We start from the raw sequence: 57,948 nt of genomic DNA on the forward strand, positions 1-57,948 counted from the left end.
TTGCCTTTCCCCATCTCTTGCTTTTTGGTGTTAGATGTTCTTAGTGTCTCTGACTAGAGCTTGTCCTGTCCCTGCAAGTCCCCTGTGACTCGTAGGGCCTGTTCCTCCCAGCTGGCTGCTCAGGTCTTAGAAACTCACCAGAGAGAAAATGGCGGCTCTTTCCAGAGTCTCTGGCTTAAGGCGTTCTCTGGAGGTAGGCCCTCCACTTGCAGGGAAGGGGCAGAGAAGGATGCTGATCCTCCTCTGTCACTCAGAAGCTGAGAGGATCCTGTCCCTGCTGCCTTGCGGCTCCCCTGGGACTCATGGGGCCTGTGCCTCCTGGCTGGCTGCTCTGGTCTCAGAAACTCAATCGGAGAGAAAATGCTGTATCTAGTTTTTCAATACAACTTCATGTGTTGTGTCTCATCTGTATATTCAATGCCGTCCAGAGGAATGCATTTTGGTGTTGTAAGGTTCCATATTTGCTCTTGGACTCTCTGCATTTCTCTGCATCAGTGGTTTGAGTCTGCTCAAAAGCTGAGGCTTTTCAGCTTTTTCCCTTGCCAACCAAGTTTAATCCTACAACCTTCACATGATGCTTCAGGATCTCCTGTCTGCCACACCCACCACTGCTTTTCCAGTTTGGAATTCTTTTACTTCTCAAGTAGTGTAAATCTGAGACCCGAGTGTGGCAGTGCTGCATTTTGATTTTACATAAATGTATTTCTCATGAGAAAAGATTAGGGTGGATGAGTTAGAGAGAAGGCTCAAGGTTTGAGAGCTCTGGTTACAGAGGGCCCACGTTTGAGTCCCAGCATACGTATGGTAGCTCAGAACAGTCTATAATTGCAGAGGGTCTGATACCCTCTTCTGATCTCTGTATGTACCAAGCATGCCTGTGATGCATGCATGAAAAAAAGAAGATTAGGGTGAATACCAAGTTTTTCATTATATTATCAGGTTGTTCCAAAATTCTCAGTTCTTAAAGCAGTTTTGTTAGGGAGAATGCATGGTGGAAGAAATCTGGTGTCTTTCCCTCTTCTCCATCTCAAGTATTAATTACCAAGGGTCTGGGCCCGGGCATATTCCACAAAGACCTGCTCCTTCCTGATTTTGCCAGGTTAATGGCCAAATCTTAACTCTTTTGGATTATTCAGCAGCTGATGGCATCTTAACATCTAGGGCTGGAGAGATGTAGATTTATTCTGTTCATAGACTATTAGGTAAACTCCCAGATGAAAGGGGGATCTAGGTCTTAGTGTTGCAGACACTCCTAAGAGTACCTGCTGAAAGAGAAGTTCTCACCTTTAGGGAGAATGAGGCATTTGTCTCTGTGAGCTTTTATCAGTCTGAAAGGTGTGGTGGTTTGGATGAATATGGCCCTCATAGGCTCATTGGGAGTGACACTATTAGAAGGCATGGCCTTGTTGAGGAAGTGTGTCACTGGGGGTGGGTTTGAAGGTTTCAGATGCTCAAGCAAGGCCCAGTCATTTGCTCTCTCTTTCTGCTGCCTGCCGATGCACATGTAAAACTCTTGGTTACCTCTCCAGCACCATGACTGCCCATGTGTTGCCATGCTTCCTGCCATGATGATGATGGCCTCTGAACTGCAAGCCAGCCCCATTTAAATGTTTTTCTTTATAAGAGTTGCTGTGGTCATGGTGTCTCTCCATAGCATGTTCACCATAGTCATTCATAAACTGTGGTTGGGCTCTCTCCCTTTCAGAGTACCTGTGCTTTCAGCTGCCAGGACAAAGCCATGCCATTTCAATGTCATGAAGGAGTTGTCAGAGATCTCTGCTCCCAGCCTCAGCAACACACTTTGCAATTACAAGGCAAAGCTGGGATCAGCTCATTGACTCCTCGGGTGGCAGAGTTGCAGCAATGCTGATCTTTTTCCTTAGGGGTCCAACTCTGAGCTCCACTGAGACTGTGTCCATACCACAGCCCATCACACTCACTCTTCAGAGATTCCTGAGGAAGAGTCTTGGATTGCTTGCTGCAGGGATTGCTTCTTTCTCTTTGGCTGGTGGCCATCACCCTAAGCTTATTTCTACTGTTCAACATTGGAAAGCAGGGCATTGTCATAAGGAGAAAGCTTCAGATGATGGCGGAGCTATGCAGTGTTCAAAAATACTTCACCAAAATACTAGACCTAAACCAAAACCAAAAGATGAAACTTGTTTGCTGGGGAAATAAACTCTGTCTACTTTAATGTGTTAACAAACAAACAAACAAACAAACAAAAACAAAACAAAAACTAGGTCTTGGGCTGGAGGAATAGCTCAGGGGTTAAGAATGCTTGGTGCTCTTGAAGAGGACTGGAATTAAGTTCTCGGTACCCTCAGGACCACAACCAACCAGCACTTCAGCTCTAAAGAATCTAATACTGTCTTCTGCCTTCTGTGCAGGCACATGTATAAACACACATGGTACACACATATAGCACACAACCACATATGCATACACCGCACACACACACACACACACAAATACTACACAACCACACATGTACATATATATCTTATTCCACACTCCACACTCCACATACACATACACACACCACACACTCTTTTAAAAAGCATATATATATATGGCAAGTTTCCCACTCATTATCCATTATCAAAAGAATTCTATTGAATATCAATCTATGGTTGGCACTATGAGTGACCAGCAGGCCCCTCCCTGTCCCTCAGGAGCTTGGAACAACAATGTCAAGGTTGGTGACAGTCAGTTTCAAGGATGACAGACAGCTGCAACCACACTAATGGCAGCATTGGTGTGATTCCTTGACTGTCTGATAGACATTATCTTTTAAGCCCTTTTCTTTTAAATGTCTTATAAAATCCCTATGAAGAAGGGCTGTCATTATGTCCAAGTCCATTTTGTTCAAGAAGCATGTGAGACATGGAATAAATAATTTGCTTCAAGTCCTATGACTAGTAACTTAAAGATTAACATTTCTCAGCTCCTGTGATTGGCCATTGTGCTATCCTGGTTCTGATCTAACCAGAAAACTCCATGAAGACTGGACACCAAACTATGAATGAGATGCCTCCATGGCTAAGAGCCTGATGGCCTGGAACTCACATGATGGGAAGGAAAGAGCTAACTGCCCTAAGTTGTCCTCTGATCATATGCATGCATGCACACATGTGCACTAAAAATGTGAAGGTAAATTTACTATTGCCACTACAGGAAGCTCTCTTCCTTACAAGGCTGCCTCTTCAAGGGAGATTACACATTGCACCTTGAATAAAGAGTTAGGACAAAGCCGGCAAGGTTGCACTTTAGAAATGGAATCAGTGCAGTAGGTCACATTGAAAGTTAGGTGGCTGAGATTCCAGCCCATGGACACACTTTGGTGGACAGAAAGCAAGGCCAGGCTTCAGGTTAGTCTTGGAACCTGGTTGCTCAGCTCCCTTGGTCGACTCCACCCCAAAAGAAAGAAGCAGCAGGATAAAGTGTGAGCCTGATATGACTCCTCGTGGCACACTGGCAACCTTCTGCATGGTTCCAGATGCAGGATAGTATAAATTACTTCTCTTACTTGCTGATTCACTTTATCCTAATGTTGAATCAGCATTGGTCTGATCATACAGACTCTAGTCTGGCAAGTCAATAAAGTCAGATTCTATTTCAGGTCTTTTCTGGGATAAGTAGCTGGCTGGGAGACGCAGTCATTCTGAGTCGCTGAAAATAACTAACAAGACATTTTAATGAGTTAATAAGTCTTTCTCACTGAACTACATGGAAAGACATAAAGCATCACACTTAAGCTACTTGCCAGCCTTAATTAAACTTGATGCTGAAAAGGTCAGTGCCCTGTCTGGCAGGTTCCAAATCACTCCAGCCTCCAACAGCAGGGGCGACTGTAGGGGTGAAGGCAGATGTGTGCGCAGGCGAATGGGAACCTTCTATCTCCACTGAAATTATGAACAGGTGCATTCTAAGTGGTCCTCATCCAGGCTAATAACAGCTGGCATTTATCTTGCCTTGGCTCCAAGTGCATCTGCTGTTATTTACTTAACCCTTCCTACAACTCTGGAAACTCCATCTCCTGCTACTCTTCTTGACACAAGAGGGAACCAAGACACAGAACACCGTGGCAGACAGTTTTCAAAGTGATAAATGCAAGATTTGATTACTTCCTGACTTTAGGGCTCCATTGCCCTTCTTAGCCAGACATCGAACTGTGTATGAATCTCCCATGAGCTACAAGCCAGTAACGCTTGCTAGAAGTTCCACCTAAGGATAGCATAAAGTCTGCAAGGCCTTCATATGCTTCAGAGGATACAGGACTATTTCCATCCTCTGGGTTGGTGGTGGTCATATGGAGGTCTGGTTGGTTAAAATATCATTGTGGTTTCCTTTATATATTTTTAATTATTTTTTATACAGTATATTTTGATCATGTGTTTCTTCTTCCTTAATGACTCCCATGTCCTTCCCTCCTCCTTTGATACTCAACTTTTTTTTTGTTCTTTTTAATATCTTCTTATGTTCTTTCCCCCCACCTCACTTTTTAAAAACATTTCACAAAAATACTAAACCAAAACCAAAACCAAAACCAAAGCTAAAAATTCAACAATGCCAAAACAACAACAACAACAACAACAAAACCCACAAAGCAATCACATGAACAAACAAACAAATAGTTGTACTGGGCAACTATTGCTGGGCACAGTCCTGCCCGGGAATGAACTTGACATACCCAGTGACATTCTTACTTTCCCTTTGCCAGCAGACATCAATTACAGACAGCTTCTTGGTTGGGGATGGGTCCCTGTGTTCTTTTCTCCATCTTACTGGTAGAACCCCATCTGGCTTGAACCTATGCATGCTGCTATATTCTATGTGAGTTCATATGTACATGAGTCCTTGTTATATCTAGAAAACACCGTTTCCTTGAAGTTACCCACCACCTCTAGCTCTTATAAGCTTTTTGCCTCTTCTCTCTATAGATCCTCAAACCTTAAGGGTAGGGGTTTGATGAAGATACTCTATTTTGGACTGATTGTCCCAAAGCTTCTCACTCTGCATACATTGTGCAGCCATGGGACTTGCTATTAGGTCCCATATACATCAAGAAGAAGATACTCTGTGAGGGTTGAGTGGGTCACTGATCTCTGGGTACAGCAATATGTTATTGTGAGCCCTTTTGTTGCTATTTTAGGAGATTAATAGTAGTAGGTCTTCCTCTAGGCCCATGAGATATCTAGTCTCAGGATCTCGACCCCATAGCAGTGTCAGGTATGTGTTTCATCTAATGGACTTGGCCTGAAAATTAATAAAAAAGTGACTGGTTACTCCCTTAAAATTATGCCACTATTGGACCATTATATTTTGCAGACAGGTTGCTGTTGTAGGTCACAGGCTTTATAGCTGGGTTGATATTGAATTGATAGTTACTATTTTCCTGTGAAAGTACACAGAGTACCTTCTAGTACTATGAAAGCTCGTCAGTAAGGATAAAACTTTTAGTTAGGTACCATCTCAACTCTTCTGTGCTTGATGACATAAATAAGTTATGTCTTTAATAATAGGGCTTTACCATCAGGTTGTAGAGCACAACCAATAGCCTTGGCAATGTGACATTTGGGGGGTTCCATGTGATGACCTCTTTGGCCAATAATACAACAAGATGCAACCTGTTCCTGGCACTGAGGATTTTATGTGATAATAAAAGATGTGTAGTTGGGGAGTTGTCTCCCTCCTTATGCTGTGGCCTCATTTTGCACAGGACTAAGACCAACAATTAATAAATTGTACTTAATTAGGCTGAAAAATCTTCTGTATGGCAAAGAACACCATCATTTTGGCAAAGACAAAGCTACAGCAAAGGTCTTTATCAATTATACATTAGATAAAGCGTTAGTCTCTACAATGTATAAAGAACTACAAAAAATTGAATACCAAGAAAACAAATAATCCAATCAAATACTTGGTACAGAACTAAAGAGAAAGTTCTCAAAATATGAAACACCAATGGCTGAGAAACTTGCCAATATCCTTAGCCATTGGGGAAATGAAATTAAAGCTTTGAGATTTCATTTTACCCTAGTCAGAATGGCCAAGATAAATAAAACAAATGGCAACACATGCTGGCAAGGCTGCAGAGAAAGAGGAACACTTGCTGGCAGGAGTACAAACTGGCATAACCGCTATGGAAATCAATGTGCTGGCTACTCAGGAAGCTGGGAATCGATCTACCTCAGAATTCAGCTATACCACTTTTGACAGCATACTACTACAGAGACACTTGCTCATCCATATTCATTATTATTCTGTTCATAAAAGTCAGAGGTTGGAAATAGTGTAGGTGTTTATCAGCTGATGAATGGATAAAAAAAATGTGGTACATTTCTACAAGAGAATATTATTCAGTTGTTAAGACAAAGGAAGTTATGAAAATTTCAGATCAATGGGTGGAACTAGAAAAGTTACAGTTTCTTGAACTCAAAGACTTCAAGTAAACTGTACCTTGTCTTTGCTACTATGTCGGTTCTTCTTTTTCCCACCTTTTATCCCCCAAGTTTCACCCCTTATTACTAGATAGGAGAGAAAGAAGGGCAGAGGGAGAGAGGGAGGGAGGGAAGGAAGGAGGGAGGGAGGGAGGGAGGGAAGGAGGGAAGGAGGGAGGGAGAGATCCTTGAATCTAATTTCTTTCTTTGAGTATAACCACTAACGAACCACAACCAACCTTCCAGAATGATTACCAACCACCAACCCCACATCTAGGGCCTTAGCATTTATATACCCTCTGAAAAGTTCCCAGAATCCCACACATCATACAATCACAGAAGCTGGCAAAATCGTGCTTCTGCTAAAACACAAGGCCAACTATAGTTAGCTGCTGCAAGGCAGACTCATGCCCCTACTCCTGTGATTAAAATGAAAACATTCTTATAATATTTGTGTGTTTTTTAAAGAAACTAAAATCCCAGAATTCTCACTACATTACTCCCCTTCTGTTTTAAGCCATTAATTATGCTGGATGTAGTAGAACATTACATGTAGAGACATTTTCAGTGAACTGAGTGCTTTTGGGGTTGGTGGTTGAAGTTTTCAGGAGACCTCTCCTGTTCAATTGTAATCTATATGAGTTTTGATGGTATTCATAGCTTTTCATTTCCTGTGGAAATATAAACAAATCCACATCCCCAAGGCAAAACTTTCACTGGCTTTGATTCTGATGTTAACACATCCTTATAATATTTTGGCTGATTTAATTTCACAGTTTTTTTCTATTACACAGTGTTTCTCTGCTGTTGTTGTTCCTTTCTTATTAACATTCAGAGAATTTAAAGTTAAAAAAGCATTATTTAGTCTGTCTCTGGGGAGGGTTTTATTCTTTATTTTTGTTTTACATGTATTTTCTTTAATACTTTTCTACAATTGCTTGTTTTGTAGTATCATGTGGTATGGTATGCCTGTAATGTGTTTATATCATAATAGTCAAAGAATTGCTTCATCTTTGAATCTAATTTCTTTCTTCTAATTTCTTTGAGCTTCTGGAGATATACATGGGAGCCATTGCCACTCTTAATTTGTACTGTATCCTCATAATAGTCATTACTTCCAGTAAATGTATAATTACAGAATCATCCTTCTCAGAACTCAAAGTGGTTACCCATTGAAATCTTGAATATGTATCAATGGTATGGTATACAAGCATTAGTTTTACAAATTCTACAAAAAAACCCCCACATCTATCTACCAGATTCAATTTTTTTTGGTACCCCTAGGGTTACTTCCAGTGGGCAGCGGAGTTTGGTTATACAAAGAACAAGTAGGATATTTCTTATATTGTTTAAGCCTTTACTGATAACATGTTTTTTTCCATGAAATTTTGAGGCTTCTAATCATTTCCTGTTAATAATTGGACAACTTCTTTATTTCCTTGTGCCAATGGACCTGGCAAGCCTGTATGAGACCAAATAAGGGTGATATATAAGGCATAATTCTATTTCTGATAGTCTGTTTGCAGCTGTATAAATAACAAGGTTAATTCTGAATAGAATAAATTCAGCAGTTTCTATCAGCAGAACAACTCTGCATATTCAGAGTCAATAATTATAATAATAGATTCAGGAAAATCTAGTATTATCATAAGGATCCCATGCAGCTCTGATCTTTGAACTAAAGTAAATGGGTTTTGAATTACTTTGCTCATTTTGTCTGAATTATAGCCTGCCATTGCCAACTTATCCATATCAGTATAGAGTGTAGATGCTTCAAGAATTGGTGTTCTTTTTACAATATGTGGGAGAATCCAATTAGTTCTTTTTATAAACTGAAGATGCTTGCATTTAAGATATTTGCTGATAATTTCTCCCAAATAGCTACTATAAGTCCTTTTGTCAATCTTTATTTATTACCCATAATGATATAATTTCAACATTAGTATAAAGTACTATGATTTCTGATAGGTCCATTCCTGACAATTGACATAGTCTTAGTTTACCTTTTATGATTCATCAGAAACTTTTTCTACATAAGCCTTTAATTTTCTATTTTGTGTGCTAAGAAATTCCATTTCATAATAGTATCTCACCTTTGCTTATTAGCCCAGTAGGAGCATTAGTTAAAAGCAAAATAACCAAAATACAATCTAGTTTGGGATCTATGTGATCCATATGTGCATCTTGCAGTCTCTGTTCTACCAGAGTTAACTTCTCTGCTTCAGCTGCTATCTTGGACTATTTATGTCTGACTCTCCTTATAATATTTGAAACAAATTACCTAGCTCATGAGTAGTTAATCCAAGTATAGGCTGTATGCAACTAATATCCCTCATTAATTTTTTAAAATCATTAAGAGTTTGCAACTGATATCTACATATCTGTACCTTTTGTGGTTGAATTTTTTGCTGACTTATTTTATAATCCAAATAGTTAATATAATCTCCTCTCTGTATTTTTTCAGGAGCAATCTATAACCACTAGCATGGCAGAATTCTTTGTGTTTCCTTAAATATTTTTCACTAAAGTATCTTCTCCAGAATCAGGCAAGAAAATATCATCAATGTAATGACATATGTATAATGGATTGAGGAAATCGCCTATGAATTATTTTTAGCAGTTGTTGCATAACATAGTGACACAAAGTTGGACTGTTTAACATTCCCTGTAGAAGAACTTTCCACTGATATCTTTTATAGACTGAGCATTAGTATAAGCAGGTACTGTGAAAGCAAAACTTTCCCTATCCTGCTCATGCAAGGGTATAGTAAAAAAGGAATCTTTAAAATCAATTACTATTATAGGCCATGACTTAGGGTAATAAAAAAGGTAAAGGAATTCTAAGTTGCAACAAACCCATTGGTTGAATTACTTTATTCATAGCTTTTAAATCTGTTAACATTCTCCATTTTCTGTATTTTTTCATTTATTTATTTTTATTGGATATTTTCTTTATTTACATTTCAAATGTTTTCCCCTTTCCCCATTTCCCCTCCACCCCGAGATTCCCCATCCCCCCCAACCCCCTCCTTCTATGAGGGTGTTCCTCCACCCACCTCCCCTCCTGGCATTCCCCTACACTGAGGCATCGAGCCTTCACAGGACCAAGGGCCTCTCCTCCAAATGATGCCTGACAAGGCCATCCTCTGCTACATATGCGGCAGGAGCCATGGGTCCCTCCATGTGTAGTCTTTGGTTGGTGGTTTAGTCCCTGGGAGCTCTAGGGGTCTGGTTGGTTGATACTGTTATTCTTCCTATGGGGTTGCAAACCCCTTCAGCTCCTTCAGTCCTTTCTCTAACTCCTACATTGGGGACCCCGTGCTCATTCCAATGGTTGTGAGCATCTGCCTCTGTGTTTGTCAGGCTCTGGCAGAACCTCTCAGGAGACAGTTATATCAGGCTCCTGTCAGCAAGCACTTCTTGGCATCCACAATAGTGTCTGGTTTTGGTGACTGTATATGGGATGGATCCCCAGGTGGGGCAGTCTGTGGATGGCCTTTCCTTCAGCTTCTGCTCCACGCGTTGCCTCTATATTTTGTCCCTTGAGTATTTTGTTCTCCCTTCTAAGAAGGACTGAAGCACCCACACTTTGCTCTTCTTTCTTCTTGAGCTTCATGTGGTCTGTGAATTGCATCTTGGGTATTCCATGCTTTGGAGCTAATATCCACTTATCAGTGAGTGCATACCATGTGTGTTCTTTTGTGATTGGGTTACCTCACTCAGGATGATATTTTCTAGTTCCATCCATTTGCCTAAGAATTTTCATGAAGTCATTGTTTTTAATAGCCGAGTCGAACACATGGGCACAGGGGAAATTTTCCTGAACAGAACACCAATGGCTTATGCTCTAAGATCAACAATTGGAAAAGTGACCTCATAAAATTGCAAAGCTTCTGTAAGGCAAAGGACACTGTCAATAGGACAAAATGGCAACCAACAGATTGGGAAAAAATCTTTATCAGTCCTACATCTTATAGAGGGTCAATATCCAATATATACAAAGAACTCAAGAAGTTAGACTCCAGAGAACCAAATAACCCCATTAAATAATGGGGTACAGAGTTAAGTGAGCAACTTTCAACTGAGGAATACTGGATGGTCAAGAAGCTCCTAAAGCACTAAATGTTCAACATCCTTAGTCATCAGGGAAATGCAAATCAACCCTGAGATTCCACCTCACACCAGTCAGAATGGCTAAGATGAAAAACTCAGGTGACAGCAGATGCTGGCAAGGATGTGGAGAAAGAGGAACACTCCTCCATTGTTGGTGGGATTGCAAGCTGGTACAACCACTCTTGCAATCAGTCTGGCAGTTCCTCAGAAAATTGGACATAGTATTACCTGAGGACCCAGCAATACTACTTCTGGGCATATACCCAGAAGATGCTCCAACATGTAATAAGGACACATGCTCCACTATGTTCATAGCAAGAACATATTTATAATAGCCAGAAGCTGGAAATAACCCAGATATCCTTCAACAGAGGAGTGGATACAGAAAATGTGGTACATTTACACAATGGAGTACTACTCACCTATTTCTTTTTTATAACAAATGGGAATTGAGCCTCCAGCTGTTCTTGTACCAGCTGCTTAAGGACCTGTAATTTTCCTTAGTGAAGGACCACTGATCTATTCACCAGGCTTATCAGTGAACTATTTTAAGGGTAGGGCTGTTGGGCTTTTGGTGCTTCAGCAGTGCCTCTTCCAGCCTCCCATACATTTGGAAATACAATCCTTGTTATGTTCTATGTTTGGACAATCAGTACAGCTTGGTATTGTTTTGATGACATATGTCAATACTTTCTCCAGGAGCATCTACCATTTCACCTCTTATTTTGTCATGGACTGTCTCTGGGATTGTAGGAATATTACTCTGAGTACTCTACTGTTTAAAAAGATTTCTTCCACATATTATGGATATGTTATTCACATAAGCTTTAACTTTGCTTCTTGACCTTCCAGTCTCACATATTTAACCTATCATACACTTTGTTTTTATCTGAGATAACTTTCCAATCCCTAGGAAATGGCTATAAACCTTTCGAAATGGCCATTTAAAAATTCTACAATTATTTTAAAATAATAGTTACATCAGCTTCTGATTCCATCAAACCTATTTCAATACCATTTACTTGCAATTTTATGTTTGGCCTTTGATCATGAGTGACTGTTTGCTAGGACACATGCTGTCTAGTACTTGCAAACCCTCCTGTTCTTTCTACTGGAGTGGCTTTGCCTTTTACGTAGGGAAATAGTAACAGCCCAACAATACTATTACCTACATTAAAACACATCTCTCTCTCACTCTGTCTCTCTCTCACTCTCTTTTTACATAGGCCATGATTTTAATTTCTCTTTTGAAATCTTCATCTATAATTCCTGGATGCACAATGAATCCTTGGGAAATCAATCCCCTCCTTCCCAAGATCATCCCTACTGTCCCAGAGGACAAAACCAAAACTACCTCCAGTAGTTATTTTACAACACTGGGGGATAGAGTAAGATGTTTACACATGGGTAAGTCTAGAACCACATCTTCTGCAGTAGCATGCTTTAAATTTTTAATCCTAAGTGGCATTTTTTTTCAGTCTGCATTTCACTCCTTGGCTGAAATGGCTCATTCCTTTTGTTGTGGGGACTTGAGCTAGGCTCTCAAGGCCATTTCCCTACAGTAAGAAATTACCTTGAATATTTCATTTGGACTTACACTCATTGGTCCAATGGCAACCTTTTCCATATTGCCTGCACATCCATGGGAGTCTAGACCTTTTTCTGGTTTATATTTAAAAAATCCATCACCTTTAGAGATTCCTTGTTCACAATTTTGTTCCAAATGACTATATTTCCCACAATTAAAGCACCATGAATTTTGAGATCTAAGACCTTTGGTGGCTTAGTCACAGTATCTTTGAAAATGACTATATCTCTCCCAATTGAAGCACTGGTCATTTTGATATTGGAGACCTCTAGCTATAGCTTGACCTATTATATTAGCATGGTACCCATTAGAACAAATATTGGCTGTATCCTTTATCTATTCATCCATACACTCTTCACTTTTTTACATTCAGTATTCACATTTTCACATACCAAGGTCTCTATTAACACCTATTTTGCATCAGGGACTCATAGGACTTTGTTCACAGCTGACACCAATCTTTGTTAAAAAAAAAAAAAAAGCAGTAAAGCCTTCTCCAGAGCCTTGTATAATCTTTGAAAATGAGGTGGATTTTTTTTGGGGGGGCTCCTCAACTTTGTTCCAAGTTCTTAAAGTTTCTAAGGAAGATTATTCTAGAATAACATCATCAAATTGAATCTGTTCTTGTAAATCAGAGTAATACTGTCCTTGCCTAGCAGCTGAACTTTTATTATATTCATTCCCCTTGCTCAATTTCATTGTTCAATATTCATAGCTTCTTCCCTCCTCCAAGTTAGCCATAGCAACTGTGGACCAGCTTCTAGTGTACAGCTACTGCCAACCCTTCCCAGTCTTGGGAAATAATTCTATTTTGAGAAGCCTAGTTATTTATAATTTGTTTCACATAAGGTGAGTGCATCCCACATAAAATCATGGCCTCTTTAAAATGCCTTAGATCTATCATTCTATAGGACTCCATCTTATCTTGTCATTACCTTGTTCCACACCATTCGCAGGCATATACTTTATGACTACTTGGAAAGCTGATAATGATCTCAACCCCCCTAAATCACCAACCCTACTTCTCATAGGCACTAGCATTTATATACCCTCTGAAAAGTTCTCAGAATTACAAACATAACACAATCACAGAAAGTGTCTACAGCTGACAAAATCATGCCTCTGCTAGAGCACAAGGAAAATCATAGTCACTTGCTGTGAAGCAACTCCATCTTCCCATACTTGGAATTAAAATGAAAATATAGTCTTATAATGTTTCTGTGTTTTTTAAAGAAACCAAAATTTCAGAATTCTCACTACAGTGAATAATCAGTTCATGCCCCTCTCTCTGGGCTCTGGCTTTGTGTATCTGGCTACCTTTTCTCTCTCTCTTCCTACTACTTGTTTCCTAACCCTGTTCCCCAACAAATGAACAGAACAAAACCTCACAGTAAGTTTTTTTCTAAGCCAGAAACACCGGGAGTCAATGTCTGTTCATATTCAACATTCTCTGAGGCCTTCCTGGAACTTTAATCAGCCATAAACACTTTAGGCATCCTCTAATGTGTAGATCTAATTTTCTGTAGCATCAAGCACATCTGAGACCCTTTTTAAAATTTTTGATGAAATACATGGTTTATTTCAATTTTTGTTATTACTTTTTGATTTGTTTTTTACAGTCCAGTCATTACTACCCCTCCCAGTCTGTCCTCCATAGGTCCTCATCCCATTCCCCCTCCCCAACCCACACCCCTATCTCCAAGAGGATGCCCTCATCACCACTATCCCACTAGGCCTCCCCACTCCCTGGGGCCTTGAGTCTCTCAAGGGTTAGGTGCTTCTTCTCTCACTGAGGCCAGACTAAGCAGTCCTCTGCTGTATATGTTTCTGGGGGGGGGGGCGGTGGGTTCAGACCAGCTAGTGTATGCTGCCTGGTTAGTGGCTCAGTGTCTGAAAGATCTCAGGAGTCTGGGTTAGTTAAGACTGCTGGTCTTTTTATTGGGTCACCCTCTTCCTCAGCTTCTTCCAGCTTTTCCCTAGTTCAACCACAGGGGTCCCTGACTTCAGTCCATTTGTTGGATGTAAGTATCTGCATCTGTCTTGTTCAGCTGCTTGTTGGGCCTCTTGGAAGGCAGCCATACTAGGCTCCTCTCTGTAATCACACCATAGCATCAGTAACAGTGTCAGACCTTGGAGCTTGCCCTTGAGATGATCCCAATTTGGGTCAGCCACTGAACCTCTTTTCTCCCAGTTTCTTCTCCATAAGGTCCCTCCCTTTGAGTCTTGAGAGTCTCTCACCTCCCAGAACTCTGTTACTTTCTAGAGGGTTCTTCCACCTCCTGCCCCATGAGGTTGCATATTTCCATTCATTCTGCTGGCCCTCAGGACTTCTCTTCTGCTTCCCTGTGCCCCATAACTGATCATGTTTCCCTTTTCCCCTTCCCCTCTCCTCTCCCATCCAGGTCCCTTTCTCCCTCTGCCTCCTGTGATTGCTTTCTTCTCCCTCCCAAGTGGGACTGAAGCATCCTCATTTGGGTCCTTCGGCTTGTTAACTTTCTTAAGTTCTGTAGATTGTATTCTGGGTATTCTGTACTTTTTCAGCTAATATCCACTATCAGTGAGTACATACCCTGAAGGGCCTTTTGGGTCTGAGTTACCTTACTCAGGATGATATTTACTAGTTTCATTCATCTATCTGCCTGCAAAACTCATGATGTCCTTGTTCTTAATAGCTGAATAGTATTCCATTGTGTAAATGAGCCACATTTTCTATATCCATTCTTCCCTTATGGGACATCTGGGTTGTTTCCAGCTTCTGGTTATCACAAATAAGGCTGCTATGAACATAGAGGAACACATGCCCCTGTAGCATGGTGGGACATCTTTTGGGTATATGCCCAAGAGAGGTATAGTTAGGTCTTCAGGTAGATCTATTTCCAATTTTCAGAGGAACTTCCAGATTGATTTCCAGAGTGGTTGTACTAGCTTGCAAGCCCACCAGCAATGGAGAAGTGTTTCTCTTTCTCCACATCCTCACCAACATGTGCTGTCATCTCAGTTTTTATCTTAGCCATTCTGATTGGAGTAAAGTGGAATCTCAGAGTCATTTTGATTTGCATTTACCTGATGATTAAGGACTTTGAACATTTCTTTTGGTGCTTCTCAGCCATTCAAGATTCCTCAGTTGTGAATTCTCTGATTAGCTTTATACACCATTTTTTTTTTGATCAGGTAGTTTGTTTTAAAAAAAAAAAACAAAAGGAGGTTAGCATCTTGAGTGTTTTGTATATTTTGGATATTAGTCCTCTATCAGATGTGGGATTAGTGAAGCTTTTCCCCAATCTGTTGGTTGCCGTTTTGTCCTTTGCCTTACAGAAGCTTTCTAGTTTCATGAGGTCCCATTTATTAATTCTTGATCTTAGAGCTTGAGCTATTGGAGTTCTGTTTAGGAAGTCCCCCCACCCCCGCCAATGAGTTCAAGGCTATTCCCCACTTTCTCTTCTATTCGATTCAGTGTATCTGGTTTATGCTGAGGTCCTTGATCCACTTGGACTTGAGCTTTGTTCAAGGTGACAAGTACGGCTCTATTTTCATCTTTCTACATACTGACTGCCAGTTAGACCAGCACCATTTATTGAAGATGCTTTCTTTTTTTCATTGTAAAAATTTGGCTTCTTTTTCAAAGATCACGTGTCCATAACTGTGTGGTTTTATTTCTGGGTCTTCAATTCTATTCCATTGATCAATGTGTCTGTCTCTATACCAATCCCATGCAGTTTTTATCACTATTGCTCTGTACTACAGCTTGAGGTCAGGGATGGTGACTCCCCTAGAAGTTCTTTTATTGTTAAGAATTGTTTCCCCTATCTTGTTTTTTTTTTCCAACATGAAATTGATAATCTTTTTTAATGCCCAGGTAAAACATATAGGAATAGTGCTGCAATTAGGGATTTTTCTTTATCAGTCAGTAGATATGATCCTGTTTTGTGCTTCCACAGCTCCACTTATGTCTTTTTTCACACTTCCTCAAATTCTTTCAGTGGTGGCTTCCAGTTCTTTAATTCCCATGCTTATTGTTTCTAGATTGACACAATGATGACTGATTGAGGGTTTCATACATTGTTCTACATCTTTTTAATAGTCCCTTTCTTATTATCAGTTGTTATGTTTTAGTTCTTTGAGTATCTTTACAACTGTCTTTATATCATTACAGCTAATAAACATAAGCCTTTATTTCTCCCTATAAATCTCTAGACAGTTATTATTATTGAGTGAATGTTTATGACTCAACAAAATCAGTATATTGAAACCTGTCTTCATTGTGGGGCTTTGGCTCAGGAGTGGGGGTCAGGGAGAATGGATCATGAGGGTAGAATCTTATGAGTAGGACTTGTGCCTTTCTAAGGATCTGAACAGGCCAGAGTTCAAGTTCTCCTCTTTTTCTATTTGAAGGCACCATAAGAAACACCATCTATGAACCAAGAGTGAGTCCTCATCGGACAGTGAATCTGTGGAAACCATGAACCTGAGCTTTACAGTTTCTTGGACTGTGTGGAAGAGTTTGCTCATGTTTACAAAGTGTGCATGCTCCTGTAGCCCAAGTAACTAAGACAGTTATTTTTACATTTTAAAATAATATTATATTTTAAATTATGTGTATGTATGTGTTTCTGTGTGTGGATATGTATACATGAGTACAGGTGCCTTTGAAGGAGAGAAAAAGGTTTCAGATCCCTTAGTGCTGGAGTTACAAACAGTTGTAAGCCACCCACTGTTAGTGCTTGGGTCTTCTGCGAGAGCATTATGTGTGTGTTTGTTTTTGAGATAGGCTCACTGTGTAGGTGCTGCTGGCCTAGAACTTACTATGTAGGCCAAGCCTGCCTCCAAATCCTAGCAGTCAGCCTGCCTCTGCCTCTCCAGTGCTGGGATTAAAGGCATGAGCCCCCACGGCCAGCACATTCTGTGCCCTTAACTTCAGAAGCACCTTTCCAGTTCCATGAGAGAATAATTATCAAGTCTTCAGTAAGTGAGATGAGGCTGTTAGGATCTCCACCACTATCTCCCCCATTTCTCTTTCAGCTTTGCACATTTTAGTAGCTCTACCTTCAACTGTTTTTTTATATTGTCAGATTTTCAATCTATTTCATAGTCAGAATTTGGATTTGCCTTTGGTTGTAGTTTGATTCTAAAAGCTAAAAGCAAGAGGAGTGTGTGCTTTTGACTTTGAAATGTTTGTCTCAGTAGAGTACAATAGTACTTTACCTCTGGGACTTCAATAGTTTCAACCTATCTTTGTAAACAGTGTGCCCAGTTGGAACTTTGTTTCCAATGGTTCCTTCTCTTAGATTTTATCAGTTCTTCCCTCTCATGGCCCAATCTTGTTCACTATTTGGACCATGATTTCTTGACACCACTTATTTAAACATTTTTTCCCCTGCAGTTTTGACTGCTTTTCTTTTTAATTTGTTTCTCACTAAAATACCAGCTATTTTCTATACATTTAAAGCTACCTTATATCTACTATATTACTACCTATATTTATTACAGGACTACATTATCTCTGTTGCATGACACTACACTCCTTTTCCTTTCAGTATGATTTTGATCACTCTGTAGCTAGTTTGTTGTTCTGCCTGGAAGCTTTTTGGATTCTGTTTATATTGTGTGTCAGAAATTTCACAGAGAATGTGTTTGAGTTGAAAATAAAGCCATAGAACCTAATATTTACTGAGCACATCTAGTAGGAAAACTTCTGTATATTATAGCCTTAATTTTTTTCTTTTAGCTGTTTATCAGTAATTTATTCTCTATTTTTTCTATTGTCATTTTCTGCTTTATTGCATATCTATTCATCTATCTGTCTGTCTATATACCTGATTATCTCTATATATGTTTTAACCTTTTATCTCATTTTTTATTGGCTTTGTGAGGGTATTTTATTTTCTAGGAAGTCATTTCAATTTATTCTTTTACTAATTTGCCATTTAAAGCCACTTCATACTCCTTTTGATATGATAGTATTTTCTATTTTATCTTATTCATATACTTAAGTTCTTTTGAGTTCCTCTGTAATTTCTGAAGTCCTGCTTCCTGCGGCATTTCTCCCCTCTCCGTGGTCTTGGGCACAGTGTTCCCTCACATGTCTGAAGAGCCTAGTGCGTCTTCATGTCTGAAGGTAACAGCCCCTGCCCTCCACACCCTGTTATTACCCAGGAGCTTACTCACTCAGCTCTGGACTTGGCAGGTCTACCTTTTGCTGTTTCTCTTACTGGAAATGAAAGTATAACTGGGTTTTGGATATAATAATGGCACAGTAGGCAGCAACCTGGACCTTCCCTAACCCAGTGTGGTGTGGAGAGCTTGCCTCCAGGATCCCATACGTCTGCTCTCATCCTTTGTCTTCTTCATTCTTGCCTCTGCATATTGTGGGTATTTGCTTTTGGGAGTTTAAAGAGCACTAGTCGTGTGTGTGTGTGTGTGTGTGTGTGTGTTTGTTTTGTCTTGTTCTGTTTTTGAGACAGGGTTTCTCTGAATAGCCCTGGCTGTCCCGGAACTCACTCTGTAGACCAGGCTGGCCTCAAACTCAGAAATCTGCCTGCCTCTGCCTCCCAAGTGCTGGGATTAAAGGCATGCACCACCACTGCCCTGCTAAAGAGCACTAGTTTTAAGTAGCTGGATTTGTGTGCACAGTCCGACACTGTGGCAACAGATCTTCTTCCATTCTAAAGACCTGGCTCTGACTTTATCTAGTTTGGTTTCTTTTAGATCTTGGCTTGAGCAGTAGTGCTGCTATTTTGTTGTACATACAGTCAGACACACACACACACACACACACACACACACACACACACACATGGCGGGGGGTGTGGGGGAGGGAAAGAGAGACTTCAGCACCCTACTAATCTCCTCTTACATCCTGGAGTACAAGGGAAATGCTGGGCTTTTAACAAAAAAAAACCCCAGTCACTGTTTTAAATTACAATATAAACAGTCATAATACAGACTAAATAGCCTCACAAAACTTTTATGTATTTACTTTGGAGAGCTTCACTGCTCATTAAGACATGAACTGGGTACCCAGGCAACTAACAGTTTAGCTTAATGGACAGAATCATTGTGCCAAGAAATCACTGTTTCCTTATTAAGGAAACATTAGTATGGACTAGGATGTGTGTGGGTGTGTGCATGTGTGATTGAGAGAGACAGGAAGACAGGCAGAAACCAATGGCAGGGAAATGAAAGAGAAGACAAAAAATAATTCTGGAAGCAGAAGAGCCTGTCTGCCCAAGTACAGCCTCAGTGGGGAGCTGGCCTGTTTGAACTTATACTCTGCCTGTGCCACCGCACTGGTTACTTATTTCATTGCTGTATCCAAATACCTGACAAGAAGCAATTGAAGGACAGAAGAGTTTATTTTGATGTATGGCTTAAGAATGGATATCACCTCTCATGGCGAGGAAGACATGGTAGCAGAAACATAAGTGTATTAGTTATGGTTCTCTAGAGGAACAGAACCAATGGGGTGAATACATACACGCATGCATACATACATACATACATACATACATACATACATACTACATATATATATATATGAATCATACATACTACATATATATATATATATATATATATATATATATATGAATGTATTAAGTCAACTAATATTAAAATATTTACATCACCGAGAACCCATAGTTGCTGGGTCCCCAAGGCTGGGTGCTTTGGAAGAGTCACAGTGGCTATCTCTCACTGGAGATGCTGATAGCCTAAACCCATAGTTGCTGGATCCCCAAGGATGGGTGCTTTGGCAATCACAATCTTGCTCTGGAAACTGGGAGGTTCCTGGAGAGCCATCATTCCTTCCTCCATGATGCAAATGTGGAAATACTAGTTCTGATATCAGTGAAGGATCCGTAGCTACAACCACAGCAGCAGCAGCGGGGTGGGCGAATCTATGCTGCTTCAAGGCCAACCAAGCAACAGTCAAGTAATGCTCATTCTGCCGTATCCTTCTAATCTAGACTGCTACCAGAAGGCGCCATCTACAGTTGGGGTGAGTTATCCCTAATCGATTAAGACAACTGGTGTGTTCTTCAGTTGAGGTTCCTCACTCAGTAATTCTAATCGCTAGCAAGTTAACATTAAAACCAAATACCATAATGAGACATCTGGTCGTATTGTGTCTACAGTTACAAAGCAGAGAAGACAGGAAGCATGACCTAGCTTTAAAACCTTCAGGCTTGTCCTCTAGTGACTACTTCTTCCAGTGAGATTTCACTTCCCAAAGGTTCCTATCTTACCAAAACAGTGCCACTCCTCAAGTGTTCCAACACATGAGTAGGTGTGAGACATTTTAGTCATTTGCAGGTTATCCTTGTTTGAAGTGCTTTCTCTGCCCATTTCTTCCTTTATAAAATGGATAGATGAATTCATGAATTCATAAATGGTGGGAGGATTAAATGAATGAATGCATATAAAACCTGTCAAAGGTGCCTCTCCCTAGCTCTTAGTATTATTATTGCCTTAAGTGGTGTTGCCTTAACTAATGAGTTCTTTTACCAGAGAGGGGGAACTTATTATTCCTCAGAAAATATGCATTGTGAATGGAGCCATATCTGGACAGGAGGAAGGGCTGAGTGTGATTCAAAGGTAGAGTTCTGGAGCATGGGCCAGAACAAAACAGGACAGGAATTGGGCCAGGCCTCAGTAGGCCAGGATGAGCAATATAGAGAGGAGCTGTTGACATAGCTTCCGGATGCCAAAGCTGTGGGCAGAGATATCATGTGCATAGACACACTGTCAATGAAGTTACAACATCTCTAGCATTTGTTAAACTTGGGGGAGGGAGGAATCTTCACTTAACCAACGACATAGACAAACTGGAAACGTTAAGAACATATGAAAATGTCTTCTCGAAGAAAAGGACCAAAAAGGTGGTGACAGGATCCAGCATGGTTCAGTGAACAAAGTGTCTCTTTGGATCTGAGGTTATTTGTCTAAGGAATCTTATCCAATGACCGGGAGGGCTAGAAAAGCAGACTTTTCTCATTATATGAGATGAGTTTTCTAACCATGTGGAACTGCGATAGGGTGTTAGTTTGCTGTGATGAAGCAGGGGGAGCCCAAACAATGAAGGTGGCTTAGTCAGGATATCACTGGAATTCTGCTCAGGTAGCCATATGCTCTAAGCTTCTGTCAACCCCAAGATCTCATCTCACATAACATCCAGGCCAGACCTCATTTCTTGACATAGTCTCAGCTGCTTATCACCCACTTCCCTCTATAGCTGAAGGTATATGGAAGTACCACATGGTTTCTGAAGTGTGTATTAGAGGAACAATGCAGTGTAAATTCAACCGGACCATGGCTTCTAGACCACCCTCTCCACAATGTAGTCCTACAATCATGACTAGCTTTAAGACAATCTCATTAGTTGATTTATATCCACTGACAGGATGTGGCTTGCATTCCTATCCGCTGTCAGGATCCCTATAGCCACTGTTCTTCCTGCTGCCATTGGCTCCAGTCTTTCCTCTGTGTTGTTCAATGCCTGCCAGGTAGGCTGTGAGGATGCTTATTGGTACCCACTGGCATAAAGCTGGGGCTGAGCAGAGGCAGGGGTCGTGAGATGGCTGTTACTTCCTATTCTGTTCATTGTGGCTTCCCCCGACCCCCAAAGCTTTTATCTAAGAGATGAAGCTTCTTCCACATTCAAGTCTGTACATTTTCAAACTCTACCAAATATTAGTTTTCATTCCAGACCCCAAGTCTCATTCTCCAGGACTCACTGGTACCAAGATAGAAGAAAGTATCCAAAAGATGTTCAATACAGATGTTTGGGGCCTTGTGTAAGGTTTCAGAGAATAAAATTAAAGTGGTATTTCCATGGGAAGGTAGAGAAGGAAAGGAAACCAGAACAGCTTCTCCACATCCTAGCGGATGATCCCCACTGAGGATGCTGATGGGCATGATCCCCACTGAGGATGCTGATTGCCCTGTGTGTTATGCTGCAGGGTGCAAAATAAACACCACACACAAAGACCACTAATTGCTTCATTTATTCTTCCATTTAGTCAGGGAAACATCAGAGCTTATTCAGTCTCAGAATGGAAAATTACATGTTGGAGAGAAAAGAGCCACACTGGAGGGATGACAGTGCAGTTCTGGTTGGGCCCATTCACATGTGTTCTTTACCATTGAGATGAAGGCTGTGTATACATACAAAGACAAAACTCTGACGAGCACAGTTGAGAGAATACCAAAGTTAGACTTTCCCCTTTCCTCTGCTTAATCTACATTTGCAGATTAAATGAAAATGCAAAGACAAAGGGACCTGGGGACAAGGAGATCTAGGGACAATGGGATCTGGGGCTCAGTTTTTCCTGTTTGAGGATTAAAATGCTTTTTAAGGTTAACACCAACCTGGGGCTTCTTATTTGAGAATAGCATACTCATCTCTATAGAAACACATTGGCATCATCCAGCCTGCTTAGTTGGATATTTTGGGTGAATACTGTAAAATATGCAGAGTTGGAGACTCCAGGAGTCCAGTTCTGACAATACCCCAACAGGAAACCATCAGGAGACCCTCAGGAAAGAGACTCAGTGACACATAAAAACAAATTTGGATACTTGAGCAGGGAAGGTTTTTAAACCCTCATACACAGGAGGGGAAACTGAGGTCTGCGGAACAAATTTTTTTTTATATGGCAAAGTTAATGGCAGGAACTCAAGTTTTCCAGTGTCTAACTGTTTTCAGAGGCTGCATAAATATATACTCCCAGTATCACTGTTGATATTGCCTTTACCAAGATTCCAAAATTGGCAATTTTACCTACGTGAAAAGAAACAACATCTGGAGGAAACAAAATGATTTACATGGGATATTGATAAATTCCTGCTCACTTTTAGGACTTTTATGCTAAGATAGAGTTAAAAGTCTAACATCTGGATTAAATCTGGGAACTGCAATTCTAGGAACACGTGATGGTTTCATACACAAGAGATGGCATGGAAGACAGCACCACACGGAAGGATCAGAAAAACCTATTAGAAATGATGTGGATCATGTTGACGACTGGTAGGCTGGTCTATACTGCTCAGTGCTTTCAAGTAACACAGAAAATAACAATGTTGATACACCAGAGAGACTAGTTCAAGAGGGGCTGGTGGAACCCACCAGAAGAGGGCACAGACTGACATATAACATCCACTGTCACCTGAACTGCATGTAAGCCTACATGACACGCTGTCCAGCTCCACACAGCTCTAGGGATAGGTCACTGCCAAATGCATGTTATCTCAAAAACTGACTGGCTACTTTTTTTTTTTTTAAACTATGATGCGGGTGAATCAGAGAAGGGAGGCCTGAGGTGGCAATGCTTCAAGTGGCTGATAGAGGCTGCACATTCTGAACTCTGGACAAAGTGACAGGGATCTTGGTGTCCCCTGGGCCTGGAGCTTTAGTGATGGGCTGGGTGTGGGCTTTAATGTCTGCAATTCGCTCTTTAAACTTCTGTTGAAGGAACTTTTCTTCTTTGGAATAGCTCTTGGCAAACACAGACATCAGGAGGCACCCTGCCATAGATGTGCCCCCGATGCAGAACAGCACAGCCCCCGCTAGCTTGCACGTGTCCAGGGCACCGTTGTACTTCACAGCATGTGTGTCCACCATCATGAAATCAGCTTCACCAAAAGCTTCGATTTTGGGGGGCACAAGAAAGCCCACTGCCAGGACAGTTAGTCCGAGAATCACAAAGACAGTGCCTGAGATGAGTCCGACCTAGAGAGGGACGAGAACAGAGGCAGGAGAAAGTTGAGCAGCTGAACCCTTTTGTTTCCCTTCAGCCACAAGAGCACCCACCTATTTCTCCAGAGTTCAGGCTATTCCCAGCCACCTTTGATCTGCATGAAAAACCGATTTAATCGTATATCTAATCTAGACTGCTGGAGCAACCAGATCTTGGGGTACAGAATTTAGCTTTTGAACACAAGCAACACCAGATCAACCCCTACAGTTTTCTACTACTACTTGTACAAACTGCTCATATGCCTTACTTGGTGTTGAGGAGGAGAGAAGCTTCCCTGATGTCCAGAGCCCTCCTGACTCTGTCCCGTGAAAACCTTGATCTCATCAAAGGCTGCCATCTTACAGTATGTTATGTCAAGCACAACACATCTCATAGAGTGTCAACTCAGACAAACTCAACCTATAGCCATGACGGAAGAAGACAAGACCAAGCCATTTCATGATTCGGTCATAGCTTTTACAAAACAGAGCCACTCTGTAGGTTGCTCTTCCCAGCCAGAAGGCCTATCTTTTTCTATCATGGCTGTCCCCTTAATGTAATTTGCCTTGCAGTTGCTCCTTTAGTCCCTCCTGGAATCCCCTAACCAAAGCTACATCCTATAATTCGTTCTTTTGCACCCCCTCATTCTGTGTCCCTGTGATGTCATGATCTTCACTGCAATGTGTAACAAACCTAGCATCTTTGACAGACAGATGTGGTCCTGGTGTTTGGGGCCTGAGAACCCTGACAATTCTTATGGATGCTGATGTCTTCTGAAAAGTAAGCAGGAAAGGATCCATACCCACCAATTAAAGATGTGGGGCCTCCAGAGGGTCAGTCATTGGCTAAAAATAGATCCACCACAGAGACTGGGCCTGGAAGCCACACAGATGACCCTGGACCGGTGCTCTGTTTCTTTCCACTTGTAGCTCAGTGAGTGGAATTTGTGCAGATGCCAACATGTTAGAGCAACACATGGAAGATAAACTGCCTCAAGTCAAGATCTCCTTAAATGCAGCACAGCTGTGTTAGGTTTTCATCTATGTAACCAAACATTTAGCAAAAGAAACTTATGAGAGGAAGGATTTGTTTGGACTCAAGGGGATATGGCTTAGCATGGTGGGGAAGGCATGTCTGGGCTGACTCCATGGTTGGGAAAGCACAAAGCCACAGCTTGCTCACATCTCATCAGGATGCAGAGGAGGGGTGGGGGATGCAGAGGAAGGGTGGTCAGGATGTGACAGCTACGCTTGGTGGTCAACCTAACTACATCTGGAATGAACTGAAACCCCAGCATCTGGGCAAGCCTTTGAGGGATGATCTTGATGGGATGGATCATTTAAGGGGAGAGGACCCACCTTAAATCTGGGCCTCACCTCCTGGAGTCAGCTCACTTGAAAGGATGTGGACTGAAAGGGTATGGGTGAAGGAAGTGCTCCCTTTGTTGCCCACTTGCTCTTGCTCTTGCTCTTGCTGGCAAGTTCATGCATCCTCTTGCTAAGGTGTCCATTCTGTTGTCAGAACCTATTTGTTTGGGATTCCAATGTAGATTGAAGACTAGCAGCTCTCTAGGTATCCTCTGGGGACTCTAGCACCAGATTGAGACTGCAGAGACACCCAGCCTCGTAGACTGAACAACTATTAAATCCTTAGCCTTCTGGTTAGGAGACAGCCATGCTTGGACTATCCCAATTATAGCTGTAAGCCACACTTGGACTATCCCAATTATAGCCTGTAAGCAACTCTGATAATTATCAGTTCCGTCCTTTAGAGAACCCTTATTGATACAGTTGGAAGTCTCCTTTTTCCCTTTATAGTCATTCTGGATGTGCCATGTGGTGATGTGGGCCCACACATGAGGGGTAGGTAGACTCCCCTTGGGCTGGCATCCTGTAACGTGTATTGGAATCATAGCAACAAAGTAACTTGAATGTTTGTATCACCATTTTTTCCTACTTATAGAATGACAAATATTTGTAATATCAACATTATAACATTGTACATTATAACATTGTGAAGATTACATATGACTGTTCAAAAGCACTTAACTTTGTATTTGGTTAGTAACAAATTCTAATGAGCAGCTAATATGATGTGGAAAAAAACCCATTTGACAGCATTAAAACAGTTACTTAATATTTGAAACAAAGAGTAGTTAACATTGGAATAAGGATTAACTATCAAATTTTTAAATACCTTTTTCATTTCCTCCCATTCCTAATTGCTTTAAGTTTGATAACAAGGTTAGAAAAATAAACAAATATATAGTCCTACTTAATCTTGGAATTTAAAGTGGGTGGAATTTTAGAGACAGTGCATTGATTGAAGGGTTCAGCATCAGTGTGGCCCAGGCACCATGCTAGATGCAGTGTGTTTAATACAGCTGCTTAAGAGAAGTAGAGATTTTCATAGTCGATTTGCAGCCTGTAGGGTCAAAGAAGCTCACTCCAATCTTCTGTAGTTAATATAATCTGGATCAGTGTGAGCCCCTGCTTTTCTTATGTTCACAATACTCTGCTAATTACTATTTTGCACATTTTCTGCTTATTATTTATTTTAAGGTCTAAAGAATTTTATCCACATATATGGACACATCTCCTTTAATATGACTGCAATGAAGAAACTAAAAAGTGAAATATGTCAGTATAAGACTAAAAACAAGCAGAGAAGCTATTCCAGATAAGATACAAGTGACAGAGGAAAAATTGGATTGTAAAATCATATTTTGGATTGCTAAAAATGATGGTAAGTAATTCACCTTCAGAGACTAGCTATTATTTATAATTCTTCAAAAATGACTCACATTGGAAAATTCTGGAAGCATCAATTAAATTAACTTAAATATCCATCGTGACTCGCTTCCCTGTCACTAAATTACCTCCTTCCTCGAGAACTGATATGGAAGCTCAAACACTGAATGGGACAAAGCTGTGTCAGACTTGGTTTTACAGTTTCTGTGGAGCTTGGGAGGCAAGAGCTCTGCCTTTTCTGCCTTGTCTCTTCAGAGTTCATACTTGAGCCTGACTCTGACAACACTCTTTACAGGTAAACTCCAGCCTTCAGCCCACTGAAAGTGGACACCAGTGACCTCAGCACAGCCTTCTTGGCTGAACAGAACACAAGACAAAATCTACTCTTAGAATATCATTCACAAGCTAACAGGCAAATATGGCTCCCACGTGGAGGAAGTACTGATCATTGTCAAAACTGAATCCTGACTGACCAGAGAGTCTCCTTACCCTCTTATTCCTATTAGGGTCTCAGAGGAAGGAGGAGGAGACAATCATCATTGACTATCTGCAATCAATGGAAATGCTGTGGAACCTCTAAACAGTGTGCCCTAGAGAGGGACTGCAAACGTGAAGACATCAGAAGACAGCTTGCCACCATAGGCATGAAGGAGTAATGAATGAATCATGATGAAGCTGCTTCTTATATCCCCATGAAAATCACCAAGAGGAGGGCAGGTGGACTGTGTAGACTGATCCTAATATCATGTTGGAATATTGGAGGGAGTTAAAATTTGGGGATGAGTTCATTGGGCAATATGTGAACCATATCCAAACATAGTTGTGAATTGAAGCAGTCTTAGATCTAAGAGAAAAATCAGTAAAAAGCAAAATCACACAAGGGTCATTTAGGGCTCTAAGAGAGCCTTGAAGTTCTGTTCAGTGTCATGTGTGAGAGGGCTGAAATGCTGCTGGAGAGGTCCCATCCAGGACCCAAGAGTATCTTCAGGCTATGGGGTAGTGGGACCAGTCTTGGTGGCAAGTTTAAAGGACTTCACTAGGTACTGGTAGACTTTTGCAGCAGCAGCAGCAGCAGCAGCAGCAGCAGCAGCAGCAGCAGCAGCAGCAGCAGCAGCAGCAGCAGCAGCAAGGCCAGTGTCTTAGCTGTGACTCCCCATGTCTATCTGAGCTATGTGGAGCATTCGTAAAACCCATTCCCAGCTGCGGCAAAAGGAGAGTTGGCTAGAGAGGCAACCTTGGGTTCCAGAAGTCAGCCCCCAAAGTTGCTATTATTTCAACCAACATTTCCTTCCTTGTTTCCCAGTGTGCTGGTGAAGACTGAATTCACAGTGTGTGCCAAGTTGGAAGGCAGAGCCAGCAGCCAGCCTCTGTAGCACAGCTGCTTTGGCACAGAGGAGGCACTAATGACTACTGGAGGCCACAAGCAGCTAGGCATGGAAGAACAGCCTGTAGGGAAGAAGGCTGGATGGAGCTGCGCGTGAAGCAGCCATCTGCGATGGAGATCATTCAAAGCTCAAGGGGAGTGAGAATTGGATTTTGAGCCTTCTCTTTTTCTGAGGACTACTGTAGCTTTCTCTGTAAGCCCTGAGCTCTGAGTAGTGAGGGACGGTGCCCATGAAAGTGGCAGGGTCTTGCTCATCGTTACCTACCTACCCCAGCTAGATCCTGAGCTCTACTAAGTGAAGCGTGATGTAAAACAGGTTTAGCTGTTTCTTCAGGCTTGACTCTACCCAGTATGCATAGTGTCCCTTCACCAGAGTAATGAACTTACCCATCAACCCTTGCACTTCAGAGATTGTTCCCTCTAGCACACAGACAAATGTAACGACTTCCAAATTCAATAATTATTTTAGTTTCCAATATCACTCCTTGTGGTCAGTCATGACCTTGACATCCAATCTTAGTCCTTTGTGATGCCTAAAAACTGCATTTTCCTAATTATCAAAACTCTCAAGACTCTAAGACTGCTATATACATTGGAAATATGTGTTCACTCCAGATTATGAGATACTCCTTAAATCTAAATACTATCTTCTTTTCCTCGTCATACTCATTATGCTATGAAGCTATGGAGAAACTCCTACTGCATCCAAAGCCTTTTGTGAGCTTTTGAATGCATTTCCACCTTACCTCTGACCTTCACTGCAAACCTGCACACACTCCTGCTTCACTGCTTGCTTTGTCTGGGTCCCCACTTTCTGCTGTGATCTTCCACCCCTCTGCATTTGCAATGCACTTTTTTTCTACCAGGATGTCCTGATCCTGCAGATGTGCAGGGAGTCTCCACTGTGAGCAGCTTCTCCAGACTGCACCAGATAAACACTTAATCCTGTGCTCTCAATATTTACCATAACCACTTTGATAGGGACAGTTAGCATACTGATTGTAATAATCTGAGTCTATATCTACTTCTTCCATTGAACTGTAAATTGCTATATCTTATTCAGAGGGAAGAATGGATCCTATTGGTCTATTGCACATACCAGGTGGTCTTGAGTCTGGACATTACATGTGTAAGATAAAAGGGGAAAATATTAAAATCCTAATGGAGTTCGTCATTTACTGTGAGTTCTTTATTTTTAATCTACAGTTGTACAGTGTTTAGTGAGTTTTCAGTTCTCAAATCACACAGCAGTGCTTTGGATGTGTGGTGGACAAATAAGCTTTTGTGGAATGAAAGGATAGCACTGAGATAGGTGCCATGTATAGATGAGCCGGGAGGGCAGAGTACAGATTCGAATTCAGGCCCATGTGGTTGCACTCTCTGTTCTCATTAAGCCTGTCCAGTCTGCTCACTGCTCAGGAGCTCAAGGATAGAGTGCTAGCTAACAAGGCACTATGAGCCCAGGCCCAAAGGACAAAAGTGGCTCCACTCTTACATTTCCACAGTGGAGGGAAAGAAACTGCAAGCAACGTGAACCACCTATTGTTGGAACTTGAAAGCCAAGAAAAACCCTTAAAGAAGGTCTTACTGGGCCGTGTGTGCAATGGGGGCCTTTTCTGTATTATTACAAAGTTCTTCCAGAGAGCACTTCTGCCCAGCCTGCTTTGGAAGGTTCCCAGAATGGCCAGCTTCTGTCATGGGTAGAGCTAATGTCACCAAGACAGACTCTTTAGGCTATGCAGGCTGGAGCGAGGCTTCTATGTGAAGGCCATGCAGCCTCAGAGAAACTTCAGCCTGTGTTTCTCTAACGCAGGCCTAACCCAACAGGGAACAAAGATTTGGGCTTTACTTGTGTAAGCTAGAAGGGGAAAATGTTAAAATTGTAATGGAGCTGGTCATTTACTATGAATTCTTTATTTTCAGTTCACAGTTGTATGTTGTTAATGGATTTGCAGTTCCCAAGTCACACACCAGTGCTCTGAATGGACACAAATGCTCAATTATTATTCATGTCAGTGGTACTTAAAGATATTGGCAAAATAAGCATATCCCACTCAGTTATAATATGCATGTGTGCATGCATGCATGCGCGCGCGGACACACACATACACACACACACATACACACACACACACACACACACACACGGAGAGAAAGAAAGGAGGGAGGAGGCAGGTAAGAAAGAAGGAAAGAGTGGAGGGAGAGACCTCAGAGAGGAGAGAGGCAGTCACCTATCTGGCTCAAGTATGTATTTCAGTGATCCAGGCCAATAAGGATTCATCGGAGCTGAGATTTCTCAGAACAAGAATACTGACTAGTCTAACTCTAATACAGATTCTGTGACAACAGAATGATTTTGTGGGCCACCATGTGGTCACTGGGAATTGAACTCAGAACCTCTGGAAGAGCAGCCAGTACTCTTAACCTCTGAGCCATCTCTCCAGGCAACAGAATGATTTTGAATTAACACAAACCATTGGGTCATCCACACTAACAACTATGTTACTCACTATGTAATTCAGTAGATTTCCAGCTTTGTTTTCACTTTGGAACTTAGTATTCTAATTGGCACGAAGCAATAGCTGCTAACACAGCCAAATCTTGATGCTACAGCAGCTGTTGTCTTAAGCACTTTCTAAATCCTGTCTTGAGTCTCACATTATTTACATGGGAAGTGAAGTGTCACTACCCAAAGTGACAGAGCTATGAAACACAAGCGCATGGGTCTGTATTCATATAGCCTGAGATGGGAATCTATTCTCACACTCACTAGGCAGAGCCCCCTCTTGCTACACTGTAATAACAACACATTTTGGTTTAACTCAATGTCTGGGTAAAAATGGTGGGATCTTTCAGAATAAGCACAGAATCTTGGAGATGGAGGAGAACTCAGTCATCTTCTGAGGACGAATCTTCTCAGTGGCCTTCTCTAGTTTTTCTCCTTTTCTTAAGCACTGGAACATTCCAGTATCCTTTTCATTCTATGTGCATTGTCTTTGCCCAAGTTGTCCTGGCTGGACCTTCTGTACATTCTATGAATGACCTCAAATTCATGAGCTGAGACAGTAGGTTGAAAGGTCTGTCTCTATTGGTGTAATAGTTCCCTTCAGTGAGGCAAAGTCACATTCTTGGTTTCCACCTGTCCCACGCCTCTAGTAGGTATCTCCATCTAAGCAGCCACTGTATCATCCAAGACACAAGCTCAGGTTGAGGGCCTGAGACCTTACTTGATGACTTCTTTTCATTAGCATATTTTGGCAGCCTGGCCATTAAACTTTCTGCTAGGCTGGACTGTTTTAAACCATCATTGACACCTTCCTAATCTAAGCTACCATTGTCTCTTGCCTTAGTACTTTAACTGTATCTGAGCTCATCTAGCTGTATTTGCCCTCCGATGGTTATTTTCTGCTCAGTAGCCAGAAAGGCAGTGAAAATATTAGTCACTCTGACTTCCTCAGATGGATTTCCCTGCTTCTTGAGATAAAAGCCTATGTCTTCACCATTGTCTACAAGACCCCTAGAAACCATCTGTGCTGTTATTTTCCTGAATTCGTTGCATTCCCCATTCTAACTCTGCTTCCAGACTGGACATCTTCTCTCTTCCCATGGGTTTTGGGATTGCTATGTTCCCAGTGCTGAATGACATTCAGTCTGAAAACATTCTGGTCTGCTCCACCAGCCGAGCTGTGTTTGCTCAGTTTTCATGTTTTCTGCAAACCCTTCTCTATCCCTGCACCTTAATCTTTTTCACCTTCTTCCTCTTATGTATACAGCTGTTGCCACTTGACATGCTGTTAGGGCCTTTATGTGGGCATACCAGCATTCATCTCTCTCTTCTTCCTGACTACGGATGCTTGGGACTAACTGTCTCTGGTCTGTGGGGGTAGGGACTCTTTTATCTCCTGTCTATCATTTCCAGCACTTCATCCCAATCATTATACAGATGGAATTGGTGCTAAGTATCTCTCTCTCTTTTTTTTTAAAGATTTATTTATTATTATATGTAAGCACACTGTTGCTGTCTTCAGACACACCAGAGGAGGGCGTCAGATTTCATTATGGGTGGTTGTGAGCCACCATGTGGTTGCTGGGATTTGAACTCGGGACCTTTGGAAGAGCAGTCAGTGCTTTTACCCGCTGAGCCATCTCGCCAGCCCCGCTAAGTATCTCTTGAGACACTGCATGCATTTTCTAGTGAGGTGCCTCAAAGAGACTCACAGTCCCCTATATGGTGATGGCAGAGCTGGGGTTATGACTTTGGGGCTATGTTTCAGCATTAAGGCTTGCTCGACACCATTGTTTCTTTCTAGTTATTGTTACAAGGGGTTCACTGATACTGAGTTAGTTTCTTCTCCCCACCCTGTGATAAGACACTTGGAAGAAAGCAAGCGAAGGGGTGGTGGTGGTTTACTGTGGTGCACTGAGGGAATACAATCCACCATGGCTGGAGAAGGCTTGGCTCCTCCTGTCTGAAGTGACAGGGGCTGGCTCCCTTTGGACAATCAGGAAGTTCAATGCAGGTAGGAAGCCAGGATAGGGCAAAAATTCTCAATGCCCAGCCTCCAGGGATCCACTTAGTCCAGCTGATCCCCATCTCTTAAACGTTTAGCAGTCTCCCAAAACAGCTTCAGAGGCTGGGAACCAAATGTTCAAGCACAGGTACCTGTAGGGGACTTTACACATTTGAACTACAACAGATACCTGTCCAGACTGCAAGGGAGGCTGAAAGAACACAAAGCTCTACATCTGAGTCCTTCACAGTTAATGACTGAACTAGCAAGTTAATGGCTAGCAAGACTACTAATTGCCTGACCTTTGAACCTACTCCTGTTCAACCAGCTCATCAAGTAATTATGTTGCATTTAGAGGTTTTCTTTGACCCCAAATTTATAATCTCCTTTCCAAGGGAAGAGTAATGCATATGATATTACTGGGATTGAAGCACCTCTCAGTTCTCTGTAGCTCTGGTATTTTCCACATCTAATATACATACATACATACATATATATATTTTCAGTTGCTGGTTCCTCACCTTCCAGAATACTGAGCTCCACCTGTTAGGCGACCTCTGGATCTGGAAATCATCCTCATACTCCCAGATAGAGGCAGTGCAGTCCTCATAAAACTGATGCAGGTAGGACCGAACTCCATAGCGCTGCTGGTACCCTCCCTCTGTGTCAGCTTGGGCTTGCCTGGACCCACAGGTGTTGCTGCAAGAAGTCATCTTCCCAGCTGGAAAGAGAGCATCCACATGCGATCAGCCCCATGGGCTTGTTCTTAGACCTCAGGGTCAAAAGGCATAGTAAATGTAAGAGTAATGCCAAGCCAACCAATTCAAACAATTCTCCCTCCCTCCCTCTCTCTCCCTCTCGCTCTCTCTCTCCCCCCTCTCTCCTTCTCTCTCCCTCTCGCTCTCTCTCTCCCCCTCTATCTCCTTCTCTCTCCCTCTCGCTCTCTCTCTCCCTCTCACTCTCTCTCCCCCCTCTCTCTCCTTCTCTCTCTCTCTTTGCCTCTCTCTCTCTTTTAAGTGAAAAAGCACCTTCAAAGATCCACCTACCTTACCATATGCCCTTCTCTTCTGTTGAATGTAAAATCAGCCTCAATGTTCCATGGCTAGAATTGGTTCTCCACAAATGAGATACACCGGCTTCAGTCACTTAAATTATATAAAATATAAGCCCAAGACACATAAGAAGTGGGAATAAAGGAGCTCTGATAACAGGCCTTTAAAGTAAGAAATTTGTGGGCACTCACTGGCCATGGACAGAATTTGTCTCTATTTGTCCTGGATTTTTAACCACATCCCTTTCCAGAATGCATACAATGTGCCTCTTAGTGCTTTCTGGTTTTGTGTCCAGAGCTCATGTAACATCTTCTGATATTTTAACTAATTGCTAAGTTGTATGGAAACTTGGTTAGAAAGCTGTGGAGCAACTTACATGCTTTATTAACCACAAGTGACTGGGCCATTAATTTATACCGCACTAGATTTAGCACCATGTATTTCTGTGGTTACTTGTGGATATGTCTGTCTGTGTGGGTGTGAAAATTTAACGCAGACAATAGACCCTTTTACTATTTCCTTCCAAGTGTCTAGTATAAATTACTTAAGAAAAGTAAATAAAACTGAGCTGCCTAGGGAAGCTATCTTTGCGAGATGGAAATTTAAGATTGATTAGTTCCACTTGTTACTCTTGGAGAGAGCAGTTTAAAAGAATTTGGTTAATAATTTATGCTGTTTTTTTAAAAATAAAACTTTATTTAATGTGTTTGGGTGTTTGTTTTCCTGCACATCTTAAATGTTTACATGCCTGGTACCTACTAAGGCCAGATCCCTTGGAGCTGGAGCTATAGGTGGTTGTGAGCCACCATGTGAGTGCTGGGAACTGAAATGTAGTCCTCTAGAAGAGCAGCTAGTGCTCTTAACCACTAAGATCAATGCTTTGTTTGTTTGTTTGTTTGTTTGTTTTTGTTTTTGTTTTTTGTTTTTTCGAGACAGGGTTTCTCTGTGTAGCCCCAGCTGTCCTGGAACTCACTCTGTAGACCAGGCTGGCCTCAAACTCAGAAATCCTCCTGCCTCTGCCTCCCGAGTGCTGGGATTAAAGGCGTGCACCATCACCGCCTGGCCCAATGCTTTTGTTTATCCTTTTTAGTAAGGAATTACTGAGGGGGTCATAATTTTGGTGAGTGAGGGACTTCTCAGTTCTATGTTCTTCGACTTTTCTGATCTCTGTATAAGCAGATAGGTATTTAGCTAGAAGTGGGAAATATTTGGTATTTTTCAGTTTCTTGTAGATTATTTTCCTTGTAATAGACTGTATATGACAAAGTGAGATCCAAAGCTATTTTCTCACTAGAAAGATATTTTTCCATGAAAGTCTTGGACTGTACTATAATCTAAGTCAAGAAAGAAGCATTAAATGTTCTACTTTCTTATCAAGGAACCAGCTAGTAATGTCCATAAGACAAAACTGTTCCCTACAGTTCTGTCAGATTTTTTTTTTTTTGTGGTCACTTAGTTTGGTCAGATAATGTGATGGTTCTCATGATTGCCAACTTCAAAGAATTTAGACTCACCAAGGGAACAAACTCCCAGGGATACCTGTGAAAGGTTTAGATTAGGTTCACTGAGGTGGAAAGAGTTCCTGCGAAGGCAGGTGGCACCCATCTGTGGCCTGAGGACAGGAACTGAATAATGGACAGAGTACTGTCATTTACCTCTCCTTCCTGAACATGGATGTAATGTGACCCGCTGCCTCAAGTTCCTGCTGCCATGATGGACAAGGCCCTAGAACAGTGAGCCAAAAGAAGCCCTTACTTGCATAGGTTGCCTTTGTCGGTGTCTTGACCCAGCAACTCACAAAGTAACCAATACAGACAGATAATGGTGAAAGGTGAGAATAGTCCTATGGAAACAAAGCAAACCCACAAGAGCATTCCTTTGTAAGTACTCCGGCCACAGGTGGAGTTGCTTAGAAAATGTAATCAAACTTGAGAAAGTATGCTCTTGGTGTCAGAAGAGTGGAACAGAGGTGGCATCCTGTCCACTGGCCTCATCTTTCTACATGCTGGCCAGCATTACATTTGACACCTTGGTACTTTCTTCGTTCAGGAACAACTAACTCTAAGGAAGAGAAAACCATTGTGGAGAGCATGTCAGGAAAGGAGAGGTAAAGAAAGGTAACTATTTCAAAAGAGAACTTTTAGACATTCAGAGGGGTTTGACTTTACAACCATTCGAGGGTTTAGAAAGCATTTTGTCTGCTTGCTGTAAAGCCTGATGGATCAAAGGATTGGTGCCTAACTCTTCTATCTAGTGCAAGGACAGCCTCTTCAGTGCCTTCTATGTAATGCTTATACAATGAATATGATTAATAAGAGCCTATTACCAGTGACACATAAATAGGATAATTTTAGAGTTGCCTTCTTTGAAGACATTCTAATAAAATTTTTTTTTTTTAGTCAACTGGAAATTGGGTTGGTATTACTAACTCTGCTTTGTCATTGAGGAAACTGAGGTATAGAAAAATCATCTTGCTAAAGGTTACACTGTGAGTCAGGGAGGAGACAAAAGATGACAGCTACTACAATGTGCAGGAGCTTGGTGTGAATCATAGGCTTTTGTAGTCAGAATCAGCTCACCTAGATGGTTTATATAATCTACACATCTCCTGCAGATCATCAGAGTCTTCAACATGAAGAAAGATATAGGATATAGGAGGAAGGAAAATAGCCTTGAGAGCAACAAGAGGAGCTGCTTCACTTGGTTGCTGGAGTTCCACTCTTAGGACTCAGCTCTGATGCTGAGCTGGTCCCTGAAACTCACTGTATTCATTCTCTACCCAGCTCACTTCCAGCATACTTTGTGATACTCTTTGATTAGACTTTGCTAATAACAAAACAGAACACAAAGCCAATATGAGAGAGAAAAATAAAAAGCAGAAGAACAAAGTACTTGGAAGCAAACGTTTTGATCCTGAGCATGCATTCCACTTCAAATGGGATCATTAGTGATGCTGGATGTACTCCCAAAGAGGAATCTTGCCGATCCTTACTTCATCTTCCAAGAGCACAAGGCATGAACAGGAAGAGCATAGGCTGTGTCATGTTAGCCACACAGAGCAGAGAATGGACTCAGGCACTTGTTTCTGGTCACATCACTCATAAGCTTATCAACCTCTCAGGAATGTGGTTTCATCATCCTTACAATAAGAAGGTTGGACTGGACTAGGCTTTATTTCTTCCAGATGTGTTTTTCTAGGAGTTTTGGCTACACATCTTCAGAATGAGCCATTTACTTTTTGTTGAGTATACAACTGAGTTTGTTGAGTCTCTATCTCCTTGTGGACTGTTAGTCACAGATATGTCCTTAATTCCAGTGTGTATGAAGTTTAGCTTAAGGTGAATGTAAGCATTAAACAGGCTGAGTGCCTGTAGGTTGCTTGTTAAACATCACTTTAGTATCATGCATATTGCTTTCAGTAGTAGCACCTGGATGGGAGGAGATGTCCGAGGAGATTCACATACCTTCCTAAAGAGACAAGTTAGGACTGATGTCTGGAAGAGGATGACCACTTTGTAAATGAGTTTTAAAATCTACCATTGCAGGTTGAAGATTTGGGGCCTGAGAACCTCAACAGAGTTAGATAACTCAAAGTGAAGTTGCTGTCTCCGTACAAAGAATGTTATACTTATTTGGAACCTGTTGACTGACACCCATGTTGTTAGACGACAAATACATGAAGTCATGTCATGAAGTGACTTTAAAGCTGGTCAATTACTAAATGATACACAATAAACTAGGACAGAGACAGGAACACAAAGGTGGGCAAAGGCCTTTGAACTTGAATTAGTCCTCCCTTATTGAACAAGGCTTTGTTACCTTGTATTAAATATCTGTATCAACAGTCACAAAACAGTAGCATCAATGTTATTTATGGTTATTATTAAGGGACAGACCTTAGGGGCCTCTGTTATTTAGAGAAATCTTTAATATGCAGGAAGTACAGGCATAAAAGCAGATAAGGGAGCTTTCTAGAATTATATTTAAATGACATGCTATTGGTATATAACTTGTAAATACTCAAGTAGAGCCTCTTGTATTCTCTTTTGGAGGTTGGGAGCGGAAAGGCAGCAAGATCTCTAGTCCAGGTTGGCATTGAATTAACTGTCTGTATACCTGAGACTAGCCCTGAACTTCTGATCCTCTTGCCTCCATATCAGGAGTCCTGGCATACACCATCATGCCTGGTTTGTACAAGGCTGGCTATTGTACCAGGGCCTTATGCATGGGAGACAAACATTCTACCAACTATCTATACTGCCAGTCTGGAATTAGGACAGAATCCAGACAAGATGCCATCTGTGTGGATCTATTTGCTCACCTGTGAAGAGGGATTTGTTTGTATTCACCCTGAGGGACTTTGTAGGTACTGACAAATGAGGACCATCCACAGCTTTCTTCTTCCTATTACTTCTCTTCAACAAAATAGCCTACATGTGCAACATTTCCAGTAGATGAGAACACAGATGCTGGCTAGACAGACAGATAGATCCCCATGCGCAGTGCTGTGAGTATATGGATCAATGTACTGTGGTATCAATTGTTGAGAATTTTAATTTTGGGCTAATATATTCATTTATTTTCATTTTATTTTACAAGTGCTCACAGTCATAGAAATAGAAATAAGTCTTTATGCCTCCTGCAACTCTGAGGACATCACAGGCATCACATTGTTTATCTCCATGGTCTCCTTGAGAGAAGGGAGGCAGCAAATTGAGGTACAAAGTGGATGAGTGTTTTCCCATGGCTCTATGTGTGAGTCACTTGTGGGCTAGGCCCGGTCCTCTTTATTCACTTTGAAATAACTCTCAATTTTTCATACTGTTTTCTCTCCCTCTAAATAATTCTGAGCTAATGAGAGTGACATTCCCATTAGAGTCACTTTCCACAGGGCTGGTGCTGCTAGGCACAAGGTATAGACACAGTCCATTGAGACCATTTATCTAGAACCAAACCCAAAAGGTCACGTCCCTTAAAAGACTCTATGAGATCCAAAGTGTACACAGGAAGGCATGAAAGCTTGCTAAGAGCCTTGCCACTTTGAAATTGAGCATTTTTGAATTACAGCATGATCATAAAACTTGAAATGTGTTTCTACCAAAGGATATTTTTTTACCAACAGAGATATTTTGTCTTTTTGGAATAATCACAGAGATAGTGGCTTTGTATAATGTGGTCTTTTTATACTCTCCATGCTAGTGCATTGGCAGTCACTTTTATAATTTAGAAAATAGGAGTAATAGTTTACTCATTATCAGTTGCCTGAATCTTTCAAGTGGTTTATCTATCTCTAGTTATCCGCACATCTCCTACGTATACATTTATCTGTCATTTTCTATCTATAGTCCATCTATCCATTGATTATCCTCTACCAATTTTTCTACCCACCCATACAAGCTATTATTTTCTATTCATCTATACATCTGTCTAGTTATCTATATCATCTGCCTATCATCTATCTTTCTTTTTATTATCTGTCATTAATCTATTATCTTTTTCTTTATTTTCTACCTGTCATCTGTCTGTCTGTCTATCTATCTATCTATCTATCTATCCACAGATATATTAATAAGGCATGCAAAATCCAAAACCAAAGTAAGCATTCTTTTCCTTTTAAACTCTTCCTTATCTGCATTCACAGATGACAAAAGCTGACTCTTACCTTCAATGTTCTCCTTGTCCTCTGCCTGTTTATTCTTTGGTCTTTCTTTTAGAAGCGCATTCTTCAACTCTATTTAAGAAAAGGCAACAATAACTCTGCAGATATGACCCAGAGCAAAATAAAAAACTTACAAGTCACTCACAAAACCAGTGACCAAGATCTTGTTGTGAAAGAGTAGTGATGGCTTTTCTTAAAACAAAAACCAAAGAAAACCAAAGAAAGAAAGCAAACAAAAACAAAGTCAAAAGTCTAACTTTTGTTTTAAAACTTTCTAATGGCTTCTCATGATAACTTTTGGCATGACTGAAATGACATAAACCCAAGGGCTTTGTGAGCCCTGGCACACCATATAGGTGCTGCTTTTATTTTGGTATCATTGTTTTCCATGAAGTTGACAAGACTAACTTGCCTGCTCTACTCATATCACACACATTCCACATGAAAGATGATATCTTGTTTCCTAGACATCTCATAACCGCTCTGCAAAACAAGTGAGCTCTACAATCCTTGTGTCTTCCGATAAACTTACATGCATCGCACCCTTAGCAAATCTCTTTAGACAATTTCCTCATTGTGTTTAGTTTAACTTCCATATCCGTTCTCTTCCTATCAGGATCAGTTTATTCTCCAGCTGCTCAAGAGAAGCAGGTGCCTGTGCAAAATTCAATTAAGAGACCGCTGCTAGCTACTGAGCTATTGGTTTCCTGCATTACTCTAGTCTTGTGAAATAAAACAAACAAACAAACAAACAAACAGAGGACCCGATTATCTAAAAGGCCATGAAAAATCTTTTGAAAAGATACCCACTGCATTTGTAGGAGAAACTGAAGGTTGTGGGGCCGGGGTGAGGATGGGGGTGGGGGTGGGTAAGCCTAGAAAAGACATTAAAAACTGTCTTCAATATTTCTATAGTCAGTCTATCATGAAGAATAAATAGCAGTACCATCTTCAAGACCCATTTCCCTACTCTGAAATTAAGCCAACATTAGAATCTAGGAATTGAATTAACAAAACAAAACAAGCCAGTTAAAAGCTACTACCTCACTACATTCTGTCTCCCAGATTTCCCTCTTTGTCTTTCCTGGTTTCTGTCTCTGTCTCTCCCTCTCAGCAGTGTCCTTTTCTTGTTGTGTCTGAAGAAACTGATAGTTTGGTCCTCTACCAAATCCCTGGCCTGTCTGGAGCCCTGGGAGCTCTCCAAGGTCCTGAAAACATTGGCGCCACAGAGCCAGGAACCAATTAAGTCTACTCTAGCTGTTCCAACTCCAGCTGGTTTGAGGTCACCAACCTTGGTCTGTCCTCCACCTTCGTGTCCCTGTCCAAAAACAAAAAGAAATAGGTTCTAAAATCATATCAAAACATCTTTAGACAGGGCTAAGGAGTGCGGAGGGCCGGTGGTTGTGATTCTGGTAGAGAACGGGTCAAACCAGCCTGGAAGAGAAATCTAAGAAGCCTTGCAAACTCTAAATCCTTCTGTTCCTTACTGAAAATACAACTTCTCTTGTCTTACAGGAAGCTCTTAAGTTTTTAGCTATACAACACCCAAATTCTTACATAACATAGACTACAATCTCCCAAAGCATGAAGTTGGTTGCTTCAAATTGTCACGGTTTGGGGGTATTTTAATATGCATACATGCGCGTCGCGCGCATGTGTGTGTGTGTGTGTGTGTGTGTGTGTGTGAATAAGGAGAGAGGAAGAGGGGAATCTGAGATGGGGGGAGTTGGGTGGAGGGAGAGAAATTGATTGATAGAGGTTTGCGTGTGAGGAGGAAAGAGAACCGGTGGAGAATGAGGTGAAGAGGTAGCCCCAGAACAGCCCTCAACCCTCCCGCTGCTTTACCTGTCCTTCCAAACCCCGACCCGTGGAGCAAGTGCAGCCGACCTAGCCGCAGATCTCTCGCTGGGGTCCCATCACCGCCGCCACTGCCGCCGCCGCCGCCGCCGCCGCCACTACCGCCTCTCCAAGCTCAGCTGCACGTGATTGACAGCCGGCGGCTCACGTGCCCGCGCAGCCCAGGCGCGCGCGGCCGTGAGTAGGGGCCGGGTCCGCGCCGTGCAGGCGGGCAGCTTGTGGGAAGGGCCGGCCTGGAGTACCGCCCCTTCCTGTGGTAGCTCTAGTCCCCACCCTGGCCTTGCTGGGCGCCAGCTCTCTCACTGTTTACCTTATCTCCTGCTTTCTTCTCTGGCTCCAGCTGTATTCTGTCTCAAAGTGTACCCCCCACTCCCACCCTACCCCCAAAGATTAGGGATTGAACTCTGGGCCATGAGCTAGCGCTCTACTACTGAGCCTCATCCACTCCATCTTCCTATTTTTCTTTTGAGACAGGCTGGTCTTAAACCCACAAGCCCAGGCGGGCCTTGAACTTTTGACCTTCCACTTTAACCTCCCAAGTAGTTGGAAAGAGAAACTGCACCACCAGATCCGGCTTTGTTTTTGTTTTGTCGTTTTTAAATAGATTTTTAAAAAGTAAACAAAGCAAGGGACTGTGGAGCTCACCTTTAATCCCAGCACTTGGGAGGCAGAAGCAGGTGGATCTCTGAGTTTGAGACCAGCCTGGTCTATATAGTGAGTTCGAGGACAGCCAAGGATACACAAAGGGACCCTGTCTCAAATAAACCAATTAATAATTAATAACAAAAACTTACCACCGCAACAACAATAATAAAAGTCACCAGAGAGGCAGACAAATTCAGTGTCCATTTCTTCTCCTTCTCAGAGGCCTGCAGAGGCCTCCTCTCTGTTTTCTGTCCTGTAAAGAGGCAGGGGGAGAGCAGCTGGTCTGGAAGCTGATTGTCTAACAGCCAGAGCCCTCCCTCTGCTGCAGCTCTGTATTTCAGCTCCTCACTTTGCCCTCGACTCTGACATCAGGAAGTCTAAATGTATGAGAGGAAGACAGATCAGAATAATGAATTAAATAATAATATTCGAGAGATGAAAAGGAATAATTGAAGGCTATGGCACCGGAGATGTGACCTGTGACAATGTGCATAGGAATATACATGGTAATATAAGGAACACTATATACTATATACTGTCTCACATTCAGTAACAGCTGTTCCAGGGACCTGACCCAGATCACTAGTAAGTGACACTTAATGGGAAAGACAATGTACTATTAATGTTTGTATGCATATGCTATGAATAATAATAATAAAATGATACCATAGTTACCCAGTAACTTGTTAGGCATTGCTTTACCTACCCTAGGTATGTGTTCATCATATATGTAAGAAATCTTTACTGTCTGCAGCTGTCTTCTATGGTAGATACTCTATAACCCCCATTCAGCAGATGAGAAGGCTGAGGTAGGAGAAATGTGTATACATGATGACACAGACTCATAATTGCTTACACAGGCCCCACAACCACTATGGTTTCAGTGAAGCGGGCCCTATACATTCCCATGTTTGAACATGTGATCCATAGCTGGGGTGGTGTTTGGCAAAGTTGTAGAATTGTAAGACATTTAAGAGGTGGAGGAAGCTGGTGCCTTCTTGGAGGAAGCTGATTAAGGCTTGAGGTTAATGGTTTTGGTTTGTGGGGTTTGTTCTGTTTTGAGACAAGGTCTTAATGTGCATCCCTGGCCATCCCATAACTCAGTATGCAGACCAGGCTGGCTTTGAACTCACAGAAATTCATCTACCTCTGCACCAACCATATCCAGCAGAGGACTTTATTTTTTTTTTAATACATTTTAATTTTTTGGAAAGTTCCATATATTTATCCAATGTGTATTGATTATTTCTATTTACGGCTACCCATCCATCTCTCCAGTAACCCCCTTTTTATCTCTCTCCCAACTTCATGTCTTTTTTTTATTAGTTGTTGTTATTAATAATTCAAGTTGTTATTACTGCCCACAAGCACATGGGTGAGTGGCCATCCAGTGGATTACGTGCATCCTGCCAGAGGTCATATCTCCAAAACAGAGTGACATTTCCTCCCTCAGCAGCTAATCAACTGCCATGAGCTCCTCTGATAGGGATGGAGCCTGGAGGCCTTTCACCCATCTGTGCTTGAATTTTGACTTGCTTGGTCTTGCGCAGGCTTCTGGAGATAACCAGAGCTGCTGTGGGGAGATGCCTGCAACATCCACATCATGTACAGAAGGCAGCATTTCCCAGCTCTTCTTCCAGTATGCTGGCCCTCTTCCATTCTGCATCCTCTTTCATGAAGACTTTTGAGCCTGGCATGGTAGGAGGTTGGTATGGATGAGCGAGCCATCTACAGCTGAACACTCAGAATTATTTATACCCAGCACTCCAACCAGTTATGAGTCTCTGAATTAATCACAACCCACTTCAAAAGGAAGTCTGTCTGACCAAAGTTGAGAGCATCAGAAATCGCCTCTCTGCGTCTGTGACTTCTGCCAACTGAGCTCAGGTCTTGGGGTTTTATAGTCCAGATCCACTTCCTGTCTGTTCTGTTTCTTGTTCTGTCAAGATGTGGGAAGGTCATCCGGGTACACATGCCTGCCATGTAGAGCGCCTGGCCTATGCCTTTCCTGCTGTGGTAGACTGAGTCTCTTAATCTGTGAACCAAAGCAACTCCTTTCTTGAAGTTGAGGAGATTCACTTTTCAAGGTGATTTCCTATTTGGAGAGGATCAACATTATAGGTGTTATTTTTGAACAAGTACTTGGAGAGAACTACAGAGCCAATGCATTTGTGCTTTCTTTGTGCTGTTTGTTCAGATCTATATCCCCAGTGCTCTCTAGTGCTACTTACACCCGATTTCCTCCTCCTTTCCCGGTCAGCATAAGGAGCTCACCTCTCAGGATTTTAGAGATGCTGTGCACTGGCTTCCTTTTCCTCAAATTTCCTGTGCAGATCTGATGAGCACTTATTCTTAGAAGAAAGCATGGATGTGCATGTTTTCACATCGTCAAAAGCCCTTAAAATCAGCACATCTGCAAAACTCCAGCTCTGATGCGCTCTTCTTTTGGGCTTCCAGAATGATGGAGCTGGCATCTGGTTGTCTACCTGACTGATGCTTGGCAATTGCTCTGGTTTCCTTTGGAAAGTGTCCATTGGTTCAGAATGGTAGGCTCATTGTAAACTAAGAATAGACCTGAATTTTAAATTTTGGGTCTACTGCTTCCTACCTGTTCAACTAGGATCGTTTCTTTCCTGCTCTCTATACCATTATTCTCATCTATAGAATGCTTATAGAAATACCCATACCATACAGTGGTATTTAATTTTATAAAAATTAAATGGGATTGTGTCTATAAGGCATTGATCACAAATTAAGCAATCAATAAATTATAGCTCTCATTATATACTAATATTATTTATCTCTTATTTAGATAAGCATCTTGGGAGGCTGTGACTATCCAGGCTTGAGCCCTTTAAGCTCCCAGCCTTTTCATTTGGTTCAAATCTTTCGCCAGCACAGGATTCCACACCTATCCAGGAAAATAGAGGTAAAATGTCTTTTACTAGCACAGCAACCTTGGATGATGCTTCAAAAGCTGTAGGTACTTGAATAAGTGAGATGAAGCTGCATATGGCAGACAAACATCAAGATGTCCTTGATGTGTAAGGTTATTTTGTACCAGCCGTAGAGTCTACTTAGTCACTTTTTAAACATCAGTGATCAAAGATGATTACTGTGAAGCAACTAAGTTTGATTTAGAGCATAACTCATCACTTTCCCTGGCTTATACTGTATGGGATTTAATAGGAGACATGCTTGTTAATTCATTATTCAGCAGGCATTTGTTAAGTATCTGCCATTTAGAGTTTAAAGGGCGAGGTAGAAGCAGAAGCATTATGAAAAGTCAGAGAGAGGAGAGGTCAGGAGAGGTTGTAGTTTCCTGGGCAGTTCTTGAGAAGGGAGGCTTGGATTGCAGCCTGGAGCTGCCTTTCTAGCCTCCCATGGCTTCCCTTTCCTTTCATGACTTTTCTTCTATGTCTATTTCTCATCATAGTAGACAGTGTGGTCTACACATCTAACACTATCTTAATTCACTGCCGTTGCGCTCACCGTTTCTTGCCTCCTCCACTGACAGCTGCTCATTCTTCACATAGAACTGTGACCACCGCCTGTGCAACCAAATCTTCTTTAATGTGCTCATTGATCATGCGCCCCTCTGAGGCACACACACCTTGTATTTCAGAATGACTTTTCAATCTCTGTACGCTTCCATATTAGGCTTTTGAGCATCATAGGGAAAGGATTTTGCCTGGAGCTTGCCTTTTATTCTACACATAGGGTAACACATTACTTTAGTATAGATCATGCCTTTGGAGGAATGCATAAATTAGTAAATGAATGACAAGGGTCTGGAACTGGGTTTGACAGCCAGATGGATACAGAATGCTGACAATAACAGGAATGAAAAACACAAGGTTTGGTGTGTGCCCTTAGGGCTGAACCTTGCTTCTGGAATCCCGAGTCTGCAGGAGAAAGATGAGCGGTGACCCTGGAAGTGACCTACTTAGATCTTCATCCAGCTGATAAGAGGCAGAGTCATCAGGCACTGGGCCTTTGGCGGTGACCTTCTCTGCTGCTGTGCTCTGGTCAGACTCAACTGGCCAGGCTGTGCAGGATGCCCAAGCTGAGGCCAGGATGCTCTGCTCTGCATTTTGTGATTAGTATGCTCTGCGTGTTCTTGCAGAGAACAGATGTCTGCCTGTTCTTTTTTTTTTTTTTTCTTTTCTTTTTTTCCCCCCTGCTTAATGATGATGGCCGGTTCTCAATGATCAAGATCCAAGATACAATTTCACATTTTCTCAATTGCTGTAGCTAAGAAATTCTGTGTGTCCAAATCTGAGGCCCAGCCTTTGTTTCACAGGGAAGCTTTACTTTCTAGAAGTATGTGGGATGCCCTGAAGGTATAGAAGACCAGGCTGGTAGCACACTTAACCTTGATGAGGTAGGGCATCAGGCTGCAGAGTACTGCGGTACTTTGCGTTGTAAATCCATTGCTCTGTGTCTTTTCACAAGGTTTTCCTTAAAAGGGCCATGGGCTAACTGCTATTGAGGTTATTAGTGACCAGACCAGAAATTTTCCTGTAACACAGTGAATTAGAAAGAAAACAGGGTGATATCCTGAAAAGTCACCTCTACTGTCTTTTTTGAGGAATGGTCTTAACTGTAGTTCAGACTGGTGTAGAACTCACTGTGGAACTCAGACTGGCCTTGAACTTACAAAATCCTCCTGCCTTAGACTTGTAAGTGCTTAGATCACTGGAGAGTTCCTTTAACACTGGACACCAAGGAGGGTCTTAAATGACCCAGAGGAATGCCGTCAATAGTTTCATTTTGCTTGCAGACCTGGAGTAACTGATTCTGGTGGTTACCTCAAGGTGCTGCTGTGACAATCTGGACATATCGTATTTCTCTTCTGTTGCTTCACCATCCTCAACTCCAAAATAAATGCATGGCTCCTAGGTTCCCATGGATATTGTTCACGCCAGCATGGGTTTACAGAGCCTGCCTCCCAGGGCTCTGGAATGACAAGCTAGTTCTACACTGAAGGTTGTGATGGCTCATCTTCACTGCCATCTTAACTGGATTATCAGCCACCTAGAAGACATACTTCTGGAGATGTCCATGAAGGTGTTTCCAAGCACCTTCAACTGAGATGGAAATGTGCGTACTAATCATGGGCCATGACATCTTTTGGCCTTGTGACCTCGACTGGAAATGTATGGGAAAGTGAGCTGAAGAAGACAGTTAGACTTCTCGGCTTCTCGACTGCAGATGGAATGTAACCAGCTACCCTCCACCTCTACTACCATAACCTCCCCACCATGATGAACTACACCACCAAATTATTACTAGAATAAACCCTTCCCTGTTTAAGTTCCTATTGTCAGTTATTTTGTCAAGCAATGAGAAAAGTAACCAGTACAGGGCTTAGCGCTCTACAGTTAGCATCTTGAAAAAAATTCCTACCTGTCTCTCTGAATTTGAGTCTGTGAAAAAATACCTAATGTTTAAAAAAAGTTCACAAGCTGGGAGTTTGGAGGCTCAATGTGTATGTGGTTTCAACTTCTGCTGCCTCACACCTTCTAGGGACAGATTGTTGGTCACTTTCTCCACTGTCCCTGCCCTTGGCCAGGCATACATATTTGTATTTCCTCATATGCTGAGCCTGAGAGTCAGGCTGTGCATGGTGAGAAGGTCTACATTTGCCTGTGAGGGTTCTTTGTTCATACCAGAGCAGCATTAAACAGTAAACAAATCCCACCATGACAGGATAGGAAAAGGCTGATGAGAAAAAGTCCAAGACTTTTTAAATGCTTTTTGGATCAGGCTTCTATGGGTGTGTGTGTGTGTGTGTGTGTGTGTGTGTGTGTACCAGGCTCTGGAAATTCAAAACCAATTCTAAATGTGTCACTTGAAGATGTGCTTTCAAGCCTTTGCCAGCTCTAGACTGGATATGTGCTTATCAACTCTACCTTACCCTTGAACAGCAGAAATTCAAGACATTCAGCCACTGCTTCAGTATGAACATGAAGCAATCAAAATGGATGTTGATCACAGAAGTGGTCTTGAAAGACTCCTCTTGTGAGCATTATTTTCTTTTTTCTTTTTTTATAAATTTTATAAATTGGATATTTTATTTGTTTACATTTCAAATGTTATTCCCTTTCCTGGTTTCCCCTCTCCAACCCTCCTATCCCATTCCCCCTTACCCTGCTTCTATGAGGGTGCTCTCCTACCCACAGACCCACACCTGCTTCACTGTCTTAGCATTTCTCAACACTGGGGCATCAAGCCTTCACAAGACCAAGGGCTTCCCCTCCCCTTGATGCCAGATAAGACTCCTTCAGCTTCTTCAGTCCTTCCCCTAACTCCTCCACTGGAGTTCCTGTGCTCAGTCTGATGGTTGGCTGTGAGCATCTGCATCTGTATTGGTTAGGATCTGACAGAACCTCTCAGGAGACCACTGTATCAGGCTCTTGTCAGCAAGCACTTCTTGGCATCAGCAATAGTGTCTAGGTTTGTTCTTACAGCTATATGAGGGGCCCCAAGGGAGAGTTCATCACAGCTGGGACAGCAGCAGACCATATGGAAAAAGCTGTTACCTATCGACTGATCTAAACATACTTTAGGATTCTGGCAAGCTGGAATATCAGCCCTGATGATGTGATGTAGGCAAGGTACTTAATGGTATGTCTCTAGTCCTACTTACAACTGTCAAGAGGAGAGTATAATACAAAATCAAGCCCTCAACTACTGAGGTCAATTGATGGTTCAGTAGGTGTCTTAGTTTAGGTTTCCATTGCTGTGAAGAGACACCATGACCAAGGCAACTCTTTTAGAATTTAATTGGGGCTGGCTTGCAGTTGCAGAGATTCAGTCTGTTATTGTCATGGTGGGAAGCATGGCAGCATGCAGGAAGACATGGTGCTGGAGACAGAACTGAGAATTCTACATCTTGACTTGAAGGCAGCCAGGAGGAGCCTCTTTTCTGGATTGGCTGAAGCTTGAGCACTAGGAGCCATCAAAGCCCACTTACACAGTGACACACTTCCTCCAACAAGGCCACTCTTATTCCAACAAAGCCACATCTCCTAGTAGTGCTACTTCCCATGGGCCAAGCATATTGTAGTCTAGGCTCTGTGTTGAGTTATGTTGGGATTCATAGGCAATGATGCCAATTCTCAGAAGCTTTTAATTAAACACAGCCATGGAGACAAGGCATGAACATAAACAATTGTGATAAAGAGAAGAAGGTATCACAGGGGACTGGAGAGATGATTCAGCCAATATGAACACTTGCAGCTATTGCAGAGAACTCAGGTTCAGTTCCCAGTTTCTACACAGCAGTTCACAACTGCTTATGACTCCAGTTTCAGGGACTTGGTTATCCTCTTCTATCCTGGAAGGACACCAGACCTTCCAGGTGTTGTAATACATAAAAATCGGTATTTTTAAAAGGCTGTGTCAATGAGGAATAAATCTATTGGTAAAATGGAGAGAAATAACCTCTGATGTGAGGGCAAAGGACACACGTCTGGAACAGCTTGGAGAAAAGCACAGCCAAGCCCCTGGGTCTGTGCATCTCTGTGGTATTTTATAACAAACCACTTCAGAAAGGCAGCCTAGGGAATAGAGCATAATGGTTGCTCACTATGAACCTGCCAGTGATGGACTCTGGAGATGAGTCTTCACTTTGGGCTTTGTTTTACTTTTCTGTTTCTTATACTTCTGATTAGATTTGAAGTTTTTACCATATGTCTAATTCATGCTTTTAGTAAGTAGTTATCCTGATGATGAGAGCTACCTCCAAGACTTACAATGCTTCTTACAAAGCAGACACAATGTGTCACAGTCATAATACTGAGTCCTGCCTAGATTTGTAGGGCAGTATTTTATTGTATATATGTTATACACTGTCATTTTATTTAAACACATTTATGGGGTGCATGAATATGATCATACATGTACTGCACAGCACATTGATTGGCTTGGTGGTTAAACTAAGTTATGCAACTGAGCCAATTCTGAGTTACTGTTCTCTGCCCATTTTCATATTTAGATTTGACTTTTAGCCTTGACCTGACTCAACTCTGCTATGGCTGAAGTCATGGTTCTGGGTCACCTGAGGGCAAGAACAGGAAATAGAGTCAAAGATGTAGAGTTCATTAGCTTGTCTCTCTGTTCTTGGGAGAGATGCATACAATTTCCTACCATGGTCATTGCTTTAAAAGGTGAGGTGAGTGTGGATTCACTTTATTTGAATTCTTTGATTATCGGTAACTTTCTGATGGTTCATGGAAGATAGCCTGGGTAAGACAGACATTTATCAATACCACTCAGGCAACTTCAAAACCCATTTCAGACCTATGTGTTTGAGTTTCCATCATAAATCAGGCTGACAGTGTTTGAGCTTACCATAGATAATTTGTTCACAGTACTTTTTGGTGAGCCTTAAATGATACATGGTTAGTATTAGGTCTCCTAGAGGGAATTCTGTGTTACAGGTCACAAAACTGGTTGAGTTGTAGGAATCCTGTGACTTTTAAGGAACCACCCACAAAACCCATTGCTTAAAGAACTTATTCCTTAACTTCTCTGTTATTTATGAAATAATCCAAAGTACACTGGTGTGTAGTTATCATCCCTGGTGAATGCTTCACAAGTTGTGAATTCTTAGTTGTATCTATTGCCCAATGTGTGACCTGAGAACATTGAAGTGAGTGGCGATCATGACTCTGAGATAAGAAGAACCTCTGGGTTAAAAATCATTAGCTTCCCCCTCCACTTTAAAGGTAAACACAAATATCATCTGCACCGATGCTAGCACACGACACTACTTTTCAAGATTCATTATGCCATAAGCAGATAGCTTAATGAGTAGATTGCTTGATTTCTTGGGAGGGTCATGGAAGTCTATTTTTAGATCTTAAAATGACTTACCTGCAATTCCTTCTTGTTCTCAGAGAGTCATGGCTCCAGACTCAGCAGTTGTATATACAAGCCCTAAAAAAAGGTTCCTTTAATTAAATATTAAATTTTAGATGAAGCCAAAAGTTTTTTAGGTTCTCAGTTGCTGCCATGGAAACTAATATGATGCATAAGATAGGTGAGATTTTTGTTGTTTAATTTAACAGATACCCAAATACTCAGGTTAGAATAACCTCTACTAAAATATTCAGACAGCAAAAATATAAAACTATTTCATAATAAGTAGTAATTTAATTAGGTTTCATTTCTTTTCATTCTTTGGAAATAGTTCAGAGGCATGGAATACTGAAGGTTAGTGGGACCACATTTTAAATGGAAGGCAGTCACTGAGGCTAACAGGGCCCTGCAAGATTCCATCACTGGTCAGAGACTAAATTTGAAGATCCATGACTCCTGATTCATAGTCCAGTTCTGCTTCCACTGCTTCCTGGTGTGCAGTCTGATTCATTTGTGCCACGCTGAAGGAGGAAAGGGTGTCATTAGTCATCTTTTGCTCAAGGTCCACTCAAGCCCGATACAATAAAAACAGAACAGAGGAGTTATATGTCATTATTATGGTACCCATGTGACCACCAAGGCCATGAGAAATGAAGCTTAGCAGGTACATTTCTTCTAACAGGAAACAGAAAAAAAATGGAAGAACAATTTGACTCACACGAATTAGAAGCAGAACTGCTACCTTGGCTTATAAAAGGGTCTTGCACATGGGAAGGGGATACTGGTAGGGAGGACTGTTTGATCTCACAGACCCATGGCTTGGGCATTGTATTTTAGAATGGAGAAGGAAGAGTATGTTGCTTTGTATGCTTTCAAATCTGTCAAAACACACAATAGCAAATAGTGAAATCTCTATATGCTCAGGCTGATACGGTTGGTTCAGATTTTCTAACTCCCACCATACTTTTTGTCAGATAGCTTAGAGCGTGGATTGAAAGCCACATTGAAAGCCACGTCTCTGCAGTACACAGAAGTCCTACAGATGCTCAGGCAACTGTGCGTCAGAGTCTTCCTGCTGGGTGCTGTCCAGAGCCTTGGCACTGGAGGGACTGTGAAAGTCCTGTCCATCTTCACTCTCAGGTTGGTTGTCCTTAGCTTTGGCCTGAAGAGGTTCACCAACATTGAGATTCATCCCTTTGACCTAGGTGTGATGTTCTTTCATATCCTCAAAATATCCTCTTGGTGCTAGAGAGATGGCTCAATAGTTAAGAGTTTTCATTCTTTCATATGACCCAATTGAGTTGCCAGAATCCATGTTAGGTGGTTCACAACTGGCTGTGACTCCAACTCCAGAGGATCTGATGCTCTCTTCTGGCTTCTGCAGCCTTTGGCATGCACATGACACATACATAGACACATAAATAAAAATATTAAAATTATTTCCTCATATCTAATTACTTCCTTGAACTAATGTTCCTTTTCCCCCCTTCCTTCCTTCTTTACTTCCTTCCTTCTTTCCTTCTTTTCTTCCCTTTTCTCTGTCTGTCTGTCTTGCTTACTTGGTTGCTTGCTTTTTGACAGGCTTTCACTTTGTAACCTTGGCTGGCATGCAACTCACTTTGTAGACCAGGCTGAACTTGAACTCATAGAGAAGCCTTTTCCACCAAAGTTCTGGGATTAAAGGCATGTACTATCACAATTGGCTCAAAATGACATCTATCTATCTATCTATCTATCTATCTATCTATCTATCTATCTATCTATCTATCTATAGTATTCTGTGTTCATAGTGCGGAGATCAGAGAATAACTCCAGGGAGTCAGTTCAATTCTTCCACCATGTGGTTCCCAGGGATTGAACTATGGTTGGCAGGCTTGTCAGCCAGCATCTTTACCCAATGACCCATCTCAGTGGCCCTTGTTATCTTTTACTGGCTCTATTCTTCCTGCTTACCTCCCACATTGGTAGACTTCAACTCAATTCCAAACAATACTGTCTAGAAAACAGAGATTTCTGAAGGAAAATAATGATTAAACGTTTAAGTTCTCAGTTTGACCTATAAGACAAGGATAAGGCAAGTGACACAGAACATCTCTAAAGCAACAGAGACCCAACATAAGGATAATACTGAGCAGACACTGAATTCTAAGGATGTACTCCAATCCTTGAGCATGCTATACATTTTTGCTGAGCAAGAGAAAGAATGGTTGTAAAGTAAGGCATGGCTCACAGCAAAGTGACTGCTGTCACTTGCAGCCTTGTTTTCTTCAGGCTCCCAATATGTCCTTTGCCTGCTGTAGACTCTAGCTACACCAAGATCATCTTATGTGGGAGTTATTTCCTAAATTGCTCTAACTACCACCATAGGTGTTATGTGTTCTGAAGGCTATGCCATGTGTCCCTTCATTCTGTTCCCCCTTAGGATGAAGTGGTCCAGAAAAGCCTGTAATGAGCTATTTTGAAAAGTCATTGATGATATTAAGCATGTATCAGAGAAAATATAGTTAGAAACAATGGTAAATAAACTGTGAACATTGATATAATATATATATATGTGCATACACACACACACATATATATGTATATATATATAACATCAAAGAATGACAAGGGTTATCATAAAATCACTATCATTCTTGATAAGTATTTTGAGTATTCCCAATGTGAGAACAATTTGCTTGAGATTGAAGTAGATAATAGGGTTTATATGAAAGGTTCAAATGACTGCAGATTATACTTAAGAATTCTTGGATAGGGGCTGGAGAGAGGGCTCCGACATTAAGAATGCTGGTTGCTCTACCAGAGAACCAAGAGCTTGATTTCCACCCACGTATGACTCACAAGTGTCTGTAACCCAAATCCCAGGGATCAGATGTTCCTAGTTTACCCTCCCTGGCCACCAGGCATGCATGTGGTATACAAATCATTTAGGTAAAACACCCACAAACATAAAGTCATTAAAAAAATTAAAAAGAAATAATTCTTGGCTCTGTGTTTTGAAGCAGCTCATGAGGACATTGATGCTCAGGTGTTAAGCCCTACCCCTCATTAACAGCCCTACCCTGAGTCAGCTCTCTCTGGAGGAGGGAGGAAGCTATGGTTTGCCAAAGATGTAGATGGAAGTTCATGCTTAGGGGAAGGAAAGGAGGAAGCAAAGTGGCTATGATTCTCTGATCTTTGGATTTTTGCTTCACAGTGTTGGGATTCTGACGGTGGCAGACTTAGATGAGAAAGGGGAAAGAAGAGGTAATAAGCCCTTCTTTCCCACTGGATTGGTTTTAAATACCAAAGATGTTCAGCCAAGAATTCGACAATAACATTCTGGAAATGTTTGCAATGTCTGCTACTCCCAAGCTATTGTGCTGGTATTAACCCTCACTGTTGGAACAGGAAATGTACTTTAAACACAATGAACAAGTTGAGCTAAATAACTCTGCAATGCATCTAGTCTACACTAAAAAAGTTCAAGTGAATGCCCAGGTTAATCCTTGACCTTCAAGTAATTGACAATAGGCTAAGATTTTACTCTCCAGAACCCTGGGTCCTTGTCATTGAGTGGAGTAAAGAAGACTTAGAAAATTATCACTGTCTTTCTGGAACACTGGGCTGGATGCTGACTAATCTGTAATCCCAAGAATTATTTTTCCTGGAAATGTGAATGCTTTATGCAAGAAGAAATTAAGAGGGCCAATAAATGTAGTGAAAAATATCAGATCAGTGGTTTCAAATTAGTTGTGTGTTCTCTCTCCCCCCTTAACTGTGCATAGTGAGAGTTTAAACTCATTGCACATGGCATGGGATTACAGTTGGGTGGTTTATAATTACAGAAATTAATTTTATGACAAATCTGGATGTTGGAAGGTTGATATAGGTCAAGGGTAAGTTACCTTCCCCTCATTCTTTGCCTCTTCTTAGTTCCTGGTGATGGCTAGAAACCCTTAGCTTGTCATTATAGTAATCTCTTTCCAGGACTTATGTCTCTTCTCTGTGTATCTGTCTTCTTTTAAGGTTATCAGTGTCATGGTTGTTCTCGATTGTCAGCTTAATTTTTAGTTATTTCTAGATGCAGTTAAGTTGAAAATCAAGAACAGATAACTAGAAACCGAAGTAACTGGGCACAACTGTGAGATATTTTGATCGGATCATGTGAGGTCTGAAGACCCACCCTAAATCTAGAACACACCTTCTCATGGCAGCCTGTATAGTGGACATGAAAAAGAGAAGCTTTGCATTTTGCCTGCTTTCTTCAGTTCTTACAGGCAAGTTCTTTCCTTCACTGGCATTAGAGCTTACTTCTGCAGGATTCCACTGTATACTAAATACCAATAAAAACATTAAATCTCATGGAGGGAACAACTACTAGATTCTTGGACTTTCTGTTGGGAGACAGAAATTGTTGAACTAGTTGAACCATAGCCTGCAAGCCACTCAAATAAATTTTGTGTGTGTGTGTGTGTATGTATGTATGTATGTATGATGTGTGTATATATGTATGTATGTATGTATGTATGTACTAACACAGGGGCACACACACACACACACACACACACACACACACACACACACCAATACAGGGCTATGAACAATATGTATCAATTAGTTCTTTTCCTGACACAATCCTGACTAACACAACCAGTAGTAGTAGAATAGGACCTACCCTAATTGACTCAATGTCAGGTAAGGTCATAGTAACAGACCCTGTGAGTCAGGAGTGTAATGCATCTTTTTAGGGGTCACAGTCCAACTCGTAACCATGATCACTATATTTTGTCAGCATTTAAAAAAATCTGATATTAATAGCTATCTATTTCATAATTAAAATAGTCACTAAAGTGATAATTTTACATGATTATGCTTGACTTGGTGACAGTATGGAGAAATGTGCGTGTTTAAATTGTATAACAGTGTATATATTACTCAATGATCTCCTTGGCAGCATAATTTTATATTCCAATTAAAGAGGCAGTAATTAACTGTGCTAGGAGGCAATGCCCACACCATTGGGCAAATAAAGTTTCATTTAGCAAACCAGTTGGGCTCTGGGATGGTGCCATCTGTATAGAAGTTTTAGAGTCTTAGGGAAAGAATACAGAGTTAATGCCATCCAGTAAGCGGGGTCAACAATCCTTCCCTAGCCATGCCAGCTGTATCATGAGAGGCCCAGGGTCTGAGAACATGACTGCTATGGTAGCATTTCCACTGGCAGCTGAAAAGTTTCATGTACTCCATTCTGTTTCCTTTCTATGAGCCTCAGTGTCCAGATCACACACTTTAGACTTTTGGGAATGATGAACAAGGAAATGGAGCTCCATCTTTCCTATGGTCTTGTACTAGTTACAAGACCTTTCTTTTGCTGTGATAAAACACCATGACCAAGGCAAATTTATAGGAGAAAAGGTTCATTTGGGTTTACAGTTCCAGAGGATTAGAGTCCATGGTGACAGAGTAGAGGTGTGGTGGCAGGAACAGGAGCAGGAGCTGTGAGATCATGTCTTAAATTGCAAGAAGGAAGGAAGAAGATTGGCACAAGGCTTTTAAACCTCAACATATACCCAACTAACATGTCTCCTTTAGCAGGGCCATACTTTCTGAACCTACCCAAGCAATGTCTCCAACTGGGGACCGAGTATTCAAATGCCTAAAACTATAGAGGATGTCTTAGTCACACCATTAGGGGACACCTCTGCTCCAGTGTGACATGACTTTTGCTATGAAGATATGAGCAAATACATCTTTACCTAAGATAGGGGACTGAGAATGGGGCAGGGGAACAATCTCAACCAAGTTTAGTTTGATGTACGTTTTATGGGGCCTGCTTAAATCCAATATAACTCAAACACCAGGTAAATACAGATTACGAAAATGTGTTGTGATCAAGCCTCTATTGATTGATCAGGGCCATAGAACAGACTCAGGAGCTGAACTGTGTCCCTGAAGGGAAATTGCACAGCATGTTTAGAGGATGAGACTACAGAGTCAGAACAAGGTGGGCTGTAACATTGTGTAGTCATATTTTGACACAAGTGGTTGGGCAAGGGAGTCTCCATTGTGGTTTTGCCTGGTGTTGGGCCAGCCGGCCATAGGAAAGGAGTACACACTGGTGATTAGGCCTTATCCTGACCACCTGGTATCAAGGTCTCAAGACTCAGAGCCTTGGTGGTCAGGCCTCATCCTGGACATTTGGTCAGTAACTCGAAATTATGAGGCAACAAAGGAGTTGGCCAGCTGCACATAGATCACTAAGGCATGACCAGCAATACATTTACAACTTGGGGACCTTAGTTTAGACAACAGGCAACTTCCTTCTTCACATTCTTTTGTAATTTACTGGTTAATAGACAAACAAGAAGCATCGGGAGAAACAAGATAGGAGTTAGTTCTATGAACTCAGTTTGACTTTGCCAGCAGGATGTAGTAGCTGTCCTGAGATGGCTGGATTCAGACAACTGTCTCTTTACATACCAATGAGTTTATTGTGGATACTTATATCATTGACTCAAAGTCAACTCCAGCACCCAAAAGCCAGCACCCATCATGGCAATGGGTGATTTCTGACAGCTACTTCCCAAGGAATACCTGACAAATGTGCAGGCAGCTCTGGTGAACAATGTCTCTCTCCTCAACAGTGGTTGACTCCTTTCACAACCTTGGGGGAGACTTTGTGAATCAGTGTAACTCTCTGAGCTTCGGAGACTCCCATGTTTATAAGCATCCTGTGATCTACTAGCCTCTGACTCCTCCAAGAAGGAATGTTTGAATTTGCAGGAAAGAGCAACAATATTTTCAGGATGGCTTGCAATCTCCTAGAGCTTCTCTGTGCTCTTAGACTCAATACTTTTTTTTTCTGTCTTAGTTAAGGTTTTATTGCAATGAAGAGACACCACAACTAAGACAACTCTTATACAGGGCAACACTTAATCAGGACTGGGTTACATTTTCAGAAATCTAGTCCATTATCATCATGGTGGGAAGCATGGCAGAGTATGAGCAAATAATGCAGTGGAGGGGCTGAGAGTTCTACATTTTGATCTACAGGCAGCAGGATACTCTCCCTCATTGAGCCCACACTGAATGGAGCCTGAGCACAGAAGAACTCAAAGCCCACCTCCACAGTGACACACTTCCTGCAACAAAGCCATACCTCCTAAAAGTGCCACTCCCTATGGCCAAGCGTGCAAACACATGAGTCTATGGGGGGACATTCCTATTCAAACAACACCTTTCCTTCTTTCTTTTTGTTTGAGAGGTAAAATTTTTTTTTTAGTATTATAAAAGTTATTTGATATAAAACAACAGTCAATTTAACAGTCTTATGTAGATGCTCGTCTACAGCAATAGTGAAAATA

At 41.6% G+C, this 57,948-nt stretch overlaps 1 protein-coding gene across 2 annotated transcripts; it reads right to left on the reverse strand.

Annotated features, from left to right (window-relative positions):
- Positions 1-22,126: 22,126 nt before the first annotated feature.
- On the reverse strand, positions 22,127-41,335 carry Nrsn1 (neurensin 1). 2 transcript variants are annotated; one of them, XM_031359238.1, is made up of 5 exons: positions 41,078-41,335; positions 39,236-39,304; positions 33,568-33,666; positions 33,043-33,242; positions 22,127-23,869 (listed from the first exon to the last, which is right to left on the reverse strand). In XM_031359238.1, the coding sequence occupies exons 4-5, from the start codon at positions 33,232-33,234 to the stop codon at positions 23,471-23,473; spliced, it is 591 nt and encodes a 196-aa protein (XP_031215098.1). In that variant the 5' UTR covers positions 33,235-33,242; positions 33,568-33,666; positions 39,236-39,304; positions 41,078-41,335; the 3' UTR covers positions 22,127-23,470. The 2 variants fall into 2 exon arrangements, with proteins under 2 accessions (XP_031215098.1, XP_031215097.1); XM_031359237.1 differs by lacking the exon at positions 33,568-33,666.
- Positions 41,336-57,948: the final 16,613 nt, after the last annotated feature.

The sequence above is a fragment of the Mastomys coucha genome, unplaced genomic scaffold (assembly GCF_008632895.1).
Source record: "Mastomys coucha isolate ucsf_1 unplaced genomic scaffold, UCSF_Mcou_1 pScaffold7, whole genome shotgun sequence".
NCBI classification, from domain to species: domain Eukaryota; kingdom Metazoa; phylum Chordata; class Mammalia; order Rodentia; family Muridae; genus Mastomys; species Mastomys coucha.

Bases quoted from the DNA above. Each gene is read 5' to 3' on its own strand.
- Nrsn1 (XM_031359237.1), bottom strand. From the start codon at position 33,234: ATGACTTCTTGCAGCAACACCTGTGGGTCCAGGCAAGCCCAAGCTGAC. The intron at 23,870-33,042 runs GTGAGGAACCAG...GTCCCTCTCTAG, and splicing joins GGAGCTCAGTATTCTGGAAG to GTCGGACTCATCTCAGGCAC.